Source organism: Sturnira hondurensis, unplaced genomic scaffold (assembly GCF_014824575.4).
Source record: "Sturnira hondurensis isolate 20B ecotype Veracruz unplaced genomic scaffold, ASM1482457v3 Scaffold0002497, whole genome shotgun sequence".
Classification (NCBI taxonomy): domain Eukaryota; kingdom Metazoa; phylum Chordata; class Mammalia; order Chiroptera; family Phyllostomidae; genus Sturnira; species Sturnira hondurensis.
Window position 1 is genome coordinate 1 of NW_028075128.1, and position 72,089 is coordinate 72,089.

Here is a 72,089-nt window from a genome sequence, read left to right on the forward strand (position 1 = left end):
GTGGACAGCTTCAGACCACACAATATTACAATCTAACCACCTCTGCAAAGAATACTCAGAAGGGACAGTTTCAGAGAGCACCAGAGTATTGCAGAAGTGAGTCCTATTCCATGGTGTTGACCCCTTCACAGCAGCTCCTTTGCTGTAGTTGCAGTTGGTCCTCACAGCTGATGAGCATTAGATTCAATCCTCTACCCCCATGAACAATCAAGGCTCAGCTACAAGAGGAGAATGTACACAGCCACATGGTGAGGGGTGCACTTAGAGTACCCAGTGACTGGACCCTACCAAACACAGACTACATAGGCCACTCTACCATATCTAGGAGGTGTAGCCGAACTGCCTAATAAATAGAAAAAGTATAAGGAGACGGTCAAAATGAGGAGAGAAAGAAACAGTCCCTAAACAAGATATCTCCACTAAGAGAACTAAATGAAATGGAGGCAAACAAACTATCAGATACTGAATTCGAAACAATGGTCATAAGGATACTCAAAAAATTTAGTGAGACTTCATGCTTTAGTGAGCATAAAAATGACATGTAAACCATAGAAAAATCAGCCAGAAATTAAGGATACGCTCACTGAACTGAATAATAAAGTATAGGTAGTAAACAGTAAAACAGATGAAGCAGAGAATCAAATCAACAATTTGGACTATAAGGAAGGAAAACACACGCAATCGGAACAGCAAACGGAAAGGAATCAAAAAATGAGGATAGTATATGGTGTCTGTGTGACAATGTTAAATGTACTAACATTTGCATACTAGGGTGCCAGAAGAGAGCAAGGAATTGAAAACCTATTTGAAAAATACAATGATTGAAAACTTCCTTAACCTTGTGAAGAAAATACACATACAAGTCTAGGAAGCATAGAAAGCCCCAAACAAGATGAACCCAAAGAAGCTGACATTGAGATACAACATAATGAAAATACAAAGGTTAGAACAGAGAGAGAATATTAAAAGAATTAAGAGAAGAGCCATTAGTTACATACAAAAGAGTTCACATAAGACTGTCAGTTGATTTCTCAACAGAAATTTTGCAGAGCATGAGGGACTGGGAAGAAATATTCAAAGCAGTGAAAAACAAAGATGTATGATCAAGAATATTCTACTCTGCAAAGCTATTTAGAATAGGAGTATAAAGAGTTTTCTGGACAGGAGAACAGCGTCTGTTTCTTTCCGAGGGAAGAGATCTGGCATCCAGTCCTCATTTAAAGCATGTTAACTGCTTAGAAGGACTTTGCCAATTACTGCAGAAGGTCACCAGCCCCCCAAAGAATAAAAGATTTTTAAAATTATACATAATATTAAACAAAAGGAATAATAAATTCAAGTTGTTTACTAAAAAATGAAGAGATTAAGAACCAGTTGGGAGGGTGAAGGAAAGGTTAAAATATAGAAACTGTCAAGAACTGGAGAGATAAAAATATGATACTAGCAAGAGAAAAGCTACAGATGAGAGGAAAGTTGATGTTTAAGAAACATAGATGGGAAGAAGCCAAGATGGAGGCATAGGTAGACACACTGTGTCTCCTCACACAACCAAAAGGAAGAGAACAACAAATTTAAAAACAAAAAAAACAATCAGAACTGACAGATAACTGAACTGTATGGAAGTCTGACTACCAAGGAGTTAAAAAAGAAATATTCTTTCAGACTGGTAGGAGGGGTGGAGTCAGGCAGTTCAGCAGAGATGACTCACAGCAAGGCAGTAGCTGGTGGACTAGGGAGGACAAGGTGGTGGCTGGCAGGGTAGAGCAACAACCCTGTGTCCCAATGTGGGGAAATAAAGCTTCAAAACCTCTGACTGAAAACACCTGTGGAGGTTGTAGTGGTGAGAAAAACTCTCAGCCTCACAGGAGAGTTTGTTGGAGAGATCCAGAGGCTCCTAGAATGTACCCAAACCCACCCACCCAGGAATCAGCACCAGAAGGGCCCATTTTGCTTGTGGGTAGCAGGGGAAGTGATTAAAAACCAGCAGAGAGCAGAGCAAATGGCATTGTTTTCTCTCAGACCCATCCGCCACATACAGTGTCATAACGTAGTGACACTGGGTTGCCCTGCCCTTGTGAACACCTAAGGCTTTACCTCTTACTACCTGACAGGTGCGTCTAGACAAAAAAAAAAAAAAGGCCCAATGAAAGAACAGATCAAAGCTCCAGGAAAAATACAACTAAGTGATGAAGAGATATCCAGCCTATCAGATAAACAGTTCAAACCACTGGTAATCAGGATGTTCACAGATTTGGTTGAGTATAGTTGCAAATTAGATGGAAAAAATGAAGACTATGAAAAGTGAAATACAGGAAAATGTACAGGAACTAACAGTGATGGGAAGGAAACCAAGACTCAAATCAACAGTTTGGACCATAAGGAAGAAATAAACATTCAACCAGAACAGAATGAAGAAACAAGAATTCAAAAAAATGAGGAGAGGCTTAGGAACCTCCAGGACATCTTTAAACATTCCAACATCTGAATCATAGGGGTGGTAGAAGGAGAAACAGAGCAAGAAATGGAAAACATACTTGAAAAATTAATGAAGGAAAACTTCCCCAATCTGGTAAAGGAAATAGACTTCCAGGAAGTACAGGAAGCTCAGAGAGTTCCAAAGAAGGTGGACCCAAGGAGCAACACACTAAGGCACATCATAATTCCATTACCCAAGATGAAAGATAAGGAGAGAATCTTAAAAGAAGCAAGAGAAAAGGAGACAGTTACCTAGAAAGAAGTTCCCATTAGACTGTCAGCTGATTTCTCAAAAGAATCCTTACAGACAAGAAGGGGCTGGAAAGAAGTATTCGAAGTCATGAACAGAAAGGACCTATATCTAAAATTGCTCTATCCAGCAAAGCTTTCATTTAGAATGGAAGGGCAGAAAAAGTGCTTCCCAGATAAGGTCAAGTTAAAGGAGTTCATCATCACCAAGCCCTTGTTATATGAAATGTTAAAGGGACTTATCTAAGAAAAAGATTAAAAATATGAACAGTAAAATGACAACAAACTCACAGCTACTAACAACTGAAACTAAAAGCAAAAACAAACTAAGGGAGCAACTAGAACAAGAACAGTATCACAGAAATGTAGATGGAGGGTTATTAGCAGGGTAGTGGGAGGGGTAGAGAAGGGGAAAAGGTACAGAAAATAAGTAGCATATTTGGTAGGTAGAAAATAGACAGAGGGAGGTTAATAACAGTATAGGAAGTACAGAAGCCCCAAAACTTATATGTGTGCCCTACTGACATGAATGAAAAGGGGGTAATGTGGGTGAGAGGGGGTGTGCAGGGTGGAGGGTAATAAAGAGGGAAAATGGGACAACTGTAACAGCATAATAAAAATATATTTAAAATAATAAATAAATAAATAAATGAAATACATAGATGGGGGACTCCAATTTAGATCACTGAAGTGGGTCAAAGGCTCTAGGAAAGAGCAAAGATGAAAAGTTCTGGAAATTGAAGTGAAATAAATTGTGGACTCCACATTGTGAGGTCCAAAGTAAAAAAAAAACGAACAAAAAAGCCAAAAAGTTTATCAACACATCCAGTATTAGAATTGTTAGTCTTCTTTAAGAAGAGGGAAAAAAGATTAAAAATACAGATAATAAACTGATAATAAGTACATATATATCAGCAATTACTTTAAATGTAAAAATATTAAATGCTCTAATCAAAAGACATATGGTAAATGAGGGATAACAAAACAAAACTGTTACACATGGTTCCTTCAAGATACTCAGATTCAAAGACACTTAGAGACTGAAAATAAAGAGATGAAAAAAGATATTTCATAAAAATGGAAGCAAAACAAAACAAAAAAATCTAGGATAGACATACTTATAAAAGACAAACATACACTTTAAAACAAAGGCTATGCTTGGTGAAAAAGGTGGAAAAATCTCAAAACCCTCATAGATAAAGACTTAATATTTTTAAGGCTCTCCAATTTTTGTATACTCCATGTTATGTTTCTTTTTTTAAATATATTTTATTGATTATGCCATTACAGTTGTCCCATTTTCCCCCTTCATTCCCCTCCACCTGCACACCCCTCCCCCACCATTCCCCCTGCCCCGTTATGACCACGTGTCTCAAGTTCTTTAGATTCTACATTTCCCACACTATTTGCCCTCTCCCTATTTCCTCCCCACCATATATGCTACTTATTCTCTGTATCTTCTCCCCCTTCTCCTCCTCCCACTCCCCTGTTGCTAACCCTCCATATGATCTCCATTTCTATGGTTCCTCTCCTGATCTAGCTGTCTGTCCACTTAGTTTGCTTTTGTTTTAGGTGTGTTTGTGTTTTTTTTCCAATGTTTTTATTTAATTATTTTTCAAGTACAGTTTTCTGTCTATTACTCCCATCCCATCCCACCCCCCATCCTCCCCCCTCCCTCCCATTTCCACCCTTCTCAGTTGTTGTCCATGTATCCTTTATACAGGTTCCTCTAAATCCCTCCCTTATTTCCCCTGAAATTCCCTCCCCTCTCCCCTCTGGTCACTGTCAGCCTGTTCTCTATTTCAGTGTCTTTGGTTATATTTTGCTTGCTTGTTTGTTTTGTTGTTTAGCTTCCTGTTAGAGGTGAGATCATATGGTATTTGTCCTTCAACACCTGGCTTATTTCACTCAGCATAATGCTTTCCAGTTCCATCCATGTTGTTGCAAAAGGTAGGAGCTCCTTCTTTCTTTCTGCAGCATAAAATTCCATTGTGTATATGTACCATAGTTTTTTGATCCATTCATTTACTGACGGGCACCTAGGTTGCTTCCAACTCTTGGCTATTGTAAATTGTGCTGCTATGAACATTGGGGTGCATAGGTTCTTTGGGATTGGTGTTTTAGGGTTCTTAGGATACAATCCCAGCAGTGGAATTGCTGGGTCAAAAGGCAAGTCCAATTTTAGTTTTCTGAGAAAATTCCATACTGTTTTCCATAATGGTTGTACCAGTCTGCAATCCCACCAACAGTGGACCAGAGTCCCCTTTTCCCCACACCCTCTCCAACATTTGTTGTTTATTGCTTTGTTTATGATAGCCATTCTCACCGGTGTAAAGTGGTATCTCATTGTAGTTTTAATTTGCATCTCTCTGATAGCTAGTGATATTGAGCATCTTTTCATGTGTCTCTGGATCCTCTGTATGTCCTCCTTGCAGAAGTGTCTGTTCAAGTCCTTTCCCCATTTTTTAATTGGGTTAGTTGTCTTCTTAGAATGAAGTCGTGTGAGTTCTTTGTATATTTTGGAGATTAAACCTTATTTTTTTAAAAAAAAATAAGTGTTTTTACTTACTTCAGAAGCTTTGATTTTGAAAAATCATACTATTAAATAGGGAGTTCAGAAATTACTGCATTTTTCTCTAAAGAGTAAGAAAACAAACCACATTTATTTCTCCTTAGATTTGACCTTGTAGGTTAAGAATTAGATATAATAATCTACTAAAGACTCAAAGTGAAATTTATATGATCTTGTATTCTTCTAATTTAGAGAAAGGAAGCATTGGCTATTAAAATAAATGTAATATAGGAAAAATGACCACTAGAATGCAAAGACATAGGAAACATGAAAACAACAGTTTATATAAAAACAATAATTGTTCTATTCTTTTTGGTTTTGTTTTATTGGATAATATCACATTTTTCAAACCTTTAGGTTACAGAATATAAATTTATTACATTATATATATGACATTAAGTATAAATAAAACTCATTGGGAGTATTTTTAGACATATGATCAATTCAGTTACAGTCAAAATTTACATTAGATTAAGGTAAATTCCAAAGTGAGTCATTTTGTAGAAAGTTAAAAAATCAGGAAGAAAGTGATAGGTATAATTATGCCCCTGAATTTATTTTTTTAGTTTTTTCTTCCATGATTTTCAAAGTTTATACATATACTAAATGTACTACGAAATGGAAAAAAAACTAGCATTAAAAAGTTGGAATGTTTGCTTATTTTTAATGAGCTTCTAACTCAAACTATCTGTATGTTCCCATAGATTCCCATAGATTAGAGCTCTGTGTGATATTTGTAAAAAGAATAAAAAGAAAGAGGAGAAGAAAAAGAAAAAATAAAATAAAAAGATAATATCAAGAAAAAATCCTTCATCTTTTTATATTGAGATCTCAATAATCTTGTGGACCTGACCATAACCTTTCATATGACTTCTTTTCTATCAATCTAAAACAAGAAAAATTGAGAAATAATGAGAAGAAAACATTTAATCTCTAATACAGGGTGCAGCAGAAGTAACCCCTGCTTGAGTATGTTTGGTAAGGTAATAATATGAGTGTAATGATTCGCAGTTTTAATTTGAGCATTTTACATAAAATGTCATATGGTTTGCTTGAATACGATATTGTTACGTCACAAAATCACATGCGTATGACTTTGTAATAGAACAGGGGCTTTATTTGTGCTGGGCCCTGTATGTTAGAAAAACCTTTCTTAGATCTCAGTCCGTAGTTTCAGTGTAGACCCCTTCATTTGCTGCTCATAGTGCATATCAAATTTCTCATTCAGGGCTACTGTGAAGTGATTCTTCCAGTCTCCTGCAATTCCTGTAACCAAAGGACAAACACAGTAAATATTGTGTCTTCAAGCCAAAATCATAAAGTATTTAGCACTTTCATTAATACCTACACAAATTTTATAGCCACAACTCTCAATTATGGTGATAAAATATATACCACAAATAATATACATATTTGAGCTTGCAAAGAAAGATTTGTTATGATTGTTAAAACAATAATATATAGCAAGTTTCTTTCTCTGACTCTTCCCTCTAATGCTACTTCATTGAACTTTTTTCTCCAATTTTCTCTCAAATGTTGGGCTTCCCCCTAAGATGAGATCCACATTTTACAATGTCCTTCTTCATGCTGATAACACTCACATATAGATTTATATTCACCTGCTTATATAATATTGCCACCTGAATCCCATACAAGTACCCTAAATTCAACTAGTTGAAACATTAATTCATTTTGTCCCTACCAAATTGTGTTTTCTTTTCCATAATCAGGTTAATGGCAATCCCAGGAATCCAAGGCATAAATTTAAAAGTTGTCCCTTTAATCCTACATCTAACTTTTTATTCATACTCAGACTTTTTCATACTCATTGCCTTTTCTCTCATTCTGCTGCTACTGACAGAAAAATTCCTCAGCAGTTCTCACCTGGGCTTATGACAATAGTCTAGCAGGCCTTTTTCTTTCACTTTCTGTCACATTTATCCCTCTCCTGGCAGAAGGAGGTCACCCTGCATTTTACATCAGTCAGTAGTTCACTTTCCACCTTAGCTCAACAAGCTCTAAACTTTCCCAGTGAAATAATATCAAAAGTAAATAATAGAAAATATTGGGTTGGCCAAAAATTTCATTTCTTTTTTCTGTAAGATGTCTTTAGTAGTGCTTAGTTGTATTTAACTTCATTCGAAGCAATTTTGTTTGTATTGTGACAGCTGTTATATCAGCGTGCATTAAAAAAAAACTTAAGAAAACTGGTGAATTTTTATGTAGTCATTTTGATATTGAATATAGAAGAGAATATGCACCATTTTTGGCATATTATGCCTGTTCAAGAAAGGTGAAAATGCAATTGAAAAATAAAAACTGATTTGTGCAGTGCATGCAGAAGGTCCTTCTGACTTACTGAACGTGTCAAAAGTGGTCTACAAAGTTTCGTGCTGGAGATTTCTCACTGTATGATGCTCATCACTGTATGATGCTCCACAGTCAGGGAGACCACTCTGAAGAAAACAAGCTGAGTCCACAGGCATGCATAGGCCTCACTAGGTGTTTGCTTATAATTATTTCAACTTGTGATTTCCTAAAGCAACAGAGGCAAATCACATGACTAACTCACCCTTTCTCATGAAGGGGGATATTTTTTGGTTCATGATGCAATCTGGTAGTGTTGTGTAATTGGTAGATGGGTTGTTTCTCATCTCTTGAAATGAAGTATGTTGCACAATTTTGTCCACAAGCTCCCCTGAAGGCTTCCTTCCTAGAAATTGTATAAGTTTTATCACTTCTCTTTTGATGTCCTAGAAAGAAAAAAATAGTCTGAAGACTCAAATACTAAAATTGAATACATAGCTATTTGGATTAAAAGAAGAAAGAGAGGAAAAATAAAACTCTTTGTCCCCCTCTCACCCCTATACACTGATATTGGAATTAGGCCTTTAATGAGGAAAAATACTTCTCAAAAAAGTGCTATATTTTAAACTTTTCTAAACACAATTTTATCAGCCATAAAATGGACATAAAATACATTTCACACCATATAATTTCTTACATATAATATACAAAATACCACTTTATTATATTATATACAAAAATAAACTTCAAATGGCTGAATTACTTAACTGTAAAACCTGAAACCATAAAACTTCAAGGAGAAAACATAGGCAGTAAACTCTTTGACATTGGTTTTAGCAATATATTTTTGGATATATACGTGTGTGTGTGTGTTCTATTATATATGTACATATACAATGACAGGCAAAGGCAACAAAAGCAAACATTAAACAAATGGGACTACATCCAACTGAAAATCTTCTGCACAGTGAAGGAAATCATCAAGGAAAAAAGAAAAAACAACCTGCTGAATGGGAGAAGATATTTGTCAATGATATATCTAATAAAGAGTTAATATCCATAATATATAAGAAACTCATACACTTGACATCAAAATAGTGATCTGAGCCCTGGCTGGCATAGCTCAGTGGATTGAGCGCGGGCCTGCGAACCAGACGATCGAGGTTCGATTCCCAGTCAGGGCACATGCCTGGGTTGCAAACCGGTTCCTTGCAGGCTGACTACCAGCAGGGGATGCACAAAAGGCAACCATACATTGATGTTTCTCTCCCTCTCTCCTTCCCCTCTAAAAATAAATAAATAAATAAAATCTAAATTAAAAAAAAGTGATCTGATTGAAAAATAAGCAGAAAACATGAATAGCTATTTCCCCAAAGAAGACATACAGATGGCCCAAATAAAAAAATGCTGAACATCTTCAAGTATTAGAAAAATACAAATCAAGACCACAATGAGGTATCACCCCACAACTGTGAGAATGGTTATTATAAAAAAGTCAACAAATAACAAAGGTTGGCATAAATGTGGCAAAAACAGAATTCTCTTGTATTGTCGGAGGGAATGTAAATTAGCAGAGCCAATAAGAAAAACTGTATTGATGTTGCTCAAAAAATGAAACAAAACAACAACCTATCATTCCACTTCTGAGTATTTATCTGAAGAAAATAAAAACACTAATTCACAAAGATATGTTCCTTGTAGCACTATTTAAAATACCCAAACTATGGATGCAACCTAAGAGTTCACTAACAAATGAAAGGATAAAAAGGATGTAACATATATTCCCCACATGCATATATGAATATAATGTGGTATTTGATATATGTATGTATGAAGATGTGGTATGTATATATGAAGATGTGATATATGTATATACATATATACATATATATGGCCTGTCAAGAAGGTATTCAACCATTAAAAATAGTATGTAGGCAACTTGGGACCCCACACAGTTCTCCCAATCACCGTCAGCTGCCCCATCCTATTTTCCTGAATCTCATCAGCATCTGAAACCCCTTCCCTTTCAAAGGTGATTTTAGTTTGGGGCAAAGCCAGAAATGGCAGGTGCCAAACCTGTGCTGCAAGGGGACTGAGTCACCTGGGTGATTTGATGTTTCCCTAAAAAACTCTGCATGAGACATGATGCATGAGCTGTTGTAGTGATGAAGTTGCCAATCACCAGTTGCCCATAGCTGCAGCTTCCTGATTCGTTCAAGTGTTTCCACCGAGGAATGTCAAGCTTAACAAAATAATTGATGCAGAGTTGTTGTTCTAAAATGGTCTTGCTCAGTCATTTTGAACGTGACAGCCACAGAGTACACTCACTCACCCAATGATGTTTACCACCCCAACTGACTAGTACAGTGAAGTCACCATTGTTCACACATGCACATTCCAGCCCACTCTCCTTGGCTGCCAGGTTACATCAACATTGCACAAACCATTCTCATTATATTAACAATGGCTGGACTTTTTCTGAACAGACCTCTTATACAATGGACCTCATATATACTATATGCCAGCCATAATTTTTCAAGAGTATATATCTACTAGTAGAATTTCTGGAACTTTGTCTATGTTCATATTTTGCCCTTTGTAGATAGTGACAAGTTGTTTCCACAGTGTTTGTATCTTTTCACACTACCATCAGGAGCACATTACTTCTCACTGATCCAAATCCTAACATTTATTGTTGTCAAACTTTTAAATTATGGTTAGTATGGTGGGTATGAAATAACAACTCATAGTAGTTTTATGTGGTATTATCCTGATTACTAATGAAGCTAGAAGAAAACTAGATTATAAGGACATTTTTAGGCCATCAGACTTTTACATATTGCTATTCTGAGCATTCTCTTTACTTTCTCCTTCTGAAAGTTGAAATTGGTATAAGTGGAACCTTATCATGCTAGCTTACATATCTATTATTATTTTTTAAAGTATTCTATTTCAATGTAGTAAATTTTATAGGGTTAACTCAGCTCCATCTTCCACATTACTAATCCATGATTTAGGCATGTCTGGCTTATTATTTAAACTATCTCTTAATGACTAATTTTAATTGATTATTTTAGAAATTCTATTTTGGTCCTGGCTGGGTAGTTCAGCTGGTTAAAATGTCATCCCAATATACCAAGGTTGTGGGTTCAATCTTATTAATAGCACAAACAAGAGTCAACTAATAAATTAATACATAAGGAGAACAATAAATCAATGTTCCTGCCTCTCTCTCTCTTTTTTTCTCTCTCTCCCCCTAACATTCTCTCTCTAAAATAAATTTAAAATATTTTTAAAACAAAGAAAAGAAATTATATTTTGGTATTCTTTCCAATATGAATTGCAAATTTTAGTAACTTCTTGTTTCTTTGTAAAATTTATAATTTCTTCTTTTATTGAATAAAATTATGCATAGGTACTTCAAAACCGCTATCTGATAATTCCAGCAGCTATAGATTTGGAGACCAGTTGACTTTTCTCATCTGTTGTGATTTCTTGTGTGTATATATCTATGTATGTTGTTGTTGTTTTGTATATAAACTCAAGTTCTTTCAAATTTTGTTTTTGGTAATATTTTGATACTTTGGTTTAAACATATTCATTCATAGATTTTTATTCACTAACTTTAAATCTGTGCTAAAGTTTCTGGATAACTGTAATTTTTTGAGTATCGTAACCCTTTATTTAAAGGCAGGTTTTTGTATTTAGGGTATTGCTAAATGATGACATTTTACAAATTACTAAAATATGACATTATAAATATTATAAAAATATAAGTTGCTCATATGTTCTCAGCTTCTTACCTCCTTCATGTCTTCATAGAAAAGAAATAGCACACGTGGATTCTTTCTCATTTCCCACCAAGATTTTGTATGTTCATACCAGGGACCATAAGGAACTAAAATTAGAGAAAAAAATGTAAGAGCATAGTATCACCTTTATATAGCCTTAGAATAAGTGTTCAAACAACAGTAGCAACAAATTAATATAAATGATCACAGAATGAAAACTAGAGATCAGCCACACATCTTCAGCAAATTTTTCTGCAGCAAGGAGGCAAAATACATTGAATGATTCAGACACAGAAACATACTCTCAATTTTCATCATTATGGCATAGTTTATGGCACAGAGAAGTATTTGTGTATGCATGTATAATCAGGTTATTGGTGAAGGGAGGTGAGTTACTGGAACTACCAATGTTCTTGTAATAAGAATTCAGCCCAGGTCTTAAATTTGTCATTTACAAACTGGTTTGGCAACTGAAGCTAGTAACTACACAATTATTTATTCTACTACTTGCAGTTTAGATGATAAGAGCTGTTCTTTTAAGAACCTGTAGAGTCATTCTCACTCTAAGAGAATTAGAAGACTTTGGAAATGATCTAATAGGACCAAATTCTGTCACTTCCTTTCTCTTCCCTTATCTTCTCTACACATATCCAAGTGTTCACCCAACACAAGCTGACAGAATGAGATCAAAATGTGTAAGTCAAAGTATCCTGTTTTGCATTAAATCATCGCATATTTCTTGTTTTTTATTCTATTGGCAATATTTTCTTTACAGAAGAAATTATACGATGGTATTTATAATGATTTTATTTATCTGTTTGTGGAGGTACAACTTCATCTTTTTCTTTCTTACAGTGTGGGTTTTCATGATCTTGAGGCATATATTTTATTTATTATACATTAGCATAAAGTTTCTAAAAATACACCAAAAAACATAAAATGCACATATTCTACTTTTACTGAGTCAATATTAGCTTCTACAAAAGCAAAACTGGAATTGTTATCATTTTCCTTACAATTATTATTACAGGCTCAGAATAGCCTTCAGTTAATACTAGAATCTCCCAAACCCTTTCTTCCTCAAATCTACATTCTCAGTTGCTTTAGTCTGTAGTTAAACAAAAAGGCAAAATTTTCCAGAATTTCTGCTCAGGTAACTCTAGTACTGTTCTGAGAAATCTAATTGAATCATTTAGACTGGACACTGGGTATAATGAGTAAAAACTTCAGATTTCTTTGTAAAGTCTACCCCCATATAGCACCTAAAATTTTCCTTAGAAACAAATGGGCAATCTCTCTTGTTCAACAGAGTTGTAATAGCATGCCCTTCCCTCTCTTGTTCAATGGAGTTGTAATAACACTCTGCAAAATGGTTTTCTAATAAAAAAAAAACAGGAGGAAAAATTGGACACGGAGTCTCAGTCTTAAAGAGAAAAAAATGTTACCTCCAAGCCATATATATATATATTTCTTTTTAGGCATTGAACTGAGCTGTGTATATTCTACAATTTGCCATCCATATCTCGAAACCCTATGCTTGCTCCAAAGTTCAAAGGCAACTAGAACTTCTGTTTTGTTTTGTGTTTTTTTTTTTTAAATTAAGGATCAGGGAAGATAATAGATCAGGAAAGACAACAAAAACTATTTTTTATAGATGTCATTTGTCTTGTATCATTTACATTGAAAGAGTTCAAAGAAAGGAAGCCGTTCCTACCTTGTCCCTCCATGAATTTCTCTACAAACTCTGTAAAAGTTCCAGGATCTGGATGTCCAGTTACCATTCGAAAGAAATGGTAAAAAGAAACAGCCACATCCTTGGCATTCCGGCAGAGATAGATCATCTAAGAAGGTAAAATCAAATATAAAATCACTTAGTTATTTTCAAACACAGTTTCATTAAAATTTTGAAAGGAAACATTTGTGTTTTCAACTACAAATATGATACATACGCATTTTAGAAAGTATAGAAAATTATAAAAAAGCAAAGCCCTTCAATAGCCTGAAATTACAGCACCTTTTGCAGTGTTGTTCAATATCTGTTTTAATTTTTCACTTTTATGCTTTTTTTCATATAATACTTCATTTGAGTGTCACAATTCCATTGTTATAAATTGGGCCAGATAGATTATTATCCTCAATATAAGTAAGGAAACAAAACTGAAGCTGAGTCACAATGCAACACTGAGAATAAATCAATGAGAGCAAATGATTTGGAGAATTACTCAGTAATAAAGTTCTCTGGTTTTTCTAATGCACCATTTGTTCTGTATACAAAAAAAAAAAAGTCCTGCTGTTTTCTCACTCACGGTCTTTAAAAAACAGCTATATTTATGAGGGTCACATTAACCTCAATGACAATATAATCCCCACCAACATTTTGTTCAATCTCTATTTTGCATATAGAGGAAATACCAGCAAATTAATAATCAGGAGGCTTGGTTTTAATAGCTAGTTCTGGAACTAAGTTGTTCTATCATCCCTTCACTTTGGACCTAAAGCACCAATCATTTTGCACCTAAATTGTTATCCATTAAACAAGTGAGTTGGTTCAGATCTCTATGGCCTCCTGTAGGTCTGATATTCAATGCTACAGGAAAAGTTCTGCAAAAGTAAATTCCATGTCCCCATGGCCTACCACTTGCACCTTCAGTCACTTGAGTAATACCATCAAGGGAGAAAGGCTGCTCTTGACTTGTCCACTATTTAAGGGATATAATTAGGCTCACTAACTTGTCTTACTCAAGTCTCCATATTTTCAAACAATTTCAAGAAAATATATTTTATTCTAAGAAGTGTGGTTCTCAATTTTAAGATCCCACCATAAAACCTTTAATTACTACAAAAAATAATTTTTCTTATCAAAGCTATTATTAGCCTTACTGAAATTTTCCAATTTTATTTACAACTCTCCCTAGTTCTTTCTGACTATTAGTTGAATGGAACTCTTTGCCACTCTATCCATGGGTTTGCTTCAGAATTTTTACTCCTTTACTTTCTTTTTTTTTTAGATTTTATTTATTTATTTTAGAGGGGAAAGGAAAAAGAGAAGGAGAGAAATGTCAATGTATGGTTGCCTTTCATGCATCCCCTGCTGGGAACTGGCCTGCAACCCAGGCATGTGCCCTGACTGGGAATCGAACTGTGATTGTCTGGTTCCCAGGCCCGCTCTCAATCCATTGAGCTAACCCAGCCAGGGCCTCCTTTACTTTCATCATGCTATTACCCCTGTCTTAAATATTCTCTGCATCTCATACTATTCATATTTAAAGCTTAGCTCCAGGTCTTCCATGAAGTTTTTTGCTTTTCCAAATGGTGGTGGTGAGCACAAAGTTACCCATTCTCCCCCTAAATTTTCATTTTGGCGGATCCTGTTCTATATCCCAAACCTTTTACTATACATGCCTCCTAACCTTCTAGGAAACTTTAACTCTTTTTTGAAGCTATGACTTTCACTGCAGCTTTCTCTAGAGTCGAAGTTATTTTATCATAATTCACTTGGGATCATAATTCATCTTAAAAATACTACACTTGAAAGATCCCTGCTCCATGACACTCAATTCATAATTCTCTTAGCTGATGCCATTTTTATGTTAATATTATTTACTATACATATTTGGTTTCCTTTTAAATTGGGTTGACATTATTTTTAAATAGTTTAAATTTATAGTTGATAAAATATTATATTATTATCAGGTGTACAGTATGGCATTTAAACATTTGTATAACCTATAACTTTTAACTTATAACCTACAAAGTGATCCCCCAACAAATCTTGCATCCACCTGACAAGATACATAGTTATTATAATATTATTGACTATATTCCCTATGCTATATGTAACATCTCCATGATTCTTCCTACTGCCAATTTGTACTTCTTTTTTTAATTTTATTTTTAATATATTTTATTGTTTATGCCATTACAGTTGTCCCATTCCCTCCCTTCACGCCCCTCCACCCTGCACAGCCCTCCCCCACCATGCCCCCCTTTCGTTCATGTTCATGTATCACAAGTTCTTTAGATTCTGTATTTCCCATAGTATTCCTGCCTTCCACCCTATCTATTTTCTACCTACCGTCTATGCTACTTATTCTCTGTACCTTCTCCCCCCTTCTCCTCCTCCCACTCCCCTGTTGCTAACCCTCCATGTGATCTCCATTTCTATGGTTCCACTCCTGATCTAGCTGTCCTCTTAGTTTGCTTTTGTTTTAGGTGTGGTTGTTAATAACTGTGAGTTTGCTGTCCTTTCATTGGTCATATTTTTTACCTTCTTTTTCTTAGATAAGTCCCCTTAACATTTCATATAATAAGGGCTTGGTGATGATGAACTCCTTGAATGTGACCTTATCTGAGAAGCACTTTATCTGCCCTTCCATTCTAAATGAGAGCTTTGTTGGATAGAGCAATCTTGGATGTGGGTCTTTGGATTTCATGATGTGGAATACTTCTTTCCAGCCCCTTCTTGCCTGTAAGGCCTCTTTTGAGAAATCCACTGACAGTCTGGTGGGCACTCCTTTGTAGGTGACTGTCCCCTTATATCTTGCTGCTTCTAGAATTCTCTCCTTCATTTTCATCTTGGCTAATGTAATTATGATGTGCTTGGTGTGTTCCTTCTTGGATCCAACTTCTTTGGGACTCTCTGAGCTTCCTGGATTTCCTGGAAGTCTATTTCCTTTGCCAGATTGGGGAAGTTCTCCTTTACTATTTGTTCAAATAAGTTTTCCACTCATGGCTGTTCCTGTTCCCCTTCTGGTACCCCTATAGTTCGGATATTGGAATGTTTAAAGATGTCCTGGAGGTTCCTAAGCATCTCCTCATTTTTTGAAATCTTGTTCCTTCTTTCTTTTCTGTTTGGTTGTTTCTTTCTTCCTTCTGGTCTACTCTCTTGATTTGAGTCCCAGTTTCCTTTCCATCACTATTGGTTTCCTGTGCATTTCCCTTCATTTCAATCAGTTTAGCCTTCATATGTTCCTCTAATTTGTGGCTAAAATCAACCAATTCTGTGAGCATCCTGATCACCAGTATTTTGAACTGTGCATCTGAAAGTTTGGCTATTTCCTGGTCACTTAGAATTATAAGCTCTGGGGCTTTAAGCTGTTCTTGAGTCATAATGTTTGGTCTGTTTGCACCTGTTATGTTTGAGGGGCAGAGCCTTAGGAATTCACCAGGGCTAGGCAACCCAGTTGCAGGGTTGTGATGCTGTATTTGGGGGTGTGGTCAGAGAGGGGGGAAAAAAAGATGGCGCTTTGCTCTGCTCCACTCTCTCTCAGATTTCTGTCACCTCTGTGGCTTCCCACAAGCAAATTGGGCCCCTCTGGTGCTGGTTCCCAGGTCTGTGGGCCCGTGTACTTTCCAGGACCCCGTGGGTCTCTCCAACGAACTCTCTGTGAGCCTGGGATCCTTTCCCAGACCCTTTACCCCGAGAAAGTCTTTCCAGTTGGTGCTTTCAGGCTCTAATTCCCATCGCTGGGGCCCTAGCCCGAGGCTGACCACCTGTGTGGATTAGCCTCTGAAAAAAGGTTTAGTCTAAATTTTGTGGAGCAGGGTCTCAGAAAATCACCAGGCTTGGGCTAGATCAGTATTTGAATGATTAACAGAATTCAGATTCTGTACCCTGCAGCCTGGATCCGGGAAGGGCTCAAGAAGAAACAATGGTACCTGCCACCAGCTGATGCCATTCTAAGCTTGAGGTCATTTTCTTGATTTCATGAAAGATTTTAATAACTGCCTCTTAGTATTACTCTCAATTTCAAATCTGGTTATCATTCTGTGTAATGTCAGTATCTGTCTGCCTGATCCTCTAGGTTCTTGCACTCATTGATCATTACTTATGTTTTACCTTAGCCAGCCAATGTTATAATTAGGCTACGATTCTTGTTAGAACCTTAGAAGTTTCACTTCTGGAGCCTTATCCTGCAGTATCATGTTTTCTTCAAGAAAGTCCTGCTTCTCCCTTTTCCTTATCAGTTATTTCCAATATACCTTTCCTGCAACCACTCGGAGGCCTCAAATCTATTGCTCTTAATTGCCTATTAATTTTTAGGCCTGTTTCTTCTTTTTTCTTATTTATCACTTATAATTTCTGGTCTACACCTCTACACACAATTTTACTAATCATCTCAATTCATCTGTCTTCTTGTCTCCCAGTGAATCATCCTGGAAATATTCAGAACATAAACCCATGCAGCTATTTCTTACTCTTTGATGATCTCTGAGATAATATGCAATTTTGTGAAGTTTTAGGAAACCATTGTAAAAGTACAATAGCTATTTCCATTTGAAAAGTGAATGTTGTAACATCAAGGTTACAATCCATTCTTCAAAGGAAAAAAAGTGACTTGGTCAAATCTTGAAAAAATGGTAATGGCATCTGTCCTATAAAATATACTGAGAGAGAATGAATGACTTTAGTATAATGCATGTGGTGTATCATTTTTAAAATTTCTTATTTCAAAAAAAAGCGAGTATACAAACAAGCAAGCAACATTGGGATCTAAAGAAGTTTGGACCATGAATCTCCAGAAGTTCAAATATGCCATGTAACATCAGAGTACCAAGTAGAAATGTTTTGTGACTGTGATAAATCCCTCTTTCTATTAGTAATGACAGCCTATAGTATTTTAATATATGATATGTATAGTAAGGGTCATAATATGTCTTTAAGAAAGCTAGAAAGATCTTGAAGAACAGCCTCAGTGGTCTAAGAATTAATGTTATGCCCATACTTTGGGGTTACTCACATGATTCTTTCTAAAAAAAAGAGAGAAAAACTTGATTGTGTTAGTCAGCAACTTGATATCTACAACTCCTCATTGTTATTAAATAGACTCCAAACTTCTTGACTTTTAACATTTGTTGTAATCAAGCCCTAGCTTACCTTCCTTCACTCATCCAGTCAATATGTACACTCAACTTTCCAGCCAAACTCATTTTAAATCCCCCATCATTTCCTCTGGCATTGTACAGACTAACTGCTATGCATTCTGAAAATATCAGCTGAGATGTTACTTGCTCTTGGATGTCTTTCCTATCCTCAATGTCTAGGCTAGAATTCTTTTCTTACTTGACCTATGACAATGCATTCTCTATTTATTTGCCCCTTAATCACAATGAACTATGTGTCCATGAAGATAAGGCATATGACTGCATATGACTTAATTGTTGTATTGCTGACACATGAGAGAGAGTAATTACCATGATATTTGCCTGGTTTATCTTTATCTAGTTCATGTGCTTGCCTCCCAATACCAAGCACAAAATTTTGTAAGAGTACATTCAATACAATTAGTAATAACAACAAATACAAAAGTAGCTACCATTTACTATATGCTAGATACTATGTTAAGCAGTTTATCAACATTATTTCATTTGATCCTTATATGAGGAAGATGCTATTATTATTCTTCTTTTACAGATGAGGAAACTGGCTTAGAGAATTTACTTGGGGTTTTTTTTGTTTGTTTTCAGAATCACCTCTAAAGCTGAAATTGAAATCTAGACTCTCTGACTATGCTGACTATAATCTACATTTATCAAATGTTTATAGATTCAGTGAAATGTTAACAATCGAGTGTGTATACAACACAGTTATGATATGAACATTCTAAAATGTATTTGACTTGGATAACATTTTCAGAATACTTGGCTTCTGGTTACCTTACAGTTCTTTTCCCAAAATGAGGCTGGAAGAAGCTTCACTGACAAATGAGTCTTCATAATTCTAGGAGATGCCATCTCTTTTAATTGTCTTACCCCTGATTTATAAAAAATAAAGGTTAGAGAACTTCAAAATTATAAATATTTACATGGATTTTATAGATGTTTTAAAAATAGAAGTAACTTTAAGATTATTTTATTATTGATAATGTTATTAGTATATGCATATGAACTATGACAGAATTTTAGATAGAAGAAATTATTTTAAAAATCAAATAAAATTTTATCCCTTTGGAAAATCATTATTGACATTTGGATAAACAGCTTTTTATATAAATATATTCTATATGTCCATACTCACAGCTATCAAATACCACATACATACGTAAAACTTTTAATATTTTCTAATTATCCTTCTCCTCAATATACTCTATTGATATCGCATTGTCAGAAAACATATGATATCCTTAAAATTTTAATTATTTTTGTGTCATTATATCATCTCTAAATATTCTTTTCTTAACTAACATTTATGGTGTTTCTATTTTTTACAATATTAAAATAAAGTAATAAATGTCCTTTTGCATAAATCCTTAAAAATTTATAGATATTTTTCTAGTGTTCAAAGTATTATCACATTTAGTCCATAGAGAGATAAATTCTCACCACTAGGCTCTACTGAACACATATAAGAGCTATCCTTATTCACTCTTTTCTAGGCACATGCTATACCATAAACTTGGTCAAGATTGTAAATTAAATGTATATGCTTTAATATGTAGAAGACATAATACTAATTGCCACTCTCAATTATAGTCGCTTTCCTTATATCATCTACATCCACACTTTAATGTGTATATATATAATAGCTATGAAAATCAAAGTAAACATTACCATTCATCATCTCGTCTTTTCTGCATTCCAGGAAAGGTATTCGATTAAAAATGACATCTTTTTTGCATTTTTCCACATCACCCTCTTTAAATATCATGTCTACAATTTCACTCGTCCAGGTTATGCCTGTGAAAATGAAACAAACCTGAGACTCCCACTGACCATGCTGGGCTGGTGACAAAAGTGATGCATTTATAGCTGGATAAAGCTGAACGTTCCCAATGTAACATGTGAAAGGCATCAAAATAGCCCAAGGCCCAAAAATAGCCTTGATAAATATGGGTGAATATTATAGTAAAACATACCTGTGGCAGGAGTACCAGTTTGTCCATGATAAATTGTGACATTGGTAAGCCGATAACAGTTTGGATCTGAATATTTACATTTAAAAAGTCAGGAGACTTGAATAATAGATGATACACTCAAGCATGCTTTCAAACACAAACTTTCGTGATAGCTTTTTATGCCTCAAGTTGAGTACTTAGTTCAGAGGATATAGAAAAGACTAAATCTGGCCCTTACCCTGTGGTGATCAAAGGCCCTTTGAAGAGTTAGAAACAATGATTACAATACTTTTTTCCTTAAGATGTTATGATCTTAACACAAGGGTTTAAAGAACTGCAAAACAGGAACATTTAGTTCAGTATGACGTTTCTGCTGTGATGTTTCAACAAGAAATGCCTCTAAGAGAAAATAATAAAGGAGCTTAGCCTCAACAAATTATTGGCATAAATTCACCAGTTCTGTGAGGTAGAGAAGGGTTTTACCAAGTAGAAGAACTGTCTTTTTAAAAACAATCAAAGGTCAAGTACTTTAGAATAATATAGTCATGAGGAAAAGAATTGGAAATAGATTGTAAAGCCTAAATCAAAGAGGCTACCTGAAAAGCTGGGGGAAATGGGGCTATAGAGGCAAGCAGGCAGCAAGCAAAAAATGCGTTGTAGAGCTGTTTTCTGAAAGTTTAAAAAGGCATTGATTGACATACATCAAGCAAAAGTGAGAGATGATCAGCAGTGTGTTTTGGAAGAAGTCCTCTAGTGGCAGACTAAATAGAACAATGGAATGAGGCGTCAACAAGGAGAGGCAAGAGACCTGAAGAGACTGACTGTGAGACACATGTACAAGACATGATAGACAGAACATTTTGACTGAATGTAGGCGAAGAAGAAGCAAGGAGTGCATGTGGAATAACTCTCAGGCTTCCTCTCACTACGCTGACACAGATCCTGACAAGGAAGTGGAGGAAGGGCGTAGAGTGGGAGGAGCCAAAGACATATTTAGTGTTTGACATATTTAAATGCTAAATGGAAAAACAAGATAGAAAAGTCTGAATTAGACCCTCCTAATTTCTGAAGGGCTATGATTCTGAGTTTGGAACTACAACAGTTGAGCTAACCTCAAAAATATATATTGTTTAAATATAAAGTTTTGGAGATAAACTTATAGAAAAGCTGGTTAGCTGAAAAAGAGTTTTTTTTTTAATCTGTGAAAATTGGTTATACTTTGTCTGTACAACAATGACAATAACGACATTAGGTAAACATAGTTAGTAGTATTAACTTTTAGTTATAGCTCTATACTTATCCATCTACAATACATAATGTGGCCAAAAATACCCCTTTTCCCTTTTTTTTTACTATCAAGTAACTTGATATTTCTAGAACATCCCACTCAACAGCAGAACATTATCAAGTGTCCATTCACCAGCTAGACAATACTCTGAACTGTTAAATGAAATTCAGTAAATTTAAGAGGCTTGAAACCACACGGAATATATTCTTTGACCATATGAATTAAATTAAAAATCAATTTAAAAAACCTGAAAATTCAACAATAAACTACTAAATCATACAAAGGTTGAAGAAAAAATTACAAAGTCATTAAATACATGTTTACCTACCTGATAGTTTTATATATCATATTTTATAAATAAATACACATGCACATGCATTTAAAATTGAAAGTTTCATATATGTTTGAGTTTATTTTAAACAAATGAAATTAGAAGGGTTAAATGTAATTGATTTGTATGAGACAAACAGGATAGTTATACTGCAGGTCAGCAGAATAAGAAGTGTTCCCCATAAGAAATTTAATTCCCAAGGAGAACAAAATATCACAAAAATATAAATGCAATGCATTTCATGTTACCCTTTAAGCTTTTTATGAAGATTATAGCCTTGATAATGGATAATTTATGTATAGAATGAAGTTCACTGAACTCTTGGTTGTGAATTTTCTCAGGAGATAGGGAAGAACAGTTTAATCAATCAGGGTGCATGAATGGGGAAACTTAAGAGAAGCACTAGAAAGGCCTCAGCTTTGTGAGAGACAGCCAGATGTCGGCATGAAGGGCTGTCTTTTTCTGCTTCCATGCTGGGTAGAGAGTGTCATAAGAGGGGTAATAAACATATGAAATAAATTATTGGAAAAGGCAATTGGAGGAGAGTACAGATGAGGTCAAGAGACAGCTGGACTGTCAAGAGACAGCTGTACAGATGAGGTCAAGAGACAGCTGGACTGTTTCCGGAGGAAAAGAATTGATGACCATTACAGGGAAGCAGGACATTTGTGTCAGCCTGCATGGGTATTGTTTCTTTTGCATAATTTTTACAGATTTACTATTTTACATTTTATGTATTTTCAAATCTCTAGTTTAAGGAATATCTTACCCAAGTCACACTGTTGTTTTTTTTACAAATAGTTTTTTTCAACTTTATTTTCTATGAGGCTCCATAAGCTTAGGCACTGGGCACCAAGAACTATTTCTTGTAGTTTGTTTAGTAAACTTTGCTAATACTGACTACAGCTTTTATTCACTAATGTAACCTTTCTCTTACCTGTGATCACTGAGAATTCAGCTTTACCTGTTCGTTCCTCCTCAACTTCTGTATTTCCAATCATGATCATGGCTAAATTTCATAATGTTTGACAAATTGTGTTGAATATTTATGATTCTTCCTAACTCCTTTTGAATTTTACCTTGAAGAATTTTCAAATTTTCTGGGGCAATTATGTAATATAAACAATATAATCTTTAAAAGGGAAGTTATGAGTTGTCTCCTTTTCCTCATGTTTTTAAAATTTTTTTATCTTTAAATCACAGTTGACAGGCAACATTACATTAGTTTCAGGTGTATAATCACATTATTAGACATTTATATAACTCACAGAGTGATTGCCCCAATAAATCTAGTTCACATATGACACCATATATAGTTACTAAAACATTATTGACTATATTCCCTATACTGTACTTTATATCCCTGTGACTATTCTATAACTACCAGTTTATACTTCATTTTTTACTCATTTCCCAAGCTTGCACCCATCTGGCAACTGTCATAATATTCCCTATATCTGACTCTGCTTTTGTTTTGTTTGTTCATTTATTTTATTTTTAAAGCAAAACATATAAGTGAAATACATAAGTGAAATGTATAAATTTCACATATAAGTGAAATTGTATGGCATTTCTCTTTCTCTGATTTATTTCATTCAACTTGGTACCATCTAGATTGATCCATGTTGTGGCAGATGGCAAGATTTTATTCTTTTTTATGGCTGAGACATATTCCATTGTATATATGCACCACTTTTTCTCTATCCATTAATCTACTGATGGACAATTAGGTTGCTTCTCTATCTTGGTTATTGTAAATAATGTTGCAATGAATATGTGGATATATATGTTCTTTCCACTTAATGTTTTAGATTTCTTCAGATAAATACCCAGAAGTGGAATTTGATGGGTATTTCTTTGTCTTTTGTTATAGGCTCTGTTTTGAAATCTAATTTTGTTTGATATAAGTATTACTACCCCAGGTTTTTGTTTGTTTGTTTCCATTTTAATGAAATATCCTTTTTCATCGCTTTACTTTCTTTTGGCTGTGAGGACCAGCCACAATGGCCATAAAGGATCTACGGTGCAAGGGACAACATCACGGAAAAGAACTCACTTCAACAGGACTCAGGTACCTGCTGAGTTCATCCCCTGAGGGTGTTGCTCATGGAAGTGGTAGGTGGTGCTTCAGCTTGGTCTGAAGTTGTGCACCTTGTCCACCATGAGTGCTGACTCTGGGCCTTCCCAGTAGGTGCAGACCAAGGTCAACCACTGCCTGTGCCCTGCCTGTGGCCACCTGGCATAGGCTACAAAGCAAACTGCAGATGGCTGCTGGGTTCCAAGCTTCCCTGGAGAAACCAAGTTGCCAAGTAAAGGTGGTTGTTGTTGGTGCTAGGCCTGGGACCACTTAGCAAGAGTATAGAATATGCAGAGGCTTATTTGAGAGATTTTGTGAAAGTCCAAAGCATGAGCCGAGGGAAGCTATTGGTATTGAAAAGCTACTAGAAATGCTTGGGTGTGCCCAAAGGTTGTGTACTGTGCAGTCTCAGCGAATCACCAAGGTGGGGCAAACAATGTGAGCCAGGGTGATAAAAACTCATATATGGCACCCAAGAGCCAGCTCTGTGTGGAGAGGGCTCAGCAAAGGACCATGACTTCTGCCAGCACTTCTGACTAGTAGAAAGCTACTCCTCCAGCTTTTGCCCTGTTACTTGTTATTCTCAGTGTGTCTGAGGCATCTTTTGATCAGCTGCCTCAGTACTGGAGCTAAGAAGAAGTGAGTTTGTGCATGGGCCCTTAAGATGAACACCTGGGACTCTAAAAGTGCTCTGTCTCACTTATCCACAGTCTCTGCTGGTTTTTACAGCCAGGAGTTATGGGGATTTCAACTTTGACACTGGAACCCTGCTCTGGAGGGCCTGGTATGAGGCTGGGACCCATGCTTTTCACAGGGGACCTCTACAACCAAGATATCTTATTTTTTTAACTGCCACATAGTGGGTGTGGGAGCAGCTGGTTTCTACCCCTCCTACCAGTCTCCATGTGGCTTTTTCTTTATATCCTTACTTAGACAACTTCTATTCAGCTAGATTTCAGCTAGAATGACGGTTGTTCTGTAGTTTAGTTGTAATTTTGATGTGATTGTGGGAAGTTCCAAGTACCACTTTTATACATCAACATCTTGCCAGAAGCCAGCAATACCCATTTCTAATGGTTTTGCTCAATTTATAGATATAGATTATTATGATCTTAGAGCTATCAATGCCACTTTTTCTGTCTCTACAAAAACTACTATGTCTGTCTTTATTTAATATAGAGTGTGAGTGTGAAAGGAGTGAACAGCTTAATAGTTACCATTCAAGAGGGGTCTGCCATTACTAGGAGAAAAGGAACAGCTTAGGCACAGCAAGCAGACTTACCAGATTTGGGATAGGCGACAATGACAATGTCATCTGGCCTTGCCTGGAATGCCTCTACATCATCCCAATATTTGACAAAATCTTTATACATTAAAATTCCATGGACTCTATCAAAGAATTCAGAATCATCACGTTTGGAAGAATCCATTATAGAGTGGTTCACTGAAAGAAAAATAAGGCATGTTTTCCACTTTGTAAGTACTTTATAATGTTTTCACAGTAATAATAGCCCTGTATACTGAGGTTCTCTTGTCCATCCAGTGTTTTTCAGCTGTTGAGCTTATTGGTTAAATGTATATTTAAGGAGCATATAACACAGTCTTGACACTTTAAGAGTTTCTAATCCTTTTCAGAAGATAAGTCTAACATATGAAAAATAATAAAATACATGACATTATAAAGTAAAATGTTTAAAACTATATAAAATATGTGATACATTGGTATTGCCATGTTTATATGTAATATTTATATTTATTTAATACATTCCATAATGAATGAAAACAATGGAGCCTTCAATTTCTCTTTCAAAATTGCTGGGCATATAAAAGACTAAGAGGTTCAGAAATACAACAATATTTTGGCAAATCATTACTTTGATTAATGATGTCTACATTAAATAGACATCATGACATCATGTAGACATGTAGACATGTCTACATTACATGTCTTTATTAAATAATAATAAAGCTGATGGACATATTTGATAGCTATTGCAAGTTCTCAAAGTCAGAGTTCCCTTAGTTCCTGAAAATTTTTTATTTAGGTAAGAAATTCAAATGCTTGGTGAGTGTATTTTTAAAACAGATGAAATTAATGAGTGTGAAAGGTCGCGGTATGTGGGGTGGAGGAAAGTGTTGGGGACCAAATGGGGAGAACTGTAGTTGAACAACAATAAAATAAATAAATAAAATTGAAAGAATTATACTCTTAAAAAAAAAAAAAAGAAAGACATTGCTGTTTGTTTCTTCATGCGTGAGTAGGTTTAGTGTCCAGTTTCTTGTACATCATTTCTTGTGTATATGGTCTTGTACATCAAAGTCAGTTCTGTTTTCCAGTTTGTGCAAGAAAGAAATGAACCATATTCTAAAGAATTACTAAAAAACTATGTGGGTTAGAACTAAATAACTGTAAAAACTGTAAGCAGAATTATATAATAAATATCTTTTTGAAAAAAATTAAAAAGATGAAATTAATAACACTGTATTTTCTTACTTACTTTCTTTCGCTACCATTTTCCCCACCAATTTCTCCATTTTGAGTTTTTTGTTTAGCATCTCAAATAATTTTATCCTTCTTTGACATTAGTGTTTCTAGATCTCTATTTAATTCACTTTTGCTCCAAAGGCTGCCTAGTAGGTTATTATACACCTATAGATTTGTGAACACTGCAGCTTTTACTGTGTTTGTCAGAGAGTTTGTATCACAGCAGGGGACAGTAGTTCTTTTAGCCACCCCACCTGTTCCTCTTAACAGAGTCCTAATCCATGAGAAACACATCGTAAACAGGAAATGGAATTAGTAGATACTATAACAAATGAATTAAGCCCTATGGAAGAAACAACTCGTGCTAAAATTTTAGAAAAAATAAGGGTCCTACAAATCAAACCAAATAATTAGACCATACCCTTACACTATATGCTTTTTCTGGTACATTTCTCAGCTGCACATTACAGATGAAAACTTTCATATGTTGCCTCCTAACCTTTGGTCACCAGTGTCTGATACTAAATCCCATTGATTCTATCTTTGTTATTTTCCTCTTTTCCTATTGTTTGCTCACTGCCCTAGTTAGGATCTTCTCCAACTATTGATTTAACATCTATAAATAGTCTTCCTATTGGCCTTCCTGTAAGAAGTGAATGGCCTTCCTGTAAGAAGTGAATGCTATTCCTGTAAGAAGTGAATGCTGCTGTAACCAGCAGAGGAAAGGAAATGAATGTTATTTACTTATGTTGTGTCAGACTTAAAAGGTTTTATTTTAAAATTGTATTTATAAGCCATAAGTTTCTATGTAAAAACAAAAGGTTTCTTCCATCTTGCATGACACTCCTTGAAGATGGAACCATATTTGTCTTACACAAGGAAGGACAAATATGCATACATTTATTCATATATGTAAATGTGTATATAAATATACTATTTTTATGTGATTGTTAAAAAATGTAACAATAGAGAAAAGAGAAAGTATCTTCTTTATTTTACTCTTAAGAAAAACTCACTCTTAGTAGTATCACAGTCATGCTTCCAAATATATATTAAAATATACTTATGCATATATTTTCTATTATATTTTACTTTTCTTTGTAATCAATTTTAAATTATTTTTTAAATATTTTATTTATTTAATTTTAGAGAGGGGGGACTTCCACCAAGATGGAGGCGTAGGTGGAAACACTGTGCCTTCTCCCACAAACAAGTTTAAATTTAGACAACAAAATTTTAGTAACAAAAATGTAGCCAAAACACTGAAAATTGAACTATACAGAAGTCCAACAAAAATGAACCGTTCAAATGAACTGATAAACCAGTGAAGGAGCAAGCAGTGAGACAGACCATGCAGGCCCCAGTGGCAGGAAGCAGCAGAGAGGACCACCAGTGCCCCTCTCTAACCCCGCCCCCACATACAGCATCACAACCCAGTGACTGAGTTGCCCCGTCCTGGTGAACACCTAGGGCTCCGCTCCTCATAAGTAACAGGCACGAACAGACCAAAATATGGCTCAAGAACTCAAAGCCCCAGAGCCGATAATTCTAAGTGACCAAGAAATAGCCAACCTCTCAGATGCACAGTTCAAAACACTGGTGATCAGGATGCTCACAGAATTGGTTGATTTTGGTCACAAATTAGAGGAACAAATGAAAGCTAAACTGATTGAAATGAAGGAAAATGCACAGGAAGCCAATAGTGTTGGAAAGGAAACTGGGACTCAAATCAAGGGAGTGGACCAGAAGGAAGAATGAAACACCCAACTCGAAAAGAAGGAAGAAACAAGAATTCAAAAAAATGAGGAGAGGCTTAGGAACCTCCAGGACATCTTTAAATGTTCCAACATCCGAATTATAGGGGTACCAGAAGAAGAAGAGGAAGAGCAAGAAGTGGAAAATCTATTTGAACAAATAATAAAGGAGAACTTCCCCAGTCTGGCAAAGGAAATAGACTTCCAGGAAAACCAGGAAGCTCAGAGAGTCCCAAAGAAGTTGGATCCAAGAAGGAACACATCAAGGCACATCATAATTACATTAGCCAAGATGAAAATGAAGGAGAGAATCCTAGAAGCAGCAAGAGATAAAGGGATAGTCACCTACAAAGGAGTTCCCATCAGACTGTCAGCGGATTTCTCAAAGAGACTTTACAGGCAAGAAGGAGCTGGAAAGAAGTATTCCAAGTCATGAAATCCAAAGACCTACAACCAAGATTGCTCTATCCAGCAAAGCTTTCATTTAGAATGGAAGGACAGATAAAGTGCTTCTCAGATAAGATAAAATTTAAGGAGTTCATCATAACCAAGCCCTTATTACAGGAAATGTTAAAGGGACTTATCTAAGAAAAAGAAGATGAAAAATATGAACAGTGAAAGGACAGCAAACTCACAGTTATTAACAACCACACATAAAACAAAAGCAAACTAAGAAGACAGCTAGATCAGGAGCAGAACCATAGAAATGAAGAACACATGGAGGATTAGCAACAGGAGAGTGGGAGGAGGAGAAGGGGGAAGAAAGTACAGAAAATAAGTAGCATAGTCGGTACGTAGAAAATAGATAGGGGGAGGGCAAGAATAGTAGGGGAAATATAGAATCTAAAGAACTTGAGACATGTGGTTATAAACTAAGAGGGGGGTCTGGTGGGGGGAAGGGTGTGCAGGGTGGAGGTGAATGAAGGGGGGAATAGAACAACTGTAATGGCATAATCAATAAAATATATTTTTAAAAATTTTAGAGAGGGGAAGAAAGGGAGAAAGAGAGGAAGAGAAACATCAATGTGTGGCTGCCTTTTACATGTCCTCTACCGGGGACCTGGCCTGCAACCCAGGCATATGCCCTGACTGGGGATCAAACCAGCAACAGTTTGGTTAGCAGGCCAGAACTCAATCTACTGAACCACACCATCCAGTGCTTGTAATTTATTCTTACACTGAACTACATAATGTGAACATATTTTGTTGTTGATACATAAATTTTGTTTTTATTCTTATAAATGACACATAGTAGTCCATACCATGGATGTAACATAGATGATACAATTCTTTATTGATGGAAATTCCTTTTTCCCCCAATTTTTTGAAGTAGTACTTTAATGAATGTTTTTGAGCATTTTTATTTTTACATTTATCTTTGCAGTGATATTGTAAATGCCAAAATAAAAGTTATGCATGTGTAAAGTATTGATAAATATTTTTCCTTGCTTCCTTTTTGAATTTATTTTTTGTTGTTCAAGTACAGTTTTCTAATGGTAATATTTTTAACAAATCACTGAAATATTGTACAAATTTGCAAAGTATGTAATATTTCTTATTTTCTCATATCCTCACCAGCACTGGAAATTATTTGTTGTAATCTTTCATAAGTGAAGATGTATTTTTAAATCTGTACTTTATAGATATTTTATAATTTTTTGTATTTTCACATTTTGTAAGTTTACTGGTTATTTTAATCTTTTTGATCCATTTTGCCCATCAGGATTATTGCTTTTTCCTGATTTATAGTTAGTAATTTATCATTGATTTGTATATCAAAACTATGTTTTTCTACTTTTGTAATATTGTTGTATAGAATTTTATTGCCCATATAATGAAGTGTATTAAATGTTTGCTTTATGATTGGTATGGTTACCTTAGTATTTAAAGGTGCACATATAATAAAAAACACACACATGTTAAAAGTTTGTAGACTTATAGATGATTAATGTGTGCACAGTAGAGAAAATAGTTAAGAATATGGGCTCTAAAATACATTGGTTTAAATCCTAGCTTTGTTCATTGAGATTGTATAATCTTGGCAAATTAACTTGACTGTGCTCCATTTTCTCATCTACAAATTGAGGATGTTAATAATTATACTTGCGTGAAACAATTATTGGGAATTCAATTAAATTATAATCCTGGACAATTACAAATGTTTAATAAGTATGAGCTTTTATTGTTATTATGGCACATCTATATGATAAAGTAGAAGAACTAGACACTTGGACATTCTCAGTAATAGTACATAGTAATATCTGTTCAAAGCAAGGAAAATATTTGTTGTCAAAAAATTCCTAAGAATGTAAACAGAAAGTTAGCTAAAGAAAATCAGAGTCAGGGATGTGTTTTCTACCGATGAGGGTAAATACTATAAATGTCTAATACGAATTTTGAATTTTGTCCCTGTTTACTTGTCTAAAGTTCTCTGGTACAATCTAGTATGACATTCATTCCATTTGGTCCCCAGATTGCACGACAGAAGAGAGACTGTTTGTTTATAACCAGATAGTGGCTCAACATGGGTTTGGTAAACCACCAAACAATACTACTCATGGTCATGCCTACCAAAAGGAGGAAAAAAACAGTCCATAAAGGTAAACTCAACTCTCTCAAAACCTCCCTCTCAGATATATCAGATGTAATCTCACCAAAATTATGATATTTTTATTAGAACCAGTCTTGTTAATAAATCAGCTTGCTTTTCAAACCTTCCCTTGCTCTCAGAAAATAGACCTTTCACTGGAAGAAGTGTGTATAAAAGGCCACGCTTGCCCTGCCTACTAATTTGTTTATTCATGTGAAAACTTTCTTGGTGTTCTGCCAAATGGGAAAGAATTGGCTTATAGTCGGCTGGGAGTAGCTGATTTATCATTGAAGAGTCTGACTTCTGGCAGACCCTTCATGATCAATTCTGGACTCACGATTAAACTACATGGTGTACAATAAAATCTCTGTCTTTGTTTAACTACTTTTGGTAAATTATCTCATATCACAATGTATGGACACACCTTCTAGCTAATCTCCTCTTTCTCAAAAGATCTGTTTTAATTAGAAATGGTCAGTTTTATTTTGTAAGTGAGTATGTAGGTTAGAGTTGTCTAGAAACACCAGCAAAAAACCCCCCACAAAACAAAAGTTAAAACTCTAATTCATAAATTCAGTTGAATTCAGAAAGATTTGTTTCTTCTTTCTCTCTCTATTTCTTGTTTCCTGCCTCTTTTTTAATTCCTTTGTTTAGCCTATCCTTCTCCATCCCCCAATCTGCCTTTCATTCGGCAGATACTCTCTGTGTGAGTGCCTACTCCACCCCCTAGAACAGTGTGAACCGCTGGGATTCCGTGGTGAGTATGTGCATAGGACTCACTCAGTCCTCACCATCTCAGACTTACCTACTTTTAGGTAAAATGTCTGAAAGCAGAGAACATCCTTTGTACACAATTCTATCCCAGGCCCCAGCACTGTGTCACAAAGTAGATACTCAAAAATATTTATTAAACTTAGTTGTTAGTTCAAGTCTCTCTGGTTTCTCTAGTATTTATTAAAGACTCCTAGATAAAATAGGTGCTATACTGCCAATGATCTTCCTGTCAATACTTGCCCAAGGATTTGTATTTCTGTTGTATTTATCTGACGTCTCTCTTAACAATAACAGTAATGTTTGCAACATCCATGGTAGTAACTGACTGTTTCTGGTATATTTCACACAAGTAAACATCAGACTAGAAGTCAGTCTTCACTGTGTTTCTACCTCACTTGCTTTATTTCTTCATAAGTAAAATGGAGCATATATCTAGTGAGCAAGTCTTACAAAGTAACTATGATACTGTCATTTACGTTAAAGTTCTTAAAACAGAAAAGCACTACATAAATGCAAGATGCTGTTTTTATTGACACACGGGATTTAACAAGACTTTAAATGCTTTACATTACAAAGTGACTAAAGTACTGATAAAGACTTTATTCTTTCTATATTTTAACAGCTTTATAATAATATTAAAAATACAACCTGTCCAGATGATCCTGTGAAGGAAACTGGGTGATTCAGTGCAGTTTTCCTCAAATCCCCATTCAGGTTTTAAGCTGCAAAAAAAAGATGAGTTGTGTGTGCATCTGGAATGTTTCTGAGGAGCTTTTATTCCTAATGCCAGAGGAGGAGAAGGTGGAGACTAACTTGTGGGCTTGGCTTTCCAGAGTCTGTGATGCAGTGGAGTAACACAAATACAGATCCATAGCTGCAAATGCAGTCAGCCACGCACAGTCATGTTCATTCACACAGAGACGTCGACTGCCTCTGCTGTTATTTGTCCATCTTGGCTCATAATCAAATTCTTAGATTTGCCAAAGTCCATCAGTGGGTTGGGGAGAGGGAGGAACAGCAAATGAAGGGGAAAATAAGGGAGAAAACTGGAGCAAAACAGTTTGAGAAGAGCTTGAGAAGAAAACCCTCTTACTCACTCACTGATGAATAATAAAGTTGTTAAGGTTTACCTTCAAAGTATAAATTTGCTGGAGGAGTGAAAGGAGAGGAGAAAACGACAGGGAAGAAACAGGAGGGCTGTGAGGACCCTGGATCAGAAGACCAACTCATTTTACCAATACCTGTCAAAGAGAGCTTTGTAGTATTTGATTGTGTCCTAATAAGTCAATTGGAACATATCTTCTATTTTAAATGTTTGCCTATAGTCGTAAGCAGCCCTGAAAATCAAAACCAGATGACAGCTAAGGAAAGTATGTAAACATCACTCATCTTTAAGATTATTATTTTTTAAATCTCACTTCTCTCTGCTCTGAATCACAGGCTTAATACAAGATTTATTGTGGAATTTCTAGGTCAAGTTATCCATTTGACATCATTGGAATTTAGATAAAAAGATGAGAAAAGTAAAATGCCAAGTGTTTGTGGAATCTGTGAATCCTACACATTTCTTTTCACATATATGTACCTACTCTGTCTTTAGGTGACAAAATTTTCCCTCACCACCATACCTCCATCCCCATCAAAATCTCTAACTCATTTCCAAACCTGATTAGTTCTCATTTGTTTCTCAATCTTCCATTAGATTTTGCATCCTTTGGATGGCCTTTGGTGACTCTTGTAAGACTGAATATTCCATTGAATGACCTTCAAACCCTGTACTTGCTGTAAATGAGCCTTACTCCACTGTGGTAATGTTAAATTCTACTTCTCCACCTTCTTTATGAAGAGGTTGAAAAAAACACCTTATTAGACTGTAGATAGCTTAATGATAGGGTCTCGCTCTGTAATTAGTACATTTCATGGCATCTGGGGTCTAGGGACTGAAAATACCTCCCCTTTTATTACATGAAAATCTTTTATTACAAAATCATAAACATGTAATTCTGTAACATAACAATATCACACTCAAGCACACCATCTGACTTTTTAGGTGGAATGTTCCATGGCTGTCCATCCCATGGGAGACATGCGTGTACCCTACCAACTGCACTCAATGGCATTACTGCTGCTAGACCCTGTATACTAATGAAATAAAAGTTGCTGAAGGGTTTAAGAAAGAAAATAAATTAAGGGAACTATAGTTGTTGGTTATAGAAGGCATTACTTTCCAACCCTACCCAAAGTAAAAAAGAATAGTTAAGTGGTTTCTGAGAAATAGCTGCATTTCGTAATCAAAGTGAAGGTGGAGCATGAGAACCCAGGAACTCAAGTTTACATTTTAAATAATTTGGTTTTACATAGTTGGTTATTTTAATTTTATTTTTATTTGTGTATAATAAAATGTATTAAAACGCTTAATCTTTAAATATGCAAATGTAATATTATGGACTATCATTTTTACCATGTTTCATAGCTTATCTTTTTAATTATTACTCTTTAATTATGAGCATTGGTGAGGTTTCCTTTTTGCTTACCAAGACTATTCTTTCATCCAAAACGTCAGGATGTGACCACAAGCTAATTTGAACAGTTAAACCTTCTGACCATTTTTATCTTATCTTTCAATTATAAGCATCTGGCCCATGGAATATTACCAATGCTTTAAATCGTGTGATGCTGACAACCACCACTGGCCAAAACACATTTATCTTTAGAAAATCTTTTTTTTTCCCAAAGAGCTAAGGGTTTATTTATTTATTTATTTATTTATCTTTAGAGGGGAAGGGAAGAAGAGAAGGAGAGAAATGTCAATGTATGGTTGCCTCTCGTGAGTCCCCTCCTGGGGACTGGCCTGCAACCCAGGCATGTGCCCTGACTGGGAATCGAACTGCCATCGTGTGGTTCACAGGCCCCTGCTCAATCCACTGAGCTACACCAGCCAGGGCTATCCTTAGAAAATCTTCTAAACAATGAGGATCACTTGCTAATAAAAATAAAACAATAGGCAAAATAGCCAGCTTAATTCTTTCTTCTCCATGAACAATAAGTACAAAAAAATTACAAAATGTTTGTGTTATTGGTCTGACCCTTCTTCCTTTGTACCCTCAATCCAGGAAAAAAAATTCTAGGTAAGCACCTACTTGTAAAAATATTTATCTCAGTTCTTAGGATTGAGGCAGATTTGCTATTATCCCTGTCATACCACTGCTGTCGTGTGTTAAAACATTCAAAATAATGTGAAATTAGCATGTCTGTGTGAAAAAAGTGTTTCCAAGACAATGGTTGTTCCTTATTACTGACCCTCAAGCTTTTTCTTTTCCTTCTGTATCACACAGAGTTTTCTTGAGTCAAGTTTAAGGGTCCTAGCTTTTGTTTCATAAATGACAAGATTTTAATATCAATAGTGAAAACATAAGTGACAGGGTGACTGAGCACTTTTTAAATTATTATTATTAAAAATTTATTTTTAGAGCATTGTAAATGTACAAATATTTGAGCAGCTAGTACAAAAAAATTTCTCCCCGGTACATTCCCGCCCCCCCCCATTCATTAACATCTTGCATTAATGTGGTACATTTGCTAGAATTGAAGAGGAAATATTGATACATAAGTATTAAATAAAGTCCAAAGTTTACATCAGGGCTCACTTTTTGTATTGCACAGCTCTATCATTAATGACAGATGCATAATGCTACGTGTCCACCATTGTGGCATCACATAATAGTTTCCCCCAGCTAATAAACCTCTTGTGCTCCACCTATTCATCCTGCCTGTTGTTGATGTAAAAACATCCAAACATGTAGAGAATTTTTATGAGTTTATTTGAACCAACTGACACCATATGCTTGGGAGCAAGATCTCAAATGCTTTGGAGAACAATTTTGCAGCTTCTTTTATGCATGTGAAATCAAGGACAGAATTAAAGAAGATTACATGGAGGTGGGAGAAAGTAAGGCAGAGATCAGACACTTTTTGGATTTATTTATTTTGTAGGCAGTTTTCTCCTTGAATTCAAGCAAGTATGAGCTGGCAGGAAGACTGTGAAACCACATTTTCCTCTTATTGTTTAGATTCCTTTCCTCCTCAGCAGGCATATTTCTCCAAGATGATATCAATGTGTAGGTTTAAGTTTTTTTCACTTACCCCTTTCTGAATCCCTTATTTTAAATTCTAGACTAATTTAAAACATTTTGAAAAAACATTAATAGCATACTTATTTTATAGAAGTTAACCTTTTTTTCTGGTACCATGTTAACCTGTACCTAGTACTAAGCTCTTTATTTACTCATGAGTCTGCAGCAGCAACAAGGATAAAAAGGGGAGGTAATAAAATTAACAAAATACCTACTATATGCCACCCAGTTTATGCATAGTTATCTATTATCTTCAGATTTATCATAGGGACATACGTCCTAGAACTATGTCGTGAGGCTTGGTCAGCAGGTGGGAAGACTCACCCATGATATTGGAATCCAGCAGCAGGAAGAAGCTCCATGGTATGAGAGTGAGAGAGTGAGAAAAAGAGAGTGAGAGAAGTTGGGTTAACTATAAACCCTTTCCAGAAGGTGCATGATTAATCTTTAAAATGGCTTATGCTTGAATTGAATTTTTTGATCAAAAATAATAATCACATAGCAAATAGGCAGAAGCATAGTAATGACGTGATTGACTGGTGGCTACACGGTGTCAGGAACTGGAGCATAGGGGAGTTGGTGCTATTCCAAGAGTCAGGCTATACACTGACAGCTGGCAGACAGGGTGAGAAACAGGCAAGCAAGTGGTAGAGGTGTTGCTACAAGCCTGTTGCTCAAAAGCAGTACTGATTTTCAGACAGACAGAAAAACCAAGTCTGATTCCCATATGAGAAGAAATAAGGAAACCAGAGGAAGATTCAGATATAGGAGAAAAAGTGAAAAACCTGTGATAGAAGGGTTTTGGTCATAAGAAACAGCCCTAATCATAAGAAACAGTTTGTAAAATGGCTAAATCATAGTTAAATATTGATAATTTTATATAATGTTTCATAAGGGCTTATTATATCTCAGGAATGATGTTAGGAACTTTACATAGATTATCTTCTTTAATTTTCACAATAACCCTAATAAATTAGCACTATTATCCTCACTCAATGATGGGGGACTCCCACAAAAACCTGAAATGTATTTATGAAAAGTTGTGTGTCTATTCTTACACTTTCAAATTTCAGTCACCTTCAAAGTACCCTCTATTTGATGCAATATACCTATTGAGACCTTTTCCCACTACTGAAAACAGTTTTTGAACTTGTTGATTTTGGTGCCTTTTAGTGCTTATGCTGTTTTTTGTTTCACCTCTTTCACATCGGCAAAACATTTCCCTTTGAGGACATTTTTTAATCCAGTAAAACAAAAAAAAGTCACTTGGGGCTACACTGGGTGAATAGGGAGGGCAGTATATGGGGGTCATGCCATTTTTGGTCAAAAACTGTTGAACATTCAGCACAGTATGGGTAGGTACATTCATAAGCCACCCATCTTGAAATGGGCAAATGTGCTGAAAGACTTCAAAAAATTCGCTGAAGCTGAATACAGCCTCTTGCATCAACACCAGGTGGTACACTGATACAGGTGGGTCCCTTGAACACTCGCCTAGTGGGGGAAGCCAGTACTACAAGGATTCCGCCCTCCAGAAGATAATTTGGTTTGAAGTGGGGGAATACTCCCTCATAAAACAAAGGAATAAAAGCCCAGTAGGTGCCCTGACTAGTGTTTCTATTAGTTGAGGATCCAGCAAGGCTAAAGGTTGCTGGTTCCATTCAGGTCAGGGCATATGCTTGAGTTGCCTGTCTGGTCCCTGGTCAAGGCATGTGCAAGAGGCAACTAATCCATATTTCTCTCACTCTCTTCCTCACTTTCCCCTCTCTAAAAATAAATAAATAAAACCTTTAAAAAAAAAAGCCCAGTAGACTTGATATGTTGCACATATTTATAGCCATTAGGCTTGACTCGGAATTTGAGTCCCAGCTAACCCAAGAACCCATTTATAGAATCCTATGGCAAAGGACTGTAGCAGCTAAATAATCTTAGTCTCTCTGTACCAACCCTACTAATTTGGTCTCCACTCTTCCTACTCCCTCCAAATTCCTGGCATAATTGGCTTCAGAGCATTGGGTGATGTCACAGCTGTGCAAACTAGAAAGTTTTGGGTTTGGATTTAGTATTGTTATATTACTTCTATCAGATTCCTATTGCTGTATTTCTGTAATGATACACAGAAAACCTTTGTGAGGCCAGAGGGTGATGCTGGAAAGAAACTGCTTTTTAGAATTTTCTCAACTGTTTCCTAGTCAGTTAATTCTCAAACCTGATGACACCCGGTGACATTTGTGGTGGTACAACCTTAGCTGCACTGGAGAAGAGAGGGTCAGGCTGGTTGGGCCGAGGGAGGGATGTTGCCAGTGGTCCTATGGCAGCCTGTGGCCAGTGGTGAGCTGTGTGTGCAGACCCAGAGGCGCTGCTTGAATGAGTCCTGGGGTTGTGGAGCTGCTCTAGAGGGTGAGCAGGGACGTACCTGGGACTTCGGCTGGTGACACTTGAGCTCTTAGCCCCAGCCCAAGGTGGTGCACTACCAGCTCCTTTACACCTATAAGGTCTGTGGAACCCTTTCCTCCAAGCAAATCTCCTATCTGGTTTCTCACCAGGTCATGGTCATTGTGCCCTGCCCTGGCTGCCAAAACCAGCATATTATCGCGGACATCCTGGGCTGGTTCTCTGACTTGGATGGCAAGAGGAATATTGAAAAATTCCAGGTGGTCAGAGAGAGTTTTGCTGAATGACTGTTGACGGGGCCCTGAAGCTGGTTAGAGAGGCTGGGAGGCCCCAAAGTTCATCATGGCTCCGGAAGAGGATAAGGACCAGGATCCCTCCCACCTTGGCAACATAGAGCCCAGATGAGCCGGCCTTCTACCCTCCAGAATGATATTTTGACCCTGGGCCTGTTTCTGTAAATAAACAGACATCACCTGTAGTTGGTGGAGCCTGGGTTCTCCTGTTGTCCCTGGTTCTGGAGTCAGACTGACTCACAGGAACACTTCCAGGGGCAGCTCCAGAGCCCCTGGCCCACCCCTATGGCTCTCTTCTCAGAGGAACTGCCTTTGTACTTGTCTGCTGCAGGCTGTGTTCAAGTAGGACTGGATGGGCGGGGGTGGGGGGGTGGGGGGGGTCTGAGCCCTTCCTGACTGGCTATGTGGCCTTGGGCAGGCCACTTTGCCCTATGAGCCACTGCTTTCTGGACATGAGAATACTTACATTGGCAAGTATACAGTCAGGAATCAGACTCAAGACAGGCAGAGTAGCTCAATTATGCCCCACGGGGCAGTTCTTAATCCTGTTGTCTGTGGGGAAAGGCCTAGAAGGAATGGCCAGTTAGCCACTGTTCTTTCTGGGGGCAGGATCAGCATAGCCTGGGAGTCCCATCTCTCTGGCCAGAGACAAGGAGGAGGCCCTACAGATTCCTCTCATACCATGTGCCCACCCCCTGGACACAAACCAGGCTGCTCAGTGTGGCCACAGATGGACTGGTCCACCCACGGTGGTGAGGGCGGTGGGAGTTGGTCTGTCTGCCATCTGACAAGTCATGAGCCTGTGAGTGCCCCCAAGTGGTCTTCCAACTCCTGGGGTGTGTAATTTGTCTCCCAATCTTGTTTCACTGTCTTCTCAGGATGTTCCTGTGTTTATGAAAGTGTGTTTTTTTTTTTCTAGAAGTGTTCCTGGCTGTGTAACCCTCAGCATGAATCACCAGCCCCTCTCTCTGATCTGGCAGGATCTGAGCTCCTGATTACCACCCAATGTGGGCACTCAGAGTCTCAGAGCCAGACCCTTGTCTTTGTTCTCCTAGACTTTTTCAGCTTGTGCTTTGCCTGGACCTTCTCTACCTCCCTTTGCAAACAACTCTCTTGTATTGCCACCCAGAGCCCACTGTGCCATTTGCAGAGACTGTTGTCATCCTATAGCCTCAGCTAATTCCCAGACATCTCCTCCACAGAGGCTCTATCTGAGACCATGGAGACTGTGGGCCGTGAGCACTGTGGGTCTACAGGACAGTGGAACCGCCTGCCTTGAAATGCAGGAGAAGGAGCTGGGCCTTGGCCAGGCTGTCTCAGTGTCCTCAGAGGTGGAATCAGAATTTGGGAAAGCCTAGAGAGCTGGCTGGACCCTAGAGTGCAGAACAGGACCTAGAAGGGCCACCCAAGTCTCTCCTTTCTTGGATGGGGAAACTGAAGCCTGTGGTTTAGATTTGTATGTTGACCATGTCTTCCATTCCAATGCCTTGACGTTGGGCCCTGCTGATGCAGGAGGGATTGCCCCTCCCAGGGCTAGTCAGTTCCCAGAAAGAATAGCAGATAAGTGAGCACACCAGGGCAGCACGAGACAACAAGGGCAGCCTCTCTGACCAGAGCCACTGGAGTTATCTGCACCAGCCCGTCTGAGGCTAGCTGGCCCTGCTGTGCCATCTAGGGGAAACCATAGTATAGGCTCTTGTGCTGGTTTTCTCTTTCTTTCTTAATTCCTTTCTTCCTTCCTTCCTTCCTTCCTTCTTTCCTTCCTCCCTTTTCTCTCTCTTTCTTCCTTCCTTCTTTCTCTTTCTTTCTTTCTTTCTTTCTTTATTTATTTTTCTTTCTTTTTCTTTCTTCTTGCTTCTTTCTTTCATTTTTCTTATTGTTGTCCAAGTACAGTTGTGTCCATTTTCCTCCCACCCCAGCCATCCCCATCTCCCACCCCTGCTTGTTTTTCTACCCCTGACTTCTGACCCACCCAGAAAGGTTCCACATGGCCCCCATGGCTTGGCATCCCCCTTCCTCCTGGGACCTGGGAGTATCACCAACTGTCTTTCCATTGGCATTGTCTCTGGACCTGCCAGTCTCACTACACCTGGATAACAATAAAACCTACCATTTCTAGCAGTGAAATAAAAAAGAATTAAGAAAGACCCATCCAATTACTGCATCCTGTTTCTTATCTTTTCCTTCACTAGCTTCCTATCCCCGTGTCTCTGATAAGATCACCTAGTTAAACTTGAGTCAATTCTGAAAAGAATAAAACATATCATCAAAATAATTTTAACCTACTTAATGACTTCTACCTGCACTTGTAGAGACTCAGATGAAATTCCCGCATTCAAACTGCCCCCAGGAATCTTTCCAGTGCCAACTAGACCAGGGACTGGTACTCTAGGGGTAGGTTCTAAAGACCTAAAACCACAAAAATAACTTACACCTGCGCCGGTCCACTGTCATCATAAGTTCTGCTCTGACCACCACTCTGCAGTCAGCCTACTTGCTGCTAGAACCTGCTTTGCTAGAATTTTTCATAATGAATTTTGAGACTGCACATACACAGAACTCTCAGGGCCAAAAAAGCCAAGGCAAGGATTTGTCATTAGACATTTTCTGTAATACCTATAGATGAGTTCCTCTGTTTTTAATGTTCCCCTGATATGCTGAAGTTTCTGCACCTGCAAAAAGTGACATTCTTTACTATATATTCTGCTGGGATCCCTGTAATATTTCCAATAGTTTTTATTGGCTTTCATAAATCAATCTTAATATCATGAAGTTTTGTGGCCATATTTTAGTCTATGCATGTCTCTCTCAAATATGACATTTCAGGCAAAGTGTTACCATGAGGTGGTTTGTAGGGGTGCCAGGGAGTCTCCTCCATTGGCCTGGATGGTAGCAGGGGGAGGTTCTTACACTGAGCATACAAAAATCTCTTCGCCTGCCCCTCCAGTTCCAGGTTGGAAGTGGGACCAGGGTAAGGCAGGCTCATGCAGCATGGAAGTCAAAATGGTGTAGGGAGAGGTGCTGGACGAGAGAGGTCTGTCCATCCCACCTGGGGAAAGAGGGCATTGGATGGGAAGTAGACCTAAGCAAAACATGCAAAAATTTAGGAAGTTAATTGGTCATTTGGGGGAAGCACCTGGTCCTTTTCATCCAAGCTAAAATAAACCCAGGGGAACAAAAGAAGGCTCTCTTGCTAGAGGCCCAGTGCTCAGGACCTGTATTAGGATAATGCAAGCTATTCTCTCCATGGGCCATATGACCTTAGCATCCACATGGCCCAAGGCCTCCAGGAGGAAGCGTTGGTAATGTCCTCCAGTAAAAATTCCAAGTTTTCAAGGCTGTCGATGTAATATTTGTTAAGTAAAACAGGTGCCTGAATCACTAGAGATTGGGGAAAATATGACCCAAGTGGGAAAAATAGGGTTTTTTTCCTATATTATAAACACATACAATACAATTATTGTTAAAGAGTTAACTTAAAAATTAACTTTTTATCTTACCTATATTTATTTAATTTAATTGTTCTTAATACCTATGTTTAGATTACTTATGAAAAATTTACCACATCAAGTTGTTTTTCTTGCTGACAAATTTTACATTTGCATAACATGAATTTATTTGACTAAAAATCTAAGTAGAGTACAAGATTATACTTAATTCTTTTTTTTTTAAGATTTTGTTTATTTATTTATCTTCAGAGGGGAAGGAGAGGGAGAGAAACATCAATGTATGGTTGCCTTTCGTGCATCCCCTGCTGGGAGTTGGCCTGCAGGGAACCAGCCTGCAACCCAGGCATGTGCCCTGACTGGGAATCGAACCGCGATCTTCTGGTTCGCAGGCCCCCGCTCAATCCACTGAGCTACGCCAGCCAGGGCAGATTATACTTAATTCTGATAACTCTAAAAACATGTGTATTTAACCAAATTGAACTTAAGGTTTAACATCAAATATTTCCCAAATACCATAATTCTGAAAAGAATTTTAGTTACTTTCTGTTACTTTTTTGATAATTATTATATATGCTCTTATTTGTTTAAGCCAATTAAAGTCTATCAAATATAAATTAGCAATAAAATCCATAGTTAGAAAATGCCACACAATACATATGAACATATAGAAAGATAAAAAAACCTGTATCTTTATCTTTATCAGAAACCTTCATCTTAAAATTATTGCCATAAGATAGGTTCAAATAAAAATTTAAAAAAAATTGGATCCAGGCAATCTTTCTGGCAGATGGAATAAATTAAGTTTGGCTGCTTAGGTAGAGCTCTTCTTGTTAGTATTTGTTTAATAAATAATTAAGATTAATATTGGTCCTTGGTAAGGAAGCCTTAAAACTTTTTGGAAGTGAGTTTTACTTTCAGAAAAAGGTTTCCCCCTTTTTTTTTATCAGTCTCAGGAATTAAGAATGATAAAAATAAGTAGGCTTCCATAGCAGAATTTCTGCTTTCAGAAAGACTTCAGCGTAAGAACAGTTATTCTCAAAATTGGATTGTAACTTAAATGCCATCAAAGGTAGATCTATCTGCCTAACTCTATCTTCCTAATCTGCATCTTTTTCTCTGGGTGCACAGTTTTATTTTAGCTTGGGGAGTTGAGTCAACATAAAAAATTTATTTTCAACAGTCTCTGAATCTCACCTTCCAATTTGGCCAGATTTCAAGTGATAGAGTTATTAAATTCTTTCAATCTGACCAAGTTTTAGCTGGGACAAATAGTAAATATTTGACAGTGCTAAACAATTTCAAGAGTGCAAAGGTCATGATCTTTAAGAGTTATTCCCTCTGATAGCCAAAAGAAAAAACTGATAGGGAAGTGTTCCCAGCCAGTCATAATATCTATTCCCATAAAACTTTCAAGTAAAGTTAACATAACTTCTTTACCTAAAGCTTGTTTAAACACTCCCATTTTTATAATTTTTATCAAGACTTACATTTCCTGCTCTGGTGGGTGCGGCTCAGTGAACTTTTGGTTCGCTGGCCTGCGAACCTAAGGATCGCTATTCAATTGCCAGTCAGGGCACATGCCTGGGTTGCTGGCCAGGTCCCCAGTAGGGGGAGCGAGAGAGGCAACCACACATTGATGTTTCTCTCCCTCTTTTGCTCCCTCCCTACCCATCTGTGTAAAAATAAATACAATAACATCTTTTTAAAAAAGACTTACATTTCTCTATTTTTTAAAAAATTCAACTGTAAACTGAGTCAAGGTTTCACTAACAGATTTTGTACTTTAGTTCATGGAATATTCATATCAAGGGGTCCTGGAAATTTTTTTCTTTTCTATCCCTTGGTGATTTTATCCCCTTTTGTGTAAAAATCACCAGTTGGGTCCCAGTGAGAGGTCAAGTCAAAAGAACTGAGCCCTGTTATCAGGCCCCACTATTTTTAACTCTATCTAATGGTAGCCAGCCTGACTGCTTCCCTCCAGCAACTGATGGTAAGGTTTTGGATTTTAATCTCTGCCTTTCAGTTTTTTTAGGTTTTTCTGAACTGAGATCAATGAAGCAGACTTGTCTGGGGCCCTTTAATATGTGTGTGGGGAGCCAGCAGGATTTTTTAAATTCATTTAGCCTTTGCTAACATTATATTAAAGCCTTTATGTTAACCCTATCGATGTCCATTTTATTTACCCAAATTATTAATAACCACTTACATGTTTCCATGCTGCTGGTGTGACTCTTGTGACTCTCTTGTCTTCTCTTTGTTTCACCCTTTTTAATATTTAAAAATAGTTATCTCATTCTGTTTATTTGATTTGGAAACCCTTGCTTTAACAGTGCACTTTAAAATTATCTAATCTAATTGGAAGATTTCTCATCATAGACATTATAATTTTAGGTTATAATTTTCTTGAGGGCAGGCCAACAGTTTGGTAGGACCCTAGCCATAAATGAGGTTTAGCCCACATTCCTGCCTGGTTATATTTTAGAGTTTCCAACCTAACAGTTACCAAGTCAGGTTCTTTTTTTTTTTTTTCTCCTTCCAGTGCCAGGACCAACAGAAAATGAAAAAGTATGCTCTCTTAAATCTCTGGTGTCTACACTGCACAGAGAGTAATCAAACTACCTTATGTATGCCATTCATGAGAGAAGCTCTTTTTTTCAAGTCAAGTTCTTAACACAAATGTTTAGGTTGTCTTTTAGTAAGATTCTGCCATTCTTATTTTTTTTCCTTTTTTTAAATTTTTTTATTTAATTCTTGTTCAAGTATAGCTTTCTGTCTTATATTCCCAACCCTGCCTGCCCCCCACCCCTTTTTTTCCTTTTTAAGTGCAGGGCAAGTGTACTTGCAATGTCCTGATTTTTTTTATACAATATCTGTTTAAAGGGAAATAGGAAGGGGTGAGAGTAGACTCTGATTTTTGTTTTTATTTCTGTTCTTTTATTTTGTTAAGTGTATAATGACTAGCCATTGTAACAATATATGAACTTTCTAAGAAAAAAATTCAGTCAATCATGGACAACAACTAAGAAGGGTGGAAATGGGAGGGAGGGGGAAGCAGGCGAGGGTGGGATGGGAGTAATAGAAAACTGTACTTGAAAAATAATTAAATTAATTTTTTAAAAGATCTTAAAAAATTGTGATCTGAATTTTTTCTCAGCAATATTGAATTTAGAGTGCTGTAATCATTTACATGGATCTTTCTGAAGATGTAACACATGTGCAAATGCATGAGGATAAACCAATGACTGTTCCTAAATGGCAAAAATAGGAAGTTAAAATGACCTGAATACAGATCTGATTATAATGTGATTGACAAAAGAAATGTGCTTTTCTGTAACACAATCTTAAAGTATCTTAAAATTACAAATGAAATTATATCAAAACTTAAAAAAAGAAGTTTTTTTCGCTCAGGGGATCCATCACCTGCCCTTGCTTATTAGGATATGAATAGTTACCAAGCAATGAACCTGGTATAGCTTAACCAAGGAAGCAAGAAAATAGTCCGAGAAAGCAAAGACTTTTTGTTTCACGGGTGGTAAGGATGGGGCAGTTCTGTTCTCCCACAAAAATATGGATGACCTTCTGGCAGAGAGGGTACCACTGAAATAGGATTTTTATAGTACTAACAAGCAACAAAATTGAAACCACAAAGACCCCTTGTAAGAATAGCTTTCAGGTGATGGAGACCAGAGAAAATATTCTCACTGGTCAAAATGACCAAACTCTCAGGACATGTAACAAGATGAAAGGAGAGATGCCAGACAAAGATAGAGAAAAACAGAATTAGCAAAACCATGAGTACACATATTAAATAACCGAGGGTCACCAAGTCCAAAAAGCTAGTTTCGCAAATATTTTCTCCTACTAATCTAAAATTAGAAGAAGAAAAAAAGTTGGTTTTTTTTTTCTGTGAACCAAAGGGTAGCAGGTTTGATTCCCAGTCAGGGCACATGCCTGGGCTGCAGGCCAGGTCCTAAGTAGGGGACACACAAGAGGCAACCACACATTAATGTTTCTCTCCCTCTCTTTCTTCCTCCCTTCCCTTCTCTCTAAAAATAAATAAATATTTTTTACAAAAAGCACTTACCACTGCTTTCACTGAACTCAGCAAGAAGAGATCTAAGAGCCTGAGCTATCCAGACCTCTTATCAGCATGCTAGAGATCCCAGCACCTTTCCCCTGCAGTGTCCAGTCAGTGAGACACTCTGCTCACCAACTGTGGACGGGAAAGAAACTTCTTTCTTTTTGCTAGTCTAATAATCAAATAGACATGAGACAGGTATATGAGAAAAAATCATCCAGGTTTAATAATTGCATATGCATTGGAAACCCACATACTTGAGAAAGTCAGAAACTCTGCATATATGAGAGCTTAAGGGACAGAAAACTGAAGTGAAGTGCATATGGCATTTCAGCTAAACATGAGGTAAGCTTCCATGGAGGCTTAAAGGGTCATAGCAGGGTGCTAATAGCAGATGTTTAAAAATTAGAAGTGTGTCCTGCCTTGTAGATATGTGATAGAAAGTAACTATGGGCAAAGCCCCTAATTTAAATCCTATAAGAAAGAGGTAAAAGTTTCTGGTGAGTCTGAAGAACTTGGTAGTCCTCAGCTCAAAATAGTCCACATGCCGAAGTGGAGCCTTTGGGGGGACATGTCCTGAACCTCTATACAGCCATACCCTAGGAAAGGAGTCGGTCTTGCATCTTAATTCGCTTCTCTGCATCCTCAAATTGGAGGTAAGTTTTGTGGTTTATAATTTTCAAAAGTCAGGGACCAAGATAAAGAGAGAAAACATGATAGATTTATGATTTTTTCACAAGAATTGTGGCTGAAAATGGGGTTCTATGAAAAGCAACCTCACAAGGTGATCTGAACATACATTTCTAATTCTTAAGGTCATGGGGAATAGTTAGGCTCCAGGTATATAACTTTTTATTAAAAAGTTTATATCTTTGCCAGAAGCAAGCCCCGTTCATTGTGTCTGTTGAAAAAGACTAACGGAAACTTTGAGGAAACATAATCAATCAGGAGGGTCTACCCGTGAAGCTAGGTCTTATGGACATTGTGGAATTAAGTGAGAGAACCCTATGCATGAGTCTACAGAAAGAACCCTATGTTTATAATAAGGCACTGTGGTTCTAACTTTTCCTTCCCTTAACTACCTTTCTGTTTCATAAACACTCCTACATCTTGGCACCCACACCAGTGTGTGCATGAGTGTTGCTGTATCTATATGCCCCGGGTTACAAAATTGACTTTTTCCCTGAATAAATCCTTTTTTGGTGATGAGATACCTAGTCTATGTTATTTTTCCACTGACATTTCAGGGGCTTATTCAGGATTCCATGGAACAACCCCAACAGCTTCAGGGCAGGTAGGCATCCAGGTGCTAGCAGACCACACACAGCTGCTTTGGCTCACTGCCTGGTTTAGAAGCTTGCAGTGAGTCTCCTTCTGGAATTGACCTTCTGCTTTTTGTGTTTTGCAGCTCTCCAGGCTTTATTAAGAGTTGCGTAGAGTTTTGTTGTTGTTGCTGGTGTTAAAAGGCCTTGCTTCTTTGTTTGTCTCGTCTGTGAGTACTTCATTTGGCAAGTCAGCTGGAAACAAGTTGTCCTTCAAGACAAAGATGGCTTTTGCCTATAAATTCCTTTGGGGACAGAGGTTATTTCTACTGAAATTAGTCAGTTTGGTCCAGTATTAGAGTGTACTGTTTCATTGAGAGGAGTTCTACTTAGCACTCAGCTCAGCCTATAGCTGCACTTTCCAAGGGTTGTTTTGTGTTTTTTTTTTTTCTTTTCTAGACATGGCTTTTCAGCTTTGACTGAGTCCTCTATGATCAGACTGTTCTAGAGTGAGGCTGATTGGTATCTGACCTGTAGGTTGCTCAAACTGTTGTAAATTTTCTTGAGTTTTTGCTCTATAGGAAAGCATCTAAAAATGAAATTTCAGCTATCTAAATATTTTAAGGCCATCCCTCTTCCACCAGAGATTCCAGCAGAGTACCCAGTGAAATGCCAGGAGCAATTTTTATGTGCATATTTAACTAAAAGGACAGTTCTAAATAAAAGTTATTCAGAAAATCAGTGGCAACTGTAGGAACTTTTGAGATTTCCAAACAATTTTCTTAAAACGAAATTGGACAATGATAGCACTAAAATTGGTAAAACTTAATAAGGTGCCTATTTTGTATGGCGCTTTGAGGCTCCCAAATAAGACAAAGAATCTGAAGTTTCCTGTTTGAAAAATAAAGTCTTATAATTAACAGAGCCTACTGAAAATTTAAAAAGAAAGAAAATGGCATCTGAAACCATGCTTTTTTCTCTGCATCACTGTCTTCCTTTTCCTCCTCTACTCCATCGTCTCAGGATCTGTCTTCAGAACTGCCCTATTCTTCTATAGAGACCGGGCCTCGAGATGCTTCTCCAGCTTGCACACGCACTTTCTCCTCAACTTCTTTGCCTCAAGCTCCACCTCTGATGCCGTCTTACCTTTCACTACCACCTTCCTTACCTTTGTTCTTGCCTCCCAGTGCTATTTTTCCTTGAATCTGAGGCAGAAAAGTTATAATAAGAAACAAATAAGAAACAAAGGCCTTGAACTCTACCCATTCCCTTCTGTGTCTTGGCTGGAACATCACAGATGCAACCTTCACTAGCCACATGTTTACCAGCTTTGTGCTTCCCAGTTTTCTGCAACTGGGAGGGTCAAAAAGAAATCTGGAAAGGAGAGAGAAGGATGAATATCAGCAGAATCCCCACGAGCACCAAAGGCTGAGGACCAACCTATCCACCCCTTGCCCACATTTAATAAAAATCTTCAACCCAGACCCTATCAGTGCACGTCAGTCTCCAAGGTCACTTCCAGTGTATCAATTTTATTGGGGATTCAAACCCTAATAACTTTAGTGTGCTTTGCTCAATCCTTCTGTCATGCCCTTGAATTTTTTCTTGCTCCATAACAAGAATATGGATCATATTAGTGCCTCCCTTGGCCTCCTTGAGTGCCACCCAGCATCACATTTTGATGAGCCAGTCAGGGGGTCTTTCCCTTTCACGGCAGCACTCTCTGCAAGGCTTGCAACCAGGGAGCAGTGAGCAGCTGTCCTCTGAGGATCCCTCCCCAATCTTGTCTCCACAAACCTGCATCTTGTTTCTCTACTCCACTCCCTACTACCTCTGGGTCTCCCTCTCTCTCTTCCTCCCTCCCCTTTTCTCCCTTCTCTTGGACTCTCTTCAAGTCTACCTCCTACATGACAAAGAACCTCAGACCTGCACCCTAAGAAAGTAGGTTTTCTGGCTGTAGTTGCTGGTAAGTTTGCCCACATGGATTTTCCTTGTGGAAAATCCCCTCTGCCTTTCATAAACACACATTTTATCAGATTTCTCTCTTTTTCTGGGGACCAGACATCCACACTTTCTTCATGATTTCCATGAGACTCAGTTTTACCTGGTCCAAGTGCAAATTAAAGCTCTTACAGACTATTTTATCATCTCATGACTATCATGGCTTATTCCAGGCATCCCAAAATAATAGTTGGCCACAGTCTTATTGGCCCAAATAAAGGGAGTAGGACCAGGGACTTCACAGACCTGCTCCCTGTGAGGGCCTTCCTTCCCCTTTCAGCCTCCCTATGCTTGGACAAGTAAACAAATCCCCACCAGGTGGGGAGCCATATGTTCATGGTACAAGGAACCACACTGGTCAACCAGACACCGCTCTACAAGACTAATAGATGTGGAGGACCACAGCTACCTAAGTTTAGACCCTGTTAGGCTGCTTTCAACAAGTGGTAAAAGGGGTGAATTTGGATTCTCAGTTCACCCCCTAGTGGGAGGGCTGATATGGATGCCTAACACTCGCCATTGCACCCCTTTTCTTTATCCAGGCATTATTGGAAGGTCTACTAGGCTCCATTTTGGCCAACTATAAGGACTTCAAATTAGATGGCTTAAAACAAAATTCTATTGTCTTCTACTCTACAGCATGGACCAATATGAATCAGGAAATAAAAAGATATGCCCTGAAAAGGGGACCTTAAATTACAATACTGTCCTTCCATTAGGTTTCTTCTTCAATGCCAGAAAAAGAATGGACAGAAATGTCTTACATACAAGCCGCATGACCCTGTACCAAGACACAAAGAAAAATGGTTCATGTAAGATCCATTACACTTATTCCACTTTATGTAACCCTCTCCAGGGGAATACAGATATTCTTAATGTCCCTCTCTTATTGAAGCCTCCATTATGCCCAGTAGATAATCCAGAAAAACATGAAGACCAGATTCCAGGCCCCTTTTCATTTCCATATTCCCCTGGGACACCTTCTCTGGCATCTCTCACCCTGCCTATAGGCCCTCCTACTACACCTTCACATTATGCATCACTGTATTTTCCACTGCCAATGGAAACTATAGAGTCCAGTTCCACAAAACAGAAACAAATTAAGGCCTCTTACAACCCAGGTCCCACCAAACTATGTCCTCTCAGAGAAGTTGTTATTGGAGGTAAAGAAACCATTAGGGTTTGTGTCCCTTTTAGCATGACAGACCTCACCCAATGCAAATGAAAAGTGGGGACTGGTTCTCAACAAACCCAGGTCAATTTATAAATTCCAAGCTTTGACTATGTCATTTGACTTGAAGGGACATCCATATCATTCTGTTCTCTTGTGGTATACTTCTGAAAAACCATAAGCACTTCTCTGTTATAGCCCTTCTCATGCCAGATGGCAACATAAGTATGTAATGAAAAAAGGCATATTTGGGATTTGTGTAAATGTCAACTTTTTCTCACTTCACATGTTTGGGTCAAGTGAAGTTTAAACTTTGGGCCTAAGTTTCATAGGGTGGAGGGTTGGCTTCTGTAGTTTCCTGGAGACTCATGATTGCATAGCTTGCCTTCCTTCTTCCTTGGTTAACAGAAATGTTTTCATTGATGAGCTGTTCTACCTCAGAATTGTCCAGGGCTATGCCCTTTAAGTCAGGTTTGCTGGAGAATTCCTGTTCAATAGTTTTAACACAAGAATGCTTGATCCTTAGGGCCCACTTCAAGAATTATGAAGGGTAGAGAGGCTTAGGGTTTGGCATAATTTTAGAGTGAGCTCAGGGGAATCTAAGATAAGTGCATGGTATTTAGTAGGTGTTCTTTTTGTTAGCCAGTGATATTTTTGGGCTTAAGGACAGTTTAAACCTGATGTGGAGTTTGATCTTCCAAAGGTTTTCCTAGGGTCAGCTTAGTTGCTTCTTCCTCTGCCCAATTGCCACAGAGTCTAATTGTTTTTGAGAAGTAAGCCAGTGGCCTAGGAATGCTCCCTAGCTTTTAAGTTAAGACTGTTAAGGTGATCTTTTTTTTTTTTTTTTTTTTTTTGCTACGTGTAGAGCAAATAACTTTTCTAGGTCAGGGAAGACCAAGGCTAGGGCTCCCGTTGGGATCAATTTGAGAGCCTTGAAAGCTCAGTGTAAGCCTGGTACGAATCTAATGGCTCAAAATCAGGTATCTTTATTGCCTGATAAAGGGGCTTAGCTATCAGCCCAAATTCAGGGGTACAGATTGGCAGAATTCTCCATTTTAAAAATATTTTTAATTGTTTATGTTTGTTGTTTGTTTGTTTGTTTTTGTCTGAGGGACTGAAGTATTTAAAATAGCTTCTTTTTTATTGTTGTCCTGGAGAGATAGAGTGAGATTCCTGGGTTAGGTGGTAGCCTGTTAGGCCTACCTGACTGTTGAGGAGGAAATCTGGGTCTTATTAGGAGACATTCGATATCTCTTTTCCCCCAGGAAATTGAGGCCAAATATAGCACTGTGGTCAGACTCTTGTTTGGTGGAGCTACAAATTAGAATATCATCAACATACTGAATTACGATCCCATGTGGCAGCTCTAGTTCCCAGAGACTTTTTTCAAGCACCTGTGCAAAGATATGAAGACTGTCTTGGAACTCATGAAGAAGGACAGTCCAACTGTATATTGAGCTTTTATGTCGATGTCAAGATACATTTGTTCAAAGGCAAACAGAAGCTGACTGACTATCTGAGTAAAGTAGGATACAAAAAATAATGCATCCTTGAAATCAAGTACCATAAACCATTTGGCTTCATGGGAAATGGGATGAGAAGACGTAGATTGGGTACAATGGGATGAATGGGAGTCACAGCTTCATTAATGGCTTGTAAGTCCTTAACCCTATGATACTCTCTTCTTGATTTTTTTACAAGCAGTACAGGAGCATTAGAAGGGGGTTGACAAGGAACTATGAGTCCATGCTGGAGAAACTTGTCAATGAGAGGTTTTATTTCCCTAAGTGGCTGTGATCCCAGATGGCATTGCCATTTATGGAGAATCGTGCAGGGGTACCTGCGTGGTTTTTCCAGATGGTCCCTTGTGTCACACTATTGGGTACATGGTCTGGGCTACAGTCTAACTGAGAAATATGGAGAGGCTATTTCTCTGGATTAAACCGAGAAGTTGAATATTAGTACCCAGGACCATCATTAAATCCCTCCTCATTAAAAGAAGACATTCTGGCATTACCAGGAATTGTGGAGAAACTAAACAATCTAGAAGGCAGCAGCCGAGAGGTATGGTAAAAGGTTTTCTTATAGGCTGGCTGCCCGTCTACCCCATAACGGTACAAGCCTCGGATGTCAAGGGTCCCGTGTGTTCCATTAAGATTGAACAAGTCACTCTTGAATTAATTAAAAAATAAACATTTTTTTTACCTACTACATCAAGAGTCACTCAGGGTTTTTCTGTAGTCATGCGATGTCTTTTGTATGAATCCACCAGGAACCCAAGCCAAGGCCTTCGTTCTTATTTATTTTTTAAAAAATTTATTTAATTATTTTTCAAGTACAGTTTTCTGTCTTATACTCCCATCCCACCCCCCTTAGTGCTCCCCAACTCCCTCCCATCCCCCCACTTTAGTTTTTGTCCATGCATCCTTTATACTTGTTTCTGTGAATCCTTCCCCTTTTCCCCTGAAATTCTCTCCTCTCCCCTCTGGTCCCTGTCAGCCTGTTCTGCATTTCAGTGTCTTTGGTTATATTTTGCTTGTTTGTTTGTTTTGTCGTTTAGCTTCCCGCTAAAGGTGAGATCATATGGTATTTGTCTTTCACCGTCTGGCTTATTTTACTTAGCATAATGCTTTCCAGTTCCACCCGTGCTGTTGCAAAGGGTAGTAGCTCCTTCTTTCTTTCTGCTGCATAGAATTCCATTGTGTAAATGTACCATAGTTTTTTGATCCATTCATTTACTGATGGGTATCTAGATTGCTTCCAACTCTTGGCTATCCTAAATTGTGCTGCTATGAACATTGGTGTGCATAGGTTCTTTTGGGTTGGTGTTTCAGGACTGGTGTTCTTAGGATATACTCCTAACAGTGGAATTGCTGGGTCAAAAAGCATGTTCATTTTTAGTTTTCTTAGAAAATTCCATACTGTTTTTCATAGTGGTTGTACTAGTCTGCAATCCCAGCAACAGTGAACTAGGGTCCCCTTTTCCCCACAACCTCTTCAATATTTGTTGTTTGTTGCTTTGTTTATGATGGCCATTCTGACTGGTGTAAAGTGGTATCTTATTGTGGTTTTAATTTGCATCTCTCTGATAGCTATCGATATTGAGCATCTTTTCATGTGTCTCTGGATCCTCTGTGTGTCCTCCTTTAGTAAAGGCCATTATATGTCTGGGAGTCCCCCTCTCCCTCCAAAACTGGAGACACTCACTTTTCCAATGTCCTAGTTGGCTGCAAAGACAGAAATGTGAAGGGCTTTTTTTCCTGGAGAGGGAACACCATGGTCCTGGCTTTTGGACACATTGTGTGCTTTAATTACCAGGCTCATTACACTTAAAGCAAGCTCCCTTGTGGGACCCAGAAGGCCTCTACTCAGGCATCCCAATGTGCCTTTTGGGTGACCTTGGGGCTGAGCCTGCTGCTGGCTTGTCTGGTCTCCCATTTGACCTTTTCATCCCTTTCAGTTTGATATTGGTTATTGAAGACTCTGAAGGCTATTTTCAGTAACTGAGCCATCAGAGTTTAAGGGTCAAAATGAACTTTTTATAAGCCTGCTATCTGACCGATAAAATCTTGAATGAGTAAAGCTTGTCCTTCAAAAGCAGAATAGTTTATATCAGTATGATTTTTAAGTCCTCAATTAGTCTGCCTTGAAACAGAGCAATTTTTTTCTTTTAGTTACCTCTTTTCTTTTTCATAATTTACAGGCTTGATGACACATTTTTCATGCCACTTATAAAGAAATATGTTATATGATTCTTCCCAGTGAGGTCTGCCTGTCCTGCCTTATAGTTCCAAGCTGGATCTTGCCCTGGGACTGCAGTTGCCCTCAGTGGGTGTCTATCTAATTGACCTACCACCATTTCAGAAGCACGTCACTGAGCTGTTCACCAGGTCTTATGTTTTTTTCTTGGCAGGTGAACAAGACAATATGAATGACTCTCCGAATCAGGTCAAAAGACAGTGTCACAGCTTGTAATTTATTATAAACCAACCTGGGTCTGCTGAGAGCATGACTTTTTTTTTTCTATTGGGCTGTCATGCTAAAAGAGACATGCATGAACCCTAATGGTCTCCACATCTTCGTCTGCAACTTCCCTGAGAGGACATAATTTGGTGGAAACTGGGTAAACTCCTCTATCAAACATGCCTTAGAGATTCTAATGTACTAGAGGCAATAAACCTACCCCCCAAAATGGTTGTGTTCTACTGTGAGGGACATCAGAGGGACCCATGTAAAGTATATATGAAAAAACAAACTTTTGGGGCCTCTATTATGGCCCTAATTCCACATATTCTTCCTCTGCCTATCAAACTAAGTTATGCTCCTGATGAAAATGCCTGGGCAAAAAGGCAATGTGTGCTTCTAAATAACAAAGGATAGTGGACGAGAGATCAGAGACTATTACTTTAAACTAAGAATCAGTAAAAATTTAAAAAATAATTTCATGACTCTCTCCATATAAGTGGAGGTGCTAGTTATTTTTCTTAATTAAAAAGCCTTATCTTGAGTCATGAAAGAAGTCACTCAGGCCTGTGACCTCTGTCCAGTTAATGAGCCAGAGATAAAAAAATAAAGCCCCCCATCTTCTCAAGCCCATCTGGAAAAAGGGTACCTTCCCAGGAGGAGATTGGCAAGCAGATTTTACAGAAATGCACAGCTCCCAGGATTTCTGCTGTCTCCTGGTATTCAAGACTCTTTTATTGGATGGGTAGAGACTTTCGAACTGAAAAAGGCAGCTGAATAACCAAAGCCCTCCCTAAGGAGATCATTCTGAGATTGGACTGCCTCAAAGCCTCCTAAGTGACAATGGCCTTTCCTTTACGGCCAAAATTACTAAAAAAAAAAAAAAAAAGCCCAAACCCTACACATTCACTATTATTTACATAGTTTATGGAAACCTCAGTCTTCAGGAAAGGTAGAAAAGGCTAATCGCACATTTTAAAAATCTTAGCAAAATTATGCAAGGAGATTATGCTAAACTCCAGGGAGAAACTCCAGGGAGTAGATTCTTGGATATGTGTGTCATCCTTAAAGAAGGCACCAGAACCTGACCGGAACTGAGTGCATTCAGCCTGATCACCTGAAACTGAAGCTGTCAAAAGTTAAAGCCAGCAACCTCTGAAGTAAACAAATAGACAAAATAACTGAAGCAGGCCTGTACAAGTATTTCCCTAACATTAATTCTTATTTTATTTTTCTCTTTCCCGTGAAAGGAACATGCTTGTGTTTACATTTCCTAAGCTATCGTGAAAGGGGAAAAACTTTCTGATTACTACGTGTATCATTCAGAACTTTGATCCAGCCAAGGTAATGATGGCCTTTATTTTATTGTCTTCAGGTTTGAGCTCCTAGTTTAAATGCATCATGTAGACTAGGCTATAATTTGTTCTCATTCTGTTTTGAATTCTTCTTGTTATTAAGTTCTGCATCTGTTGCTTGTTAACCCTGGATGCAAACTCTTTCTTATTAATGCAATTTCTCTCTGATGTGAAAGATGATACCCAGAAAAGGTTCTTTATGACATCAAGGGAACCAAAGACTGCTGGAGTTGGGAGGCCTGACCGTTGATCAGTGATGCTTCTACAGGAAGATCTTAACCAAAAAAAGGGGGGTGGGGGGTGATAAAGACTAACGGGAACTTTAAGGAAACATAATCAGTTGGAGGGTTAATGGGAGGAGCTGGAGCTTATGGACATTCTCACACTCTATAAGGTGAGAATCCTGCAAGCAAGAACCCTACAGGAGGAACTCTGTGTTTATAATAAAGCTCTATGGCTCTAACTTCCCTTTTCTGTAACTTTCTTTTCCCTTATATGTAAAAACTCCTCCATCTCGACACCCAGGGCAGAGTGTGTACATGTATGCATGCCCTGGGTTGCAATGCTTTCTTTTGCACAAATAAGTCTTTTTTGGTGACAAAACAGCTAGTCAGTATTATTTTTCAGTCGGCACTGTACATCTAGGTTTACACTCCTTTGAACTGCTTCCTTTCAGACCCCTTTTTCTAAAACTGACCACCCCTTTAGACTCCTTTTTCTAAAACATGACTATCCTCAAGAGAGCACATAATCTTAACTAATTTTTAATTCAATCGCAGCCTTGTTTTCCTCCACCCTCATGTAATCTTCCTTATGCTTCCTCTTTAAATTTCCAAGGCATAAAAGAAGCTGCCAACTGTTATTCTCAGAAGCATGTATGATCTTGTTCCTCAGCATACATATGCTATTAATTTTGACTCAAATCAACTGTTAGAAAACTTCTCTGCAGGATTAGATGTTCTTATGTTGATATAATATATTCCCTCTATGACTGTCCTGGGTTGAATTATGCTCCCCCATACAAATAAATATTAAAAAATAAAAATTAATCAATTAAAAAAGAGAAAGAAACAAAAAAACAAAAAGAAGAAGAAAAAAGATGTTAAAGTCCTAATTCCCAGTACCTCAGAATGTGACTTTATTAAAAGGGCAGATTTTGCCACCCTAAAATATATCTTTTAAGCACATTGATTATTTTAAGCTGGTTATTTTCCAAAGGCAGCAGACATGAGAGAAACTCTGAGAACTGACAGATTACCTTTTTGCAAGAAATATTTACATGTATCAGGGAAATTTCCATTTCTGTCTCACTCTTTGTTCCAGGAAGAGAAGGATGGCTTTGTCTCTCCAAACTCTGATCAATGGAGGAGGCAAAGACTTAAATCTGTGTAGCAGCCATATATTTGTTTACTGTATTTTCCCTAGTAACCTCCCATACTGATTCCCCACCACCACCATCTTTTTTTTTAGCTGAATATAGTATTTAAGGTGACAGCTTCAGCCATTTCAAGAAGTTTTTCATTTTTTCCTGTGTCTCTCCCATGTATACATGAGGTATACATGTTATTAAACTTTTGTCTTTCTTTGTTAATCTGTTTTATATAAATTTAATTTTTAGCCCTGGCTGGTGTGGCTCAGTTGCTTGAGTGCTGACTTGCAAACCGAAGGGTCACCAGTTCAAATCCCCAATCAGAGCACACGCCTGGGTTGCAGGCCAGGTCCCCCATGTGGGCCACATGAGAGCCAACCACACATTGATGCTTCTCTCCCTCTCCTTCTCCCTCCCTTCCCCTCTCTAAAATAAATAAATAGAATCTTAAAATACACAAATAAATAAATAGATTTAATTATTGGACCAGCCAAAAAACTTAGAAGAAAAGATTTACCTACCCCTTCAGGGTCATTACAGATGTAATTAGTCAAGATAAAAAACTTCCCTTAGTATGATGAGCTCTTAATCCAAATGAATCTATCTTATTAAATAAATAATAGTTACATTAACATATGTCACATGTTATATAGTTTAGTATAAGGGAAGCACACCTCATTTTAGAAAATTATTACCCAAGACACTAAAGTAATTAGTACACCCTGGCTGGTGTGGTTCAGTGAACTGAGTGCTGGCCTGAGAACCATAGGGTCACCAGTTGGATTCCCAGTCAGGGCACTGCCTGAGTAGTTGGGCCAGGTCCCCAGTAGGGCTGTGTGAGAGGCAACCACATATTGATGTTTCTCTCCCTCTCCTCCTTCCCTTCCCCTCCCTCTAAAAATAAACTTTAAAAAAGTTTTAAAAAAGAAAAAAGGAACTCCTACCCTTCACAATAGCATGGATGGAACTGGGGAGTATTATGCTAAGTGAAATAAGCCAGACAGTGAAAGACAAATACTATATGAGTCACCTCTGCGTGGAACCTAATCAAGACCACAAACAAATGAGCGAAATAGAACCAGAGACATGGAGATAAAGAACAAATTGACAGGGATCACAGAGGTGAAGGTAGGGGGGTAACGGGGGAAAGATGGGAAAGGGTCAAGTTAAGGAACATAAATAGAATACTCATGCCATAGACAAAGCAGAGAAGGGATTGACTGGTTCAGGGTGGGGGACAGGGCAGAAGAGAGCAGCAGGGAAAAAGGTGGGACAACTGTAACTGAACAACAATAAAACATCTTAAAGATTTATTTTTACAAAGTTTATATTATGGCAATAATTTCACTATATATATCATTCATTATGTTGTACACTTAAACTAATACAGTGTTATATATCAATATTATTTCAAGTTAAAAATAAACATTTTAAAATTGTTTAAAAATTAAACATATTGAAGCAGAGAATAGGCTAAAGAAATAGGGGGAGATGTTGGTCAAAGGGAACAAACTTTCACTTAGAAGATAAATAATTTATGGGGATCTAATGTATAACAAGGTGACTATAGTTAATAATACTATATTATAGATTTAAAATTTGTTAACAGAGTAGATCTTTAGTACCTTCAAAAAAGGTGACTGAAGTGATGGCCATTTTGACTAGCTTGATTGTGGTAATCATTTCACAATAAATACTAAAATTAAATTTTCACATTGCACACCTCAAATACAAGATCTGTCCAGAAAAAAAAAGCCCAGCCATTTTTAATAAAACAAGAATATTTACATGACATCAATGTAACCTGGCTGCCAAGGAGAATGGACCGGAATGCACATGCCTGAACAATGATGACTTCACTGTACTAGTCAGTGGGGGTGGTAGCCGCCGTTGAATATGTATACTGTGTGGCCATCACATTCAAAACGACTGAACAAGTACAACAATGAATCTTCCTAAAATTTTGCATTAATCTTGAACATTCCTCCATGGAAATTATTCAGATGATTCAGAAGTCTGAAGCTATGGGCAACTGGTAATTGGCAGGTTCATCACAACAATGCACCTGCTCATGTATCTCATCTCCCACTGAATATTTTGAAGACGTCAAGACACCCAGATGACTCAGCCACCCTACAGCCAAAGAGAGGGTGCCCTTGGCACCCTGTGACTTCTGGCATTTCCCCAAACTAATCATGTAATAATGTAAATATTGCATTACTAATATAATAATGTAATAATTATCATATTATATGAATATATTATATCATCCCCTCTCCCCTCTGGACGGAATTTCAGGGGAAATAGGGGAGGGATTTAGAGGAACATATATAAAGGATACATGAACACCAACTAAGAAGGGTGGAAATGGGAGGGAGGGGGGAGCATGGAAGTGGGATGGGATGTGAGTAATAGACAGAAAACTGTACTTGAAAAATAATTAAATAAATTAATATATATTATATCATTACATTATTGATATAATAATGTAATTATGCTATCACATTGATAATATATTAATAATGTAGTAATTACTCAAATCATTAATTATGCATTATTGATATAATAAATATTACATTAAAATAATTACACTATTAACATAATAGTGTAATAATTGTAGTGCTACATAAATAATATTATGTAATACTTATTGTTACATAATAAACATTATGTAATATTTATTACATAAATATTAGAGTGTATTTATGTAACTACTCTGCTGTCCAGTACTTACACAAAAAGCCTGGTTATAATGAGAAATATTTGTGGAGATCTCTTTGAAGGAAGTGAATTCTATCTGTTCCCCTTGATATTTAAAATGTTTTTCTTACATTAAGCCAGACCATCAAAGAGTTATGTACTTAGAGTGAATTATTTTGTTTCCTCATAGAAACACTTCCACTGAGCCAAGCCTCCTTAATGGAGAGGTCTAGAATTTTGATTTTAGACTTAGGGCAGACTTGAATTTAGATATAAATTGGGTCACTTAATCATTATTAGCTAAACAAACAATTGTTTGGAACACAATGTTGGTTTCACCCAGTCCAAAGTTTATTTTGCCCAGCTCTATCTTTCCGAAGGTGTGTACAAAAGACATGAAGGGCAGTTTTTCTGTGACAGAGGCTCTGACCCTACTTTGAAGTGGTTCTGCTTACATTATTTCCACAACTTTTGGAGCTTTATCTGTAAGTGGGGTTCATACTGTTACTTATTTGCACAGGGTTTCTAGAATATTACTTACTGAAAAAAATTATCACAACATCTAGAGGTAATAAACCTCTATTAGGGAATGTTTCCAGAGTGATGATGTGAATTCTACAGTCAAGTACATGTAGGTCATCCTTTCCCTTTGGCCAGAAATGGTCAAGGAGGAAGTAGACATTTTCATAGGAAAAACTAATCAAATTATCAGTGAAAATATAAATCTATATGTTCTGGATCATTTGGGGCTGGTCTCTTGAACACGCAAGGCAGTTAGGGCAAAAGAGTACCCCAAGTTCATGTGCACTGTGATCTGAGGAATAGAGAAAGCCACAGTGGGGATGGAGAGAAGAACAGACGTGAGAGAAAGATACATTCCCAGGAGCTTTTCTCTTTCATCTTCAGTGCTTTTCTGGAGGTTATACTCTGCCTTAGAATCCAAAAGTACCTCACTGGATAATTGTGTGTAGTTTCAGAAGCTGTGTATTTATGTAACATAAACTTTTTCAGTATGTATTCTCTTTTTGTTTTTATAATGTAAAACTGAATGTTGAATATGAATAAATTAAATGTAAAGGAGAGGACTATATGGATGATCCATGCGTTTATGCAAGGGATGTATTTTATAGATAAAACCAGCATTGGCTACATCATGTGCTACCTTAATAATTACTTTAAATGAAAATCACAATATTCTTAAGTATAACTGTAGTAAAATAGTCTCTCAATAACTTGATTTGTTCTCTTCCAGCTTAAAATCGTCAACACAAACAACTCCCAAATGAAAACAATTCATAATTAAAAACTGGATTGTCACTAAGCAAGAATTCCCCTCAAAAGGCTTGGACCAAAGACAGTTTATTAAAAAGATGATGTTTAACAAATTTAGACAAGATTGAGAGATAACGAGAAATAATCAGGCACCCGGAGACCTGCTTTGGTAAAAAGCTGTCACCACTCTTGGCCTGAAGAAGTAAAAAGACAGGGTGAGCTGGAGAAGGCGCCACCTCACAGGAGCTTTGTTCTCAGAACCCATGTGTATCAGTGTACCAGCTGGCCTTGTTGTGAGAGGCTGCATTCAGCTCCAGTGAATTTGGTTTTTGAAGATTCAATGTGTTTGCCCATTTCATGGTGGGTGATTTACGAGCATACCTGCTGACATCACACTGAGTGTTGAGCAGTTTTTTGTTTTTTGTTTTTTGTTTTATTTTACCAAAAAACAGTATTATCCCCAAGCCCCATCCTTCCTATTCTCCTGATTTCACCTTCAGAGACTTTTTTTTGTTTCCCCGGATGAAAAAAGTTCTCAAAGGGAAACATTTTACCACGTGGAAAATGTACAAGAAACACACAAACAAACAAAAACAGCAGAACCACTAAAAGGCATCAAAATCAATGAGTTCAAAACCCGTTTTGAGCAATGGAAAAAACGTCTCAATAGGTGTGTTTCATTAAATAGACAGTACTTTGAATACAACTAAAGTTTAAACGTGTAAGAATAAATACAAAATTTTAATAAATAAATTCTGGGGGTTTTGTGTCTCCCCTTGTATATCTTCAAACATAGAAAAGAGGTATATTAATAAGTAAATAAATACAATTTCAAACTCTGGCATTTAGGCTCTTATTTGAGTCTCACTATGTGGGAATTTTGGAATGGTTTGAACAAAATTGATGCAATGTCAACAGCAAAAAAAAAGATCACTATATTATGTATATATTAAATTTTTTAGAATAAAGCTACCTATTTTGTTATTTGATTTTAATGTATATAGTACATTTCCTTATGAGTAACTAGTATAATTTACCATTGAAGATTTTTGTGCCATCTGATCAATTCCAGAGTTTTCTGAGGTGTGAAACTATGCTAGGTTAAAGAATAAAATTATTCATGAGACTTGTTAAAGATGGTAAGGCTGCCTTTGCTCAGAATTATTACAACAAAAAAAGAAATGATCACAATGAAGTTTGCCTGTCGGGGAGACAGATTGAATTTAGCTTCTAAAACAGCAAGAAAAGTTGGGGATTTACAGCTAAGGAGCAGATTAAACACAGGGGGAGATAAAGTCAATGGATAGATTATAACTAAGAAAGTAGAGTGCAATTCTTTGCTAAACTGATCTGACAAGATTCCTGCCGAAGGTAGGCCAGGTTAATTAGATACCACCTGGGAAATGATAAGGCATGAAAAATTTGGTCATGTATTGAGAGTGATCAGATATTGAGCAGGGGATTCTGGCTAAAATAATTTAACAGGATTCTTGCCCAAATTAGACTGTGCAGGCACTGAGAAAAAAAGGCCAAGATCAGGTCTAGTCAAGTTGATGCCTCAAGCAAGCCTGACTGAAGTTTGGTCAAGAAGAGCATCTTTGTTGTTGCCAGCAGTAGAGGATCGTGCTGTGCTCCAGTGCCACAGATCAGCATCTTCTGCTGGATTGACGAGGCAACGTTCTTTCTTTTGAGGGTCTCTGGCTTGTAGTGTAATAAATACCAAAGGTCATCAGAAAGTTTAAAGGTAGTCAGTTCTATTCCTTTTCTGTTGTTTCCGTAAATTCTGTGAGAGGGAATAAATCTGAGTCTTATTTTTTAATTCGACTCAAAGTGTTATTTAAAAATTAATTCAAGAAATAAATTTGTGGACAAAAAAAGGGCCACATACTAAACCTGACACATTCAGGGAGGCCTGTGTGTCAGTCAGCCTTACAAGCTCAGGCAGAAAGTAACCACAAAGGACAGCCTGAAATTAAAGTTTTCTAACTGAAAGTGGTCCATGGCTGGTAGTCATGTCCTAGGCTGGTATTTTTTTCCTAACAAAAGTCAATCTTTACTTTAACTTGACCTGTCTGTTGTCTTTGTGCATTTAGGAGAACATACCTGATAACACACCTTTGAAATAACAAAGTAATTTCTTTTGTTCCAGGGACCTTTCAAAGCACAACCACCAGAGCCATAACCACTAATCCCTTCATTGTTGTTGTGCTAAATGTTGACTGTTATTGATCTTGTACCCACTTTTGTTAAAGAAATGTGTATCTAGTCATTTTATTTGTTATCTAATCCCAAAGGTTCCTCCACCCCCTTTGTACTTTCTCTTGCATCCTTAATCTATTACCAATGAATTTCATGTAATCCCCTTAGGTTTTTTCCTTCTAAAATAAGCGGTAAAACTGCCATTTTCCAGAGCATTTTATCAATTTGTTGAGGTTTTGCTTCCCGGTAATTGTCGTCAGTTTGGCTGAAATAAACTTGAAGCAGGAGATAGTTGGAAATTAGGAGATTCTGGAGGCACCCCAGGACTGGAAAGAAGGACTTCAGTGCAGGACAGAGATTCTGTTCTAAGACTGGGTGTCCCTATATTCTGGAAAAGTTCTAAATTGTGGCAAATCATGACAGCATCTGTACAGAAGATGCTACGTGACCCCTGCTTCATTATTATAGCATTATAATAAGTGAACATTGCCCCTCCCCACAGTGGGAAATCAAGGAAAATTATGGGAGATTTCATGTGCAGTGGCTTAAATGTAATATAACTAATTGCACAGGCATGGTAAAAGCCCACCAAAACCAGCCAGAAAATATCCACCCTATAGGAATAAAATCTGCCCCAGCTGCTGTGGCTCAGTGGACTGAGCACTGGCCTGAAAACTGAAGGGTCGCTGGTTCAATTTCCAGTCGGGGCACATGCTTTGGTTGCAGGCCAGGTCCCCAGGAGGGGTCGTGAAAGGCACCCACATATTGATGTTTCTCTCTCTCTCTTTCCCTTTCCTTCCTCTCTCTAAAAAATAAATAAATAAAATATTTAAAAAAGAATAAAATCCTCTGGGCACTGAATAATCTCTGTTCAGTGTTCACCTATTCCCATATTCTGTGGAGTGTATTAACACTTAATAAATATACTCTTCCTTTCTCTGCTGTAAACTCCGAGTTTGCTTCAATTCATTGTGATCACCAAAAGCCTGGTTAGCTGTGACCATATGCAACAAACTCACAAAAATTCTTACAAGTCTCAATGTCTCTTACACTGACAATTTCTTAGCATCAACTAAGTAGCAGACATTAAGTTAGTTACTGCATACACATAGTTCAATGATAGATAAATCTTACCTATAAAAAGCTCACACTATAGTAACACTACCAGAATGTGTCATTCAACATGATGCTAAAACACAAAGAAACTACAGAGAAAAGACTAAGTATCTTCACTCTTCCCATCCTTAATCAATTCCAGAGGGGAAAAAAAATTGATCTACTGTGTTGTTCCCACTAGTTCTTGAACCAAATGTAATAAAGCTCGGTAGAGGAGAAGAGTGTTTTTAATTACTTTTCACATTTTAAGATTATCCCTCAGAAATAATTTTCTTTATTCCTTTGTTACTTCAGATTTTTCATTAACTTCAAAAGTATGTTAAGTAAACATATTTTTTCTATAGTCCCTATAGTGGGTCTGGAATTCTGTGCTGAACCTTAGATTAATTGGATAATATCCTATATGTGCCATTATTCTGTCTTGTTTATGATCAGAGGGTTTCCCTGGTACCTATAGTTAGTAGGAAAATTCTATTCAAACAAGGAAAAGCATGACACCTAAATACTTAGTACTAAAAAAATGATGTGTATATGTTTAAATAAAGTTCTGTAAGACATTCTTAAGTGACAAAAACTGAAAATAGTGTGACCACCTAAATGCAAAAAATGACCAAAAAATTGTATATTTCTTAATACATGTATGTGTATAATCAGTATATACAAACAAATGCTTGCAAACTGATCTGAAAAGAGCCCATAAAAAGGACGTGAAACTGGGTGGCACCAGATAGTACTTTGCTTTATCTAATGGTTTGAATATATACAATGTGATAGTGTAGAATTCTTTGTGGTGTGTGTTTATTATCTGGGAAATTAAAAGCAACTTGTGAAAACAAAAAATATATAAGTAGTAGAAAAACATGCATAAATTTTAAAAAAGGAATGAATGGTATGACTGTAGAGAAAGTATTTTTTTATTTTTCTAAAAGATTTTTTATATATTTATCTTTAGAGAGGAAGGGAAGTAGAGGGAGAGAAATATCTATGTATGATTGCCTTTTGTGCATCCACTGCTGGGAACTGGCCTGCAACCCAGGCATATTCCTTGACTGGGAATTGAACCACAGATGTCTGGTTCACAGGCCCACACTCAATCCACTGAGCTACACAAGGCAGGGCAAGAACGTATTTTTGTATGGTTAAGACTTTCTGAAAAAATAAATATGGAATTCACATTAACAAAAAAGGCCTGGAAGTTAAAAGATGACTGGATGGAGATTTATTTTTCCCAGGAAGTACATGTTTATATTTTAAAAGGAATAAAATATAAAATGTGAGAAATTTTCCTGGGTCTGCAAAATTGGAAGCACTTGGCCTCTCCCCTCACCCCCTCCCCTTGAAATTCTTTACATTTCAAAAAAATTATCTTAAAATCCTCTCATTTCTCATTATATAATAATTTGTTTAGACAGATTAAATTTCTCTTTCTCTCAGGACCAGAGGAGAGAAACAGGTAAATAAACTTCCAAATTTGTATTTTGTGATTCCTTTCCCATAGTGCAAAACCAGCCTTTCCACTTGCAGGTTTCCCTATTTGGGTCTTACCCTATTGCTTCAGAAGTAGCAAGACAAGGTTAAAGGATGCAGAGCAGGAAGTTGAGCCAGAGGTTCTCAACAGCTCATTCGGATAAGCAGAAAAATCCACGAGGACTAGAGGGAGCAAACATCACCTTTATGACTCACATTGCAGGGAGCACATTACAGGGATCAGCAAGCAGGACCTCACCTCCCTGAGTCTGAGACTTGTTTTAAGGAGTTGCAGACCGAGAAGGCATGCATGTGTGTTGCACGTGAATCTAAACTACATTACCACAGTGTGTATATTCAGGGACAAAAGGTCAAGGAGTGGTCACGCAGGATAAGAGACTGCTCTCAAAAGGGGAAAGAAGGAGGGAATTACAATCCATTTCCAAAGCAATACACATTCCTTCTGGCCAGGGACCCTTCCACCAGCCTTCCTCTATGGGGGAGGGAGGAACCCTGGCCAGCATGACCCCACAAAGGACAAAGGGGAATGGGGAAGGTTATCACATTAGGTAATAATACTCACTACAATAAGTAAGTATTGTAATACTAGTACTAGTATTAATACTAGTAATAAAGCTTACTATAGCACCAGCATTCAGTTTCATTGAAACTGAAACTTTTGTGGCATCTGTGTAAAAAACGTGCAAACCCGTAACAATTTTTGTGAGTTTATTTGAGCCAAACTTGTTGGGAACTGCCCTGTCTGGTTTCAGAAGCTGTGATCCCCCCATAGCTAAGGCTGAGTGAGCAACCTTCAGAACATAAGCCATTAAGGAAACAAAGCTTATCTCAGGCAGGGGCACTGCCTCTGCCCCTTTTACTTTACCCTGCCTGACCCCCAGTGCATGATCAGTTAGCCAAAGATGGGTAAGATTCTTCAAGGAAGGAAGGATCTAAGACAGGCATGATCACAGGGGGGCAGGGAAAAATTGGGGGCTATAGCAAAAGGGGTGATGGACCCTCATCTCTCGGCTTTGACACAGCCTGAGTCCTCACTCTGTCTGTGAGAAGTCTCAAAATCTCTTGGCTGCCTTACTTTCCCTGCCTGATTTAAGCCAGAAACAAAGACAGACGGTGGTGCAGCCCTGTGCTGGAAAGGGCAGGTTTCCCAGGTGATCAAGCCTAAGAAAGAATACATAAAGTCTTGTGAAACCTGCTTTGCTAAGAATGCTCTCAATTAAATGATAAGAGTCTGAGCAGGAAATGAGTTTGTTTCCCAGTATGTAGCCCTTTAGCTAACAGACCCTGACTCAGAATAGGCCCTTATAGTTCTTTGTATGCTATCTATTGTTTGATCCTTACTGCCTAATAATGATTAATGAGCTTTACCTATATTCCTGTGCAAACTGAACCCAATAAAATCTTGTCGAGGCAAGGATGGCACGCTCTCCTCTTGAGAGAGTGGCTAGGCTGCTCCAAGGTGCTCTCCCCTTAAGACAGGAATCCCTTTTCCTCCACAGGACTTGGTAGTCCATGTGAACGTCTCGTCTCATCCATAAGGCTGCAGACACTGGCCCAGAGTGTCCACATCACAAACTGATCACAGTTGCTGAGAAAAAAAATCTTAACAGATTGAGAAAATGTTTTGAAAATTGTCAGTTTTACCACCTATTTTAGACGTCCGAATCAAAGGAGAAGAGGTAAAGGGGTTACATTTAATTTGTTGATGACAGATTTTGGAGGTGGAAGAAAGAAAAGTAGGAAAATCTCTGGGACTGAATAAAAAGTAAAACAAATAGATACATACTTCTTTTTTAAAGTATATTTTATTGATTATGCTATTACACTTGTCCCATTTTTTCCCCTTTATTACCCTCTGCTCTGCACCCCCTTCCCTCTAGAATTCCCCCCTCCCTTTAGTTTATGTCCATGGGTCATACATATAAGTTCTTTGGCTTCTCCATTTCCTATACTCTTCATAACCCCCCTGTCTATTTGTACCTACCAATTGTACTTCTTGCCTGTACCTTTGTCTCCGCTCCCCACCCCCGTCCTCTGATAACCTTCCATGTGATCTCCTTATTTGTGATTCTGTTCCTGTTCTAGTTGTTTGTTTAGTTTGTTTTCCTTTTTAGATTCAACTGATAGTTGTGAGTTTGCTGTCATTTTACTTTTCATAGTTCTGATCTTCTTTTTCTTCAACAAGTCTCTTTAACATTTCATATAATAAGTGCTTTCATCATCATTGGTGATGATGACCTCCTTTAGCTTTATCTTATCTGGGAAGCACTTTATCAGCTCTTCCATTCCAAATGATAACTTTGCTGGAGAGAGTAATCTTGCATGTAGGCCCTTGCCTTTCATGACTTTGAATATTTCTTTCTAGCCTCTTCTTGCGTGTAAGGTTTCTTTTAAGAAATTAGCTGATAGTCTTATGGGCACTTCTTTGTAGGTAACTGTCTCCTTTCTTCTTTCTGCTTTTAAGATTTTCTTCTTACACTTAATCTTGGGTAACTTAATTATGATATGTCTTATTGTGTTCCTCCTTGGGTCCAAATTCTTTAGTACATTCTTAGCTTCCTGGACTTGCCATCTATTTCTTTCACCAGATCAGGGAAGTTTTCTTTCGTTATTTTTTTTTCAAATAAGTTTTTAATTTCTTGGTCTTCTTTTCTCCAGTTGTTCCTCCTAATTTATCCACACATGAATGTGGAACCTACCCGTCCACAGCCACTGCTTTGCCACATGTCCTCTCTGCCCCAGCTGCCCATCTCCATCCCTGATACCAGTCTGGATGAATGTTTCTTTTTTAATTCCTTGGTTGTCAGCCTTCCATACATTCAATTTTCTGGCAGTTCTGGTTGTTTTTTATTTTTAAATTGGTTGTTGTCCTTCTTTTGATTGTGTAAGGAAATAAAGCATATATACCCACACTTCCATCTTGGCCAGAAGAACCCATACTTCTTTTTAAAAAATATATTTTATTGATTATTCTATTATAATTGTTGCATTTTTCCCCCTTTGCCTCCTCTACCCAGTATCTCATTTCCTCCAGCAATCCCCACCCTTAGTTCATGACCATGGGTCATGCATATAAGATCTTTGGCTTCTCCATTCCCTATACTGTTCTTAACATGCCCTTGCCTATTTTGTACCTACGAATTTGTACCTCTTAATCCCTGCACACTTTCCCCTGTTCTCTCCCTTCCCCCACCCAACTGATATCCCTAATGATGCTCGATAGCTATAAATCTGTACTGCTTGTTTGCTTAGTTTGCTTTTTAGATTCAGTTGTTGATAGTTAGAATTCATCACCATGAAGCCATTATTGATGAAATGTTAAAGGGAATTACATAAGAAAAAGAAAAGCAAAGCAATGCACATTAAATGGCGATAGATCCATACTTCTTTTATGTAGGTAAGTATAAGATAGTTAACAGCTAACACAATAACAATAACAATGAGGGTCTCTGTGGCCTCCTGCTCTTATGGGAGTTCATGACTGGAGGGATCCAAAAAGAGCAAATTACCCTGATATTTCAAAGATATGCTTTTATAGATTAAAAAGACAATAGACAGACTCCGTTAATGTAAATACTGACCTTTGTCAAGAAAAACGCCAACTGGACTACCTGCCATGACTTGCTTTTAGCTAGAAAGTTTTAATTTCAGACCATCTTATGTGATTGTTTTTGGTCTCTGGGTTTGTAAGGCTGTCACGCAAGCCTCCCCTGAGCTTGTCTGGTTTAGTGTGCAGCTCCTGTGTTGTCTACACTTGCTCTATTTGGTCACAGATGAACCCAAAGAATGCACTGATGACCAACCTTTGGTTGTGTGATATGGTCCCATAATGATAGAAATATTTCTAAGAGGTCTTAGTGTCAGCATTTGGCTTGCTGAATGATAGACCATTGGGCATTGGGAGATGGGGCAAGACCATAAACTTGGATGGAAGTCAAGGTCAAATTTTTCTCAAAAGTGCAAAACATGTAAATGGGAAAAAGTTAGATTTTGTGGCCATTTATGAAGAAAAACAATCTGGATCATTCCTAACCTATCAGCTATCATGGTCTATGTTTTGTCACCCGTCTTATATACTTCCCTGTCTTTTACATCTAGTATAACATTTACTTATAGTTTTAGGTCAAACCATACACCTCTTTAATTTTTCTAATCTGACTATGAGATGAATTTCTATTTATTATGGCCCATCTTCTTCCCCTTGGAAGCACTCAAGTGTCATTCATTACTAATTTGATACTCCCTAGTTGTACAGAAAGCTATAACTATAAAGTTTAATCAGAGACAAACAACACAATGGTGTAAATTACAATTCCTGTTTAAAAATTCCAGAGGCCAAAAGGATAGTAAGAATTTTTACAAGAATTACCTGGTTTGTCAGGTAGTTAGTAAACTAAGAACTACATTGTGCTTTCTAGTAAATTGCTTTATAAGAATAATTATTAAATGGCTCAGCTTTCAGAATACTAGATCACTGAATATTTTCACCCCTAGTGCTTCACTCCTCATCCTCCACCAATGAAATGTCCCCAGTATAAATTCTACATGTAAAAAAATCCACCCGTCCACCCCCACACAGAAATACGAAAATATTTTTTCTTTTGTCAGAGGACTCAAAGGAAAAACAGCATCGACCCTGGAGTCAGTGCCTTGGAAGGAGGCCCACCGGTTACAGAATCTTGTGAATATACAATAAAGGAGCACAATGCAGCTGGTTTCAATTTCCTTAAGAGGATTTGGCTCGTTGGCTTGTGTTTGTAGAACTTGGAATTCCTCAAACATCTGATTAAACTTTAATGTATATTGCATGTTTACTTCCTTAAACCTCTTCCTGTGTATTTAATTATCTTCAAACAATTGGTTGTATAAATGGAAGAGCTACTGCTTCCTTGGATAATTTTTCTATTAGCTTCTAGTTTTAGATTCTACTGTTCTGCAAAGTACTATAAATTAAATTTAGTTCCTAATGTTGCTTTTGGAAGAAGAGATAATAAATAACTTAAATAATAGTTTCTAGTCTTTTTGCTTTGGTATCTATTTTAGTCAGAGCTTTGATAAGAATACTTAAGAAATAATTTATGAACTATTTTTTACTTAACATATAATCTATAATACATTCATTTAGTTTCATTTCTCCTAGCACTGTAATTTAATGTACAATCAAAAAGTGAATTAATGCCCTGGCTGGTGTAGCTCAGTGGATTGAGAGCAGGCCTGTGAAGCAAAGGGTCACTGGTGAGATTCCCAGTCAGGGCACATGCCTGGGTTGCAGGCTGGGTCCCCAGTGGAGGACACATGAGAGGCAACCACACATTGATGTTTCTCTTCCACTCTTTCTCCTTCCCTTCCTCTCTCTCTAAAAATAAATAAAATATAAAATAAAAAGTGAATCAATGACTTACTATCTGAATATTTTGCTATATGAAATAATATAAAATGAGAAATAAAATAAAAAAACAACTCAGAGAATTATGGAACTAAGTCATGGACATGCTTTTGTAGAAAAACAAAATAACCCTTGAAATGGCCTTGAAAAACAATACTAGAAAGGCAAGTGCAGCCAAAGATAACAGTGTGCACAAGTGCAGAAATTAAAAAAAAACATCAAGTGCATTTTTTAGAATAGCAATTAATATAATATGATTGAATATAAAATACTAAATAGGAGGCATAGTTTGAAAGTAAGTGGAGGCTTATTGAGAATGGCCTTGATTGCCTGATTAAGGCAATCTCCTTGATTAAGTAAGGAGATTTTACTTAATTTCATTGACACACATCTATGAGTATTTACTGGATAAGAGTGTATTTACTGGATAAGAGTGAGGCTGCAAAGGCAGGGGAAAGACATGTTCTGTGCTTAGGGCCCATCCAAAGAAGGTAAAACAAACAGAATGATTAGGACATTTGGGTCTGTCCTAAAGATTAGGACATCAGGGTATGAAATATATTTAAATAGATGTGAAGAAACATGGGATGACAATGCTTCATACAAACAGAAAAAAATGTTACCAACAATGAGATGAGAAGATGTCTCAGCTTTATCTCAAGCTAATTAAAAAAATGCCAAGATTCTAATTGCTCAAATCTATTTCAATACCTCATATACATATGTACTCTATTTTTCTTGCTCAACCAGTACTCAATCCAAGATCACATTATCTTAAATGCCAAAATGAAGGGACCAAAACTTTGCTACCCTGAAGTTAATTTCTGGACTTACTGACCATAAGCTTTTTAGTAAGAAACAAAAGACTCAACCAGAACTTTTGACCCTTTCCCCTTTTGCACCCAAGAGATTCAGACAGAAAAGCCTGCTTCA

General features: G+C 37.4%; 1 protein-coding gene across 1 annotated transcript; it reads right to left on the bottom strand.

Moving 5' to 3' along the window:
• Window positions 1-5,831: 5,831 nt before the first annotated feature.
• Window positions 5,832-32,311, bottom strand: LOC118982862 (sulfotransferase 1E1). Its single transcript, XM_037040016.1, has 8 exons — window positions 32,176-32,311; window positions 25,207-25,368; window positions 19,945-20,070; window positions 19,051-19,148; window positions 13,109-13,235; window positions 11,407-11,501; window positions 7,869-8,049; window positions 5,832-6,562 (listed from the first exon to the last, which is right to left on the bottom strand). Exons 2-8 carry the CDS (start codon window positions 25,352-25,354, stop codon window positions 6,450-6,452), a joined length of 888 nt encoding a protein of 295 aa, XP_036895911.1. The 5' UTR covers window positions 25,355-25,368; window positions 32,176-32,311; the 3' UTR covers window positions 5,832-6,449.
• Window positions 32,312-72,089: the final 39,778 nt, after the last annotated feature.

Bases quoted from the DNA above. Each gene is read 5' to 3' on its own strand.
- LOC118982862 (XM_037040016.1), bottom strand. From the start codon at position 25,354: ATGGATTCTTCCAAACGTGATGATTCTGAATTCTTTGATAGAGTCCAT. The intron at 8,050-11,406 runs GTAAGAAGCTGA...TTTTCTTTCTAG, and splicing joins TCTATGAAGACATGAAGGAG to GACATCAAAAGAGAAGTGAT. The intron at 6,563-7,868 runs GTGAGTTAGTCA...CTTTGGTTACAG, and splicing joins ATCCCCCTTCATGAGAAAGG to GAATTGCAGGAGACTGGAAG.